Source organism: Sinohyriopsis cumingii, chromosome 2 (genome assembly GCF_028554795.1).
Source record: "Sinohyriopsis cumingii isolate HCF-2022 chromosome 2, ASM2855479v2, whole genome shotgun sequence".
In the NCBI taxonomy this organism is placed as follows: Eukaryota; Metazoa; Mollusca; class Bivalvia; order Unionida; family Unionidae; genus Sinohyriopsis; species Sinohyriopsis cumingii.
The window spans coordinates 8,760,989-8,833,077 of NC_142962.1; the positions used below are offsets into that span (position 1 = coordinate 8,760,989).

At 34.9% G+C, this 72,089-nt stretch overlaps 1 protein-coding gene across 1 annotated transcript; it reads right to left on the minus strand.

Annotated features, from left to right (window-relative positions):
- Window positions 1–20,648: 20,648 nt before the first annotated feature.
- Window positions 20,649–42,304, minus strand: LOC149804316 (metalloprotease mig-17-like). Its single transcript, XM_089932183.1, has 8 exons — window positions 42,233–42,304; window positions 39,940–40,085; window positions 37,165–37,205; window positions 26,061–26,169; window positions 25,481–25,651; window positions 23,357–23,492; window positions 20,989–21,099; window positions 20,649–20,690 (listed from the first exon to the last, which is right to left on the minus strand). The coding sequence occupies exons 2-8, from the start codon at window positions 39,951–39,953 to the stop codon at window positions 20,649–20,651; spliced, it is 624 nt and encodes a 207-aa protein (XP_089788309.1). The 5' UTR covers window positions 39,954–40,085; window positions 42,233–42,304.
- Between the last annotated feature and the right edge of the window lie 29,785 nt (window positions 42,305–72,089).

Sequence of the window (72,089 nt, forward strand, 5' to 3'; positions counted from 1 at the left end):
CAAGTATTAATAATGACATAATTACTGCAGCAGATCCTGACTAATACAACTCCGTCAAAGATAACGATGATCTCGGTAAGTTCAACTAATCCTGAATTTAGTATTAATTTTCCTACTGCAATTCCAGTAAAAGAAATAGCATTAGCTCAATTACGGGTATATTACAGCTGGCCAAATATCAGATCAAAGTCATTTAATGGTACACCAGCAAATAATTCGCTTGTATTTGCTAACATGAACAAACCAAATGGTACTCCTGACTGGATAGATGTTGGAATACCCACTGGTAGTTATGAGATCGAACAAATCAATGAGGAATTTCAACGTAGAATAAAATCAATAACCGGAAAAGAAGCAAAAATATCAATTAACGTTCATGAACCGACGCTGTCCTCGACGGTTGAGATACATTCTACTGATTATGCCGTTGATATTTATCAATCCACGATAAGATCCGTACTAGGTTGGCCTGAAATATCACCACCGATAACACCGATACCACCATAACCGAAAGGTCTGATTATGTCACGGATAGGCAATCATATCATGAAATTAATCCATCATACCAGGAACGACTACGTAATTTAAAAAGTAAATCAATGGTTGGCATATTTATTGTCATACCCTATGTTGATAATGAGGTATGGACTTTTAAAAATCCAGGGGAAACGATTACTTTAGCTATTCATAAAAGTGATATTATTAAATATTTTCAGGAAATCAATCAAGAATATAAAAAACAACTAAATCAACTGAATCAATATTTTAACGAACATATTTTTGATATATCAGCGTCATCACGTGAAAAAATCATCACGCGTGTGGAAATATTAAATCAGCTTGTATCAGATATGGAATATTTTAACAACCGAATAGTTCAAGCGATGGTTAGTTTAAAATTTTCTGAAGGAACTCACGCAAAAGAATGGTTAGATAAATATAAATTAACAGAAACCGATGTACCAAATTTTAAATTTCCCGGGTATAGTGCAGTTGAGTTAAAACAATCTGTCAATGATCTTATCAACGAAAACTAAAATACTCGATGCGTAGAAAAAACTAGCACCACCTCCAACTGTTCTCAGACATAATAATGATCCACACGGAGGCGGCAGACACGTATCTCCGGGAGTCGTTAATATAACCAGCACGATCGTGGTCAATCTAGTTTATGACGTAGTCAATGGTAGCTATCAAATAGATCTAGGAAAATCAAATCAGGCTCAACAAGGATATATTTTATATACATTTACACCACAAGTTCCCCCTGGAAGTTTAATCGTGCAAGAACCAACTAATCCTGTGTATCTGCGGTGTCACAATAATATGTTAACACGAATAAATTTTAAGCTCACAGACCACCTTAATCGCTTAATTGACATGCGTGGAGAAGAGCTTGTGATAAATCTGTATGTGAAATCTTAATTAATCCAGTAAATATTATATAATGTACCAACACGTGATGGTTTTTATACATGACAAAGAAGCACTTGAAAACGCCATCAGAACAGCGTTTTCACAAAACACAGAGCAATTTAACGTTAATTTAGTTATTGATGAATACGAAAGCGAGGATTTCTTATTAACACAAGAACAGTTAGATGAGCTCCGTCAAAAACATATTGTCGAGATCATTTGTAGCAGAGATCAGATTCTAAATTATACACACTCCTGTATTAAACTCGATCAACTTAAAAAAAAATAATATTTCAGAATAAAAAATATAATCACTGATGGGATAAATTACACAAATTAATTAATTTTGTACAATCTGAAATAATTCTGAAATGAATCAATCTGATGGGGTAATTGGTACTGAAAATTATACAAATCAATCAGTTTGCTAATTCTGATGGGGTAACTGGTGCTGAAAATTATATAAATTAATCAGTTTTCCAAAAAATACTACAAAAAAATATTGTATTATTATTCTGAAATATTTTTATTATTATTCTGAAATATTTTATTTTTTTGTGAATCAATTTGATGGGGTAATTGGTACTGAAAATTATACAAATCAATCAGTTTGCTAATTCTGATGGGGTGGTTGCTACTCAAAAGTATACAAATCAATCAGTGTGCTAATTCTGATGGGGTGGTTGGTACTTAAAAGTATAGAAATCAATCAGTTTTCCAAAAAATACTACAAAATATATTTTATTATTATTCTGAAATATTTTATTATTTATGTAAATTAATTAATTTATTAATTCTGATTGGGCGATTGCTACTTAAAAGTATGCAAATCAATTAATTTATTAATTCTGATGGGGTGATTGCCACTTAAAAGTATACAAATCAATCAGTTTTGTAATTTTGATGGGGTGCTTGCTACTCAAAAGTATACAAATTAATCAGTTTTCCAAAAAATATTTTATTATTATTCTGAAATATTTTATTTTTTATGTAAATTAATTCTGATGTGATATACAGTGAGGGAAAATATATTACTACTCAGGGTTGCTTTGGTCGTTACCCGCTAACATAATTTTTCTTAAGTATCTTATGCGGGTACTGATTGGTTTTTTGTTTCGTATTCGCTGGATAATCCCGACCTGGTCTTTTCTACTGCAACAGAAAGAGGAATAAATTCATTTACTTGATCATCGTTCACCATAGCCAGTGACTGAAACATAGCTGCCTGAATCCGCTTTATGAACTTATAATGAGATGATAGAACATACTTATTTTCATTTTTAAGTTCTTCTAACGTTTCAAAATCAGATATTATTTTTTCAGGATTTAGTTCATCAGATATATTAATTCCGTTTACTTCTAGTTTTTTAATAGCAGAAATAATGTCTTTGATATTCTCATGGTTCATTATATAATATATAAATCTTTCAAATAAAAAAAATTATCCCTAGAACCACTATCGAGTCTTTAGCGAACTCAGATTATGGATGATTATGGATGACGAGCCCCTATTCGAGTGTCTTAGCGAGCTCAGATTATGAATGAAGGACGGCGCAAACATATATTATGAAATGAACTTATATTCGAGTTTTTTAGCAAGTTCATTAAGTATAAAATGAAATATATACAATGAATGAATGAATAAAGGACGGCACAAACATATACGCTCAGCGAAACCCCACCCACAATAATCAAGCCCGTGGGTGATACAAAAATATGTATCAACTACCGGTTGATATGCTGGTTGAGTTTTGCTGAGCGGGGGGATTTGGCGGAGCCCGCAATTATTATAAAAATCGCAATTATGCATAATCCACCGAACATTTGTCAGTCGTGGGGTTAGATCCTGGACCGCGAGCGTCACAGTCCAATACGATACCGATTGAGCCATCGAATCTTGTTACAAACATATGCTTCGGAAGTTAATATATAGATAATAATCATTGAAAAGGAACTAATTTCGAATATATTTACTCAAAATACAATTCTGAATTCAAGAAATACGTTTATACAATATATTCTCACCAAACAAAGCTGAATTAAGGAATTTCCTATTTATTATACCACACCATCTATGATAGAACATCCGGTCCAGATCATCTAATTGCTAGATTTTTCCATCCTTCCTATAACATAACTGCTAGATTTTTTCATCCTTCCTATGACTATTACGAGATTTTCCATCCTTCCTATGACTATTACGAGATTTTCCATACTCTCTATAACTGTTCAATGGAGAAATATATATTACGAGATTTCCCACTCGTAAATCTGTATCATAGTCAAGGGAGTATTTAGTTGTTAATATTACTCGATAAAAAAATAACCACATACGCATAAATACATAATCACACATACGTACACAATCTCGCATTATATTTCTGCACTGAACAAGGAAAATGCAACTGATTTTTAATTCCAAACACTATATACACGTATTTCTGTAATCGAGTAAATACATGCAGAATCCCTATGCTGTACTGTAGATCTAAAATTAACCCGCCACGATCGATACAGACTAGACGCTGGATTCTGCACTCAGTAAGCTGGAATATACATGTCGGTTTTCTGTAGGTTAGATGAAATATACATGTATTCTATGCGTTGCGCTGTTCTAAATGTTTCACGAAAAGAACAGAAAAATACACGAACTGTATATTTTTGTAAACTAGAAATCATAAATCCTTTCTGTAATGCATACTGTTCAACTTGCTCCACCAGGCATCACAGACCTTGGATGTTGTATATGATTATGACAATATACCGAGGATCATAAAATTACCTCCCTTTCGTAAGTTAAAAAATAAGTAGTATAATAATGATAATTTCTGACCCCAAAAAAAAATATAATTCGAGGTGGTGATGATAGTTAACAATAGTGAAAGGTGGTTCTCTGTTTATATTTTTTGAGAAAGCAGTTTTATATACATTTTCTGCTACTTTTTGTACTGAATATGAGTGAATATCAAAGTATTTCGCAGCAGAACATATCGAACGAAATATAATTACAGTTTCTGTGTTTGTGGAATTTACCGCCCTCTTTCCGATTGTTTTACATCTTCCAGTATTACCACAGGCAGAGTTCACGCTTTGTGTGACAACACGAAGGTTGGATAAACTATTATTTTGAGGATCCACGTCAACATGATCAATAACAAGATCATCTTTGATCACTCTGAAGAAACACTCATACGTGAATCGATGACACAGATATCTTTTCTTCCCAACTGTAAATCTAAGATAGCCAGTATTAGAAACAACGCCAACCGGTCTCTTCAACCTGCATTGTCTGATGACACCATTACGATCTGATTCATAGTTTGTTATTGTGGGATGTGGGACAAATATATTTTGCTCCATATATGCAATAATATTATGTGTTTAAATCATTGTCTGAAATCTTGATATATAATCCTCCACGGATTTTATAGCTTTTTCACTATTATTATTTTTTTTTGTCATAATATCTTTTAAGTTCTCTGAACCGTTTTCCACCGCACTTTCCACATAATTATGTTTTTCCTCGCACTCCAATACCACATCGCAGACACGGTATTGGTCCTAGACTTCATCGCCGTATATTTTGTAAGTGCATCCAACAAAATTCACCTCTGCAGGATTTGATGCATCGATTTACTGAACCGATCATGAACCATCTGCATTGAGACATTGTATATATATAATATTCTTTATTTAAATATTTGTTTTAATTATATGAATGATTTTGAGAGATTATCCCAAACTAGGCCTGTTAAATATAAATTCAACCTCGACATATTATCTCCATTCTTGCCAGTACGAGATTTGGTTAATCCGAAAAAAAAAAAAGTTTGATCAATAAAATTCACGACGCCAAGAAAGAATTTTACACGGATGGTGCATCTCATACATCATTAACTACATCGCTGAATACGAGGGCAATCAAAAATATTTCTTTAGAGTAAAATTTATTGTACTAACAGAAACAGGTAGTTGGATTATCCGTGACAAATGTGATCCTGTCCTTGGCAATAATAAAATTGCCATATTAAGTAAAAATTCCAGACCGGGTCTGTTGACGGGTATTGACAAACCGTATTATGAGCGAGCGTATCCTGTAACAGCGGTTATTTATGGAATATATGAGATAAATAAAAAACCCAACGTTGATAAACTGACACCCATAAAATTTTCAAGGTTAAATTGTGTAGCCGAACGAGTAATAGAACACTTTACAAACGCGATGCGTGGAAACGGATTAACTGATTTAACACGTGAAAAAATAAACTCGTGGGCTGATTCAATTAAGGATACCGGTGCTACAATAAAAGATGTTGCTGAGTTAGGAAAACTATTAAAATTTCCAATAACCGTAGCGATAATAACGGGAGAAATACTGTATGAATCGAAATATAAATCGAAAGGAGCTTCGATAAATATTATTGATCATAACGCGCACGCATGGACCAGCGCAGTAACAATATTTCCACGTGACCGAACTATTAGATTTTACCCCCCCCCCCATACGAGTATGCTTGATTTTATCAACGGAATAAGTAAAAACGATCCTGTATCGGTATGGTTATTTAAAAGTAATGAGGAAGGTGGATTTGATCAGTTTGTTAGACCAAACGGTGAAATATATCGAAAAGAATTTCTCCATGACGAGATGAAAAATATCGCGGAGAAGTTTTTAGAGTGCAAACACGCGGAAAATACTGACAAATTACTAACTAATTGCTTTACCGTTCCATCTGTTGCGACTCATTTCGCTAGAGAAAGAAATTCATGGAACCCAACACGATTTGATTTACTCAAGGACGTACGCGCAAGTTGCGCCGAATACGGACACGGTAGATTATGGAATACCAAATATAATTACTACGATGTTATTTCGGTTGATATGGTTGCATGTTATCCAGAAAGTTTTCTAGGATACGGAGATTGTTCTGTGTACTTTAAAAGATTCGGTCACCCTACAAACGAGATGACGCGAGTGGCAATTAATGGACCATTACCTGATATTGATCTGACTGGATTCGCTTGTGTTGAATCATTCGAGCTCAACGAAAATCTTCACCAAATTTGTTATGTTTGGTTTGGTAGACATTTTTGTGAAAAACGTTGGGCGCCTATAGTTTTATTACGATATATGCTAGATTGTGCGGTAGTGACATCGTTGGTGGTTAGTGAGGCAATTATATCATATCATGCACAGACCGAAGTTTGGTTGCCCATGTCAGATTATATCAGTGTTGATGAAGTTATTAGTGAGTTTAAGGAAAAATGTCCTGGTGTTTCCGAAGATGATATTATCAGAGAAGCTCCTAAAATTCTCGAGATTAAACTCAAAACCGCAAAAGATCTCGGGAGAAAAATTATACGTAAATTTACTCAAGGTGGTGCATATAATCATAAAAGACATCACGCACGATTAATTCTAAATGATGCCGAGTACGATTTTATAATCGCTGATACAACAGCGAGAAATATATTTGTAAATCGAGAAAGTGTTTATTTATCCAACGGAACAAAATTGGGTACGATCGTTAGTTACATAAATGATATCTCCCCACAGTATACTCATCTAAGATCTTCCATGTTGCTTATGTTTCTATAAATTTTTTATCGATGATTAATAGATTTCCTGAGACCGCAGTCAGAGTCGCAACAGATTCGTTTTATATTTCGAGTAAATATTTAGAGTCTGTTATGAAATTTACAAGTAATGATGAACGATGGAGTTCGTGGAGAATAAAAAAGGAAATATTACTCAATTATACAAAATCAGCAGATGTTCCGATGAGACATTTTTATCGTAAGTGTAATAAAATATCAGAAATGTCGAAAGCGCCGTCAGTGAGTGATCCAATAACTATATATAACACAGTATATCTCAATGGACCTGGTGGATGCGGCAAAACGACTCGAGCAATTAATGTTTTTAGAAATTCAGATATGATCGTGCTGACACCCACACATAGACTTGCACGGGAGATGAAACAACGGCAAGTACAATCGTGCACGTATCATAGTTTCTTTCGGTGGCGCGGGGATACATGGACTCCTGAGCGAATGGGAGAAAAATATATACCTAAAATAATTCTTTGGGACGAGATATGTACGGTGTCATTGGATACATTAAAAATGTTTCTTGATTGGTTGTTGACGAAAAATACCGCTATAATAATGTGTGGCGATCATGGTCAACCGCCGCCTTTTGTTGGACCATCTCCACATGATTGGTTAAAAAATTTCGTTGATTATTACGAAGAAATAGATGATGATCATAGAGCTCTCAATGCAAATTTAAAGGAATTAAAAAAATTAATCAGATTACAATCAAACAAAATTCAGTGTGAAATAATACGCGGAGTAATCTCAGAGACCTCAATGAGTGATTTTTTAAATTTATGGAGGCCCAACGATTTGATAGTAGCAAGCAGAAAAATAATCAGAGACGATTTACAACCGCAGTTATTTCAGCTGCATAAAGAAAAATATTCAGAATTACCCGTACCGTTGTGTTATAGACCATCAGATACACGAAAACAGAATATTAATGTTGATATTCTAGGACAGACTGAAAATCAAAATCTCGTATTAAATGATATTGTCGCTGTTGATATCAGTGTGGTCGAAGATGCATTACGCGCTGACAAATCTCCATGGGTGTTGCGATACGCTATGACGATCCACTCGTCTCAGGGATTAACTATTTCTGACACACGAGTCTGGATTGTAGACGATCACATCGAGTGGTCAAATTTAGCCTATTTAGCGGTATCGATGGTCAGAAAAATATCTCAATTACGGAGAATTATAATTCCTGAAATCGTTAATAAATTTAACGTCATTGATGATGATATAATAAGAAAAAAAATAATCGGATACAAACAATCTGATTAAAAAAATAAACGCGACTTTGATCTTGATGTTGAATTTATTATTGAGTTAAAACAGCAGCAGAATAATCATTGCGCAAGTTGCAATTGTATAATGCTGTGGAGGTATTCAAGTAATGATTCAAGACAATTTACCGTAGACAGAAAAGATAATAGTCGCGGTCATACACGAGAAAATACCATGCTGACCTGTCTTGAGTGTAATCGACGTAGAGGCGCCAGCGCCTTGGGTGCTAGTTAAGTGATCGCGGTGGTAGTTGTGTATCCGTGGGAATTATTTGTAATTGTTCACGCGTAAATCCACGTTGAGGAGCAGCCGAATCTAATCTGTAGATTGCAGGTCTACCTGAGAATCTTGTCACGGTGGATATTTTGTGTGTGGTAACACTCCAAATAGGATCAGTCGCTCTCGCGTTACCACTTTCAAGTTCACCCGGTTCATATAAATATCTAACTGTAACATCACCAAATATTTTTTGTTTTTCAATATCTTTTCGTTGTGTTGGTATATATTTTTTTGTAATTGCATTAATGGTTTTCATGTTGGTTGTTCGTGTAATCTCATTATTTAATGCAGCTATCACGCTTGATAATCTTGCAACCCATTCGCGAGATCTTTTATCTTGAATAAATTCCTTAGCGTATTGATATCCAAATAACCGCTCAGCAAGTGTTCGATTAAATCGCTCAACAATTGCCTGATCACGGTGAATTGCAGTACGACCTCGTCGTATTTTGGTATTATGTCGTTTCATCAACGATGATACTGGACCAAGAAATTCCTTACCAGGATCAACCTGTAGCAGCTGTGGCCATCGCAGACCACCTCGTTGATAAATTCGTTCAAACGCATCGGCTACTTCAGATGATGTTTTCGTTGATAGCGGCTCTTTCTCTTTATATCTACTTGCAACATCAACTACAGTTAACTCGTACTTGTACGTTTTTCCACGCACAGTATCATGTGGTAAAAATAAAACATCAGCTTGAGGAACTTCATTAGGAACACTAACATCGAAATACGCGTACTGAATTCGTTTCGGTGGTGGTTGATAAATTTGCCATATTGCCTGTTTGGATAACCACGCTTTAGCAGTAGAATGTTTAACCGCTGCTGCATCAGCGAGTTCACCAATGGCTGCTTTGTCTCTCCAATATCCTCTTGGTGAATAATAAATTTATTCCATTATATATTACCAGACCCAAACGCTAATTTACTTTTCATCGCAGATCTTACTAACCAATTAGTTAATGATTCTCTGATGTTTTTATTTTTTATGGAATTTAACGCATGAATTAATTTCACATCTGCAATATGTCTGTCTTGTAGATTTTTACTCTTATAAGCTACATCATGGACATGACAAGCTTTATCAATAGCGTTTACTGGTTCCTCGCCTGGTTTTGGTTGATCTTGATTATCAAGTCTGATATCGAATCGAGTACCAGGACCGCAATAATTATATCCTGGTAGATGTTTTTCTCCTGGGTATTTAGCCCATGGAGTACCCGGAAACTTTGACATCAAATTAGCAATATCATCACCACGCTTATTAGGTAAAAATGAAAATTTCTTTCTACCGCACACAGAACATTTTCCACCATACGCTATTTTTTTTATTTTTTGTCATAACTGTAGCTAAATCAGTTGTCGGAGTTTTAACTCTACAGCGTAAACAATATAAATTCATGTTATAATATATATGGATATAATTGATTTCTCAGCGACAAGAAAACGAACCTGTTAAGCATCATCCTGCGCTACCGAATTCCATCAGAATGATTATCATAGGACCATCTGGATCGGGTAAGACGCAGTTATTACTTAATCTGATAATGAGATGATTGAAACGGGATAAATTATATTTAATAGTACCATCCGTTGATGATCAACGATGTTATGAAGTATTAAAAGATTTTAACGAAAATGCAAGATTACTGGACGAAGATAATGATGTCATAGAGTTTATAACAGATATTGATGAAGCACCGTCCGTTGATGTTTTAGACGGATCTATTAATAATTTAGTTGTGTATGATGATGTAATGCTAGATAAACAATCAAATCCAGCTAGAATATTTTCTCGCGGCAGACATAAAAATAAAGATGTGATCTATGTTACTCAACGATATACACAAATACCAAAAGTAATCAGGGACAATTGTAATATTTTAGTTGTGTTTAATGGCGTAGACACACACACACTGAGAAATATTCATCAAACTTGGTGCAGCGGTGACATGGATGTAATTAAAGTGCAAGCTACTCCGCATGGATTTATAAAAATAAATTTGCACGATCCTAGAACAAGATATCGTGTGGGTCTTGATAAAATATTTGGATAAATTAATAAATTTAATTAAACAGATATCATTAATATAATGAACAACTGTGCGTGGTTAATTCAAGGAACAACAGATAAATGCAACAAAAGGTGCCGTGGAGAATATTGCAGGAGACATAATTATATTTTAAAGAAAAATCCTCATGCTGGTTCACGAAGTTGTGTTGGATGTAACAACGGCGTTAGAGGATTATATCAGATTTGCAAACATTCCGGTGGAGATAGATACATAAATTTGATGATATAACACAGAAAAAGAAAGAACATAAATCCAAAAATAGAAAAACCACCATCAGAACTTGAATATTACTTGAAGAACAAAACAAAAGATTCCCAGGATTCAGATGAAGATTCCCAAGATTCAGATGAAGATTCCCAAGATTCAGATGAAGATTCCCAAGATTACTGAGCAGCAGAGAGGGTCCTGTCTACAATTCTGTTTGGGACAAACAATAATCGTAGACATGGTATTGACCTCTATGAGGAGTCACTATTTTTTTTGTCTAAAAAAGCGTACGTGACGCGTTAAGTGGTCTGATCGGCCTCTCTGGTGCTGTTAGAGGCATTTTTCATTGTCTGTTCCATTCTGATATGATGAAGATTCAGATGAAGATTCCCAAGATTCAGATGAAGATTCCCAAGATTCAGATGAAGATTCCCAAGATTACTGAGCAGCAGAGAGGGTCCTGTCTACAATTCTGTTTGGGACAAACAATAATCGTAGACATGGTATTGACCTCTATGAGGAGTCACTATTTTTTTGTCTAAAAAAGCGTACGTGACGCGTTAAGTGGTCTGATCGGCCTCTCTGGTGCTGTTAGAGGCATTTTTCATTGTCTGTTCCATTCTGATATGAGTCGTTGGTTCTTAATTCTCCTGAGTCCGTTATAATATCCGTTTGTTGTTAGTCGTTCTGTCCATACGAGTCCGTAGATTCATTTTGTTCAGTTTTATTTTATCATGTCTGGTCTGAGTCTGTCTTCGGTGCATCGCCTATTTGGTTTCTTTTTTTATGCAACTCAGAATATTGATCTTTTACGGTGATATCTGAGGTATGGATGTATTTTTTATTTCGAGAGTCTCTCTTCCTGGGGCACATTCTGCTGAGCAGGAATTTTTCTTCTTTGTACGGTCTTTTACGATCGGGGTAAACGTTAAAGGGTTGATTCCAGTCCAAAATACCACTGTCTCTTCTTCAGGTGCTCACCTTCTGCCGAGGTTTCCCAGTTCTCTTCATCTGAGAATGAGTTGTCCGTTTCCCCAATTAGATTTTGAAAGGCATACTATTTGTTACTAAGTATTAAGTCCTCTTCCATGTCCTGGGATGAATTCTCATTGAAATGGGTCCTACCGTTTTGCGGGGGGGAAGCTTTTTCCCTTAAAATGTTGGTTTTGCAAGTGGGACATGACATTATTTTGGCACATGTCCGATCCCTATACCTAGTCTTTAAGAGGTCTGAATCCAATTAAATTAAAACAACGTTTCTACCTTTAGGGCATCTTCCTTCAAAACTGTAATAATTCGGACACCAAATTTAATTTCCTGTTACTCCCATATTGCTGCCAATCTACTGTTTTACTAGGATTTTCAGCCCATTCTCTGATGTATATACTATCCCTACTAATTTAATTTCCATATGGAGACCTCATATATATATACATATATATATATATATATATATATATATATATATATATATATATATATATATATATATATATATATATATATATATATATATATATATATATATATATATATATATATATATATATATGTATATATATATATATATATATGAACTTTGCCTACACTTCTCTTATTATCGGGAGGAGGCTTCTGTAATATTTGGTGATTGTTCCTTGACTTTGTCTTCATGTTCCAATATTGGTTTATTGTAATCGTTTGGGTATAAAATGTATTTAACCCTGCCTCCGTTTTGTAGGGGATCTATTTTCCCATGTCTATTCCAAATAATTTTAGGGTTTAAGCTACATAAGAATGAGACAAATGTATAGCAAATATGAGGCTGGGGTGGCTATCGGAGTCTACACAAACTAATTAAGACTAAAGGTACATCAAAGGAGAACTTCTGGGTCAATATTCAAAATCTTTACTTTAGTGTTGTTATTCCTGCTAAATTAAAAATGACGATAATGTTGAAATTGATTTTATGATCTATCTACGAAGGGTGCAAGTCGCATATATAAACGGTAAGACTTCGACGTACACAGGGCTTTCATAGCCTAGAAATAGCAGTATTTAGACACTTAATATGGCCACGTAACAAATCATAACTCTTAATATAAGGCACTAACGGCTCTCGTGATTTTGTATGCGTTCATAATAATTTATATGCAAATAATTTATATTATAATACATTCTCTCTCTCTCTCTCTCTCTCTCTCTCTCTCTCTCTCTCTCTCTCTCGTAAACTTAATTATATAAGTGAGAACCCTCTGTTTATTTACATAGTAAACACATTTGTACGTTCCCCCGTAGTGAAAGTTTAATATTAATAAGGGAAGCTGTATAACAGATTTTGAACATGGACAATGCAGACGGATTAACTCACGTACATATATGGACAATGTAAATCCCATATGCCGACACCTTCTTGACATGAAAATAACATGTTCAATATTTGAACAGGCACAACATTTGACTGTGTTTTAAAATACAAATTCATTTTATTGAGGTTAATAAAATATGCTTTGAAAGAATCCATTATGGTCATGAAGATGACACAAACCAATTTCAGATTTTACTTGCAAGGCTCTAAAACTTTACATTTTAATAGACAGGAAATATTACCAGAAACTAATCTCATCCTAAGAGGTACAGTGAAAAGTCAACAGCAATATGTATATCTAAAGACTATCCGTGGTCCTATCACAAAATATAGTGTGTATATAAAATAGTGCCTAATAACTTGCAGTACTAACGGATAGGCAGACAAAACGACACAATTATAAAATCCCCACCTTTTAAAACATTGCTAATGTAGGAATTTTGTTTCATTTTTTAAACATTATGATACATAACAAATTGGCATATCTTTACTGTTAATGACATAACTTACAATTGTACACATTGATAATACCGATAAGACTTTGATTTTAATTTTCAATAATAATTATACTTTCATTACAACTATTAACAATATAATTTTTTATTGAAACAGTTTTCTTTTTAACCAATTAATATGACATTGCAATTATTCATAATATATAAAGTGAGGTCGATCGGAAGGCCACATCTCCGCTTCAAGGATGTCTGTAAGCATGACATGAAAGCCCTTGATATCGATGTCAACACCTGGGAAGAGCTCGCTTTAGACAGATCAAGCTGGCGACATGCTCTGATCACTGGTCTGAAAGCCGGAGAGGACAAGCAACGCTTGCTAGCTGATGAAAGACTATCGCAGAGGAAGAAGAAGCAACTCCAACCAACACCTGACACTACCTTCAAGTGCAGCAGGGATTGCCACTCCCGCATTGGACTACTTAGCCACAGCAGACGCTGCACAACCACCAACCGGGACATCTCTCATGGGCGCAGTTCCATCGTCTCTCGAGACTAACGGATGCCAACAACAATAAATTCTCTGTACACTTGTAGTAACTGTTAAAGGAAATCATGTCATCAACTATGTAATTAATAATCGAGCGTTTGTAGTTAATTTTATCCGGGTCTGTTCTTTTTTCCTCTATCTGTTTACTTCACATCACGGGTTGGAAGCGTGTAGTTCCGTTGCATTTGTTGTAATATTAACTATTTATTTTCTCTCGGTCTCTTTCATGAAATGAATCCCATCTGAACTGACTTTTTCCACATTATACTCTTCCTCTTCTCAGACGTGGGTGTTCATCACACTAATGTTTACGTGGAATGATCAGGGTCTACAGTAAAATCTGAAGTTGTACGAAAGTGTATTTGGCTTCCAATATATATGCATACCCAAATGTTTGACAGTACTTTATGGGTCAGAATATTGAATCTATTAAAAGAATTACAATTCCCTAAAGCTTTCTAGATTTGTTTATATTATTTTTTTTAATATTATGAAGTAGTCCTCCTGTAACAAGAGTGTCTTGCTGATGATTGGCTGATTTGAGGAAGGAGGAAAACTAGATCATAAAAATCAAATGATGATCATTGGTTATTACGAAGTATAATATATTACTTAATTCTCACACCATTCAATTTATTCTGCAAAGTACAGTTTATGGATACGCTTTCAGTAGAACAAATGGTAATGATTTGCAATTGTGCAAGTGTAGTATGGGGAATCATTGTATATATCTGAGTGATTTGCAATTTTGCAAGTGCAGTATGGAGGAATCATTGTATATATCTGAGTGATTCTTTTCTCATCATTTAAATAAAACGTCTCAGCTAAATGTTCACGGTTATGGCTTTATATACACCCATCTTCAGTTCCGGTTCGCACTCATTAGCGTATACAAAGAGGAACCATTCAGTAGAAAAATTTAGGAAAAGTAGTTAGGTTTGGAACGTAATTATACAATACCTTATTTGCCAATAATTAATTAAACAGTGTGTTAGGTTCTTCTTCTAAATTGGATGTTAATTGGAATTGCATCACTGACAGCACAGGTCTCACAATAAATCAAGCCTGGAGATCTAGTTGTTTAACAAAATATTAATGTACGCCAATTTTCAAATTAGCCTCTTGAACCTATTGTTATCATAAAATTATTTCATACTACATAAACTAGGTGTAAGACACTAACTATATAAACGACGGGAACTGGATAATGTAAAAAGCGAGGGCCCGGGCAAAATCTGAGGACATACGTATCCGTTAGAACACACATTTGCTCAAATGCTTTAAATACAACATCCAAAGAAAACAGATCTGCAAATAAGGACAAAAGAACTTTGTTCTAGATGTATTTCACTGGAGATATTAAAATGATTACTACATAACAATTCAAACTGAAGTGCATTCACTCATAGTGAAACGAGTTTATATTGCACGAGAGAAAAGAGAGTTAAGGGACTGTGGTGTCTTTCTTTGATAAACAGTTCTGTAATAACATTTTTACAACTCCAATCTTGAAATTTTGAAATGTATGAAGAACATATTCATGCTTTTGAAACTTATGTAAACAAAGAAATAGATCCACAAAAAGATGTGTTCATATGTTAAGAACAGCTGGAAAGCACTGACAGTAAAAGAGCACCAGTTAAAGAATAATCAGCATATTTCGAGGTTTAAATGCATGCTTATGCGTGTTAACCCATTGCTGTCATTCTTAGGTTTCAGTGGTCTTTTCTTGATCACACACACACACACACACACACACACACACATATATATATATATATATATATATATATATATATATATATATATATATATATATATATATATATATATATATATATATATATATATATATATATATATATATAGTGAGTAAGGTACGTACTTTTATGCAGTCGTTTCATGCTTTTTTAAATTCCGGAGTTAACAGTTAGTTGACTCATATCCATGACGCGTTTGACGCTTTTGATTTGCACTCATCCTTAGGGAAGATATATTACACACGTACGCTCATTGTTGGAAATTAATGTTAATATTGATTTTTACTCTGATTTTACAAATTAGAAACGTGAATTATGTCGAAAACTAGCAGGAAATATAAAAACCCGGTGAACCCAATTGCTATATATTTGATAGTGTGATCTTCGTGTAGGTGTTAATTTCGTTGAATGCACATCATGATTGCCTCAGCCGAAACAGATACTAAGTCATTTTCAGCCCTTTCAATGAGTCTGTCAGTATTTTAGTGATAATTCTGTTTAATACGTTGCTTTTAAATACGTCGTGGTTTTTTCTTGTCTGGACAAATATTAATGGAGATAGTAATTTATATTCCTGCTTCCATTTAGGTCGGTTGGTCTGATAAAGCAGAATTCCTTCTCCTGTATTTAGCTATAAATATCTGAATATAAATCGTAACCTTTAAAATATGAATTGAGAAACAGACTGAAGAAAAGTGAATGTGTTTGCATTTTTGTAACAAAATAGAGGGGATCAGAAGAAGATAGTGAATTTGTTTCTGAATTCGATCAGTATTGGTTTGTCTGATTTAGTAGTATTCATTCTCTTCAATTAAATAAACACTATTTCAATACATATTTTATAAATCTGAAATATGTGTGCTGGATGGAAAAAGGGACGAAAAGATAAAGTGTTTATATGTTGATGGAACTAGAGCAGAAAATCCTACTCTATTCGATCACGATACAACTGATTAATGGTTTAGATATTATACATTTCATATTTGCCTTAAACAAGTATTGCATCATGGTTAGCACAGTCATGTTCCTCCGTAATGAGTCCTTAACATAAAGTTCTACTATAATGTAAACTCCAATTTATTCTAATTACTTGACTCTCGCATTTACGTGGACTAATACTGAGCAAAAATCAGAGAAACAGACCGTTAAACTTGTTACACCACCAACACACATCGCTACACACTTGTCATTCGCCTTATACCCCAACTTATATAAACACATACACGCACGTACACAAACATGAAAAACAAACCGACAAAGTAACCAAATAACTATTGAGATGACAGTTTATTCACAATTATTGATGTCTTTTGAAGTGTTTGCTATACTTCAAAGCTTCAGACAAAACTGACTCAAAACACTCCTTAGTTTTTTTCAAATTCGATTTCTTGTTGCAAAAACCGCACTCTCTGGAAGACATTAAGTTCATCGTCTGTCATTGAGAGTTGAGAGAAATCCCATTCTGTGGACGAGATGGCAAATAAAAAAGTAGGAATACACAATGAACAATACAACTATATTAGAGTACCTGAAACAAGATAACAAAGATGAGATAAAGAATGTATAGACAAACGGACGGACAATCGAAGGCAGCACTACGTAACATCCCATATACTTGTTCTGTAACAAATCTATGGAGAATTAGGTCAATAAGGTATCATTTATGGAAAATAAAATAAATAGTGTAATGCATATGTTGTTTAGTTTGTGTATTTGACATTTGTCTATGACTGATGTTAGATTTGGGGTGTGTACGAGAACTTTTTTCTGTTAGTTAACTATAATTAGTTTCTTATTGCTTTGCTGTTAGAGTTTCTGGTATTTTGTATTTTAATTTAACATCTTTTAAATTTTGTTTGTGAAACAAGGTAGGTTTTATAATGTCATCTAAAGTTTATAATTTGTTTTCAAATCCAATCCAGGACGGACTAGAGCCTTTGACGAAACCCAAGCTTAAAATAGAACTGCTGGAAAGCCAAAATCAGAAAGGAGAGAAGGGAAGGAAATGTAAATTCAGAAAAATCAAATAAAGAAGAATGCAAACTAAGAGAGAAATGCAGAGGCTGATGTAAACAGAAAAGAGGCAATAAAACTGAAGTAAACCAATTTTAACTTTAAGACAGAACACACTTTTGTCCATTCAAACGCGCAATAGGTTTTAATGCTAACATTACTATTTGGCTAGTACTCCCTTTAAAATAAAAGAAGTATATTGCTGGAAATTTGAAATAGCTAAGAGATCTTTGCCCCTTGTTACTATAAAGTGTACCTTTCGGCAAAACTAGTGAAATCTACAATTACCGCCGATACAATAAAGTTCCGCCTATAGTATAGATAAAGAATGTATCTTTAAGGGTATGAATTTTTGCCTGAGGCATATCGACAAAGTATTAGGAATTGAAAAACACTGAGCAAGCCCATGCCGAATTTGCATGGAAAAATTGATTATTTGTAACGTAATACTTAGCCAAAAAGATTGATTAAGATTTGTTTCAGATAGCTCATATTAGTTGCAGAAGTCAAGAATTGCGTCCGTTTTAGTTATTTGATTGATCATTCAGGAGGTATTAATCTCAATGATCCTCCGTTGACCACTCACTTTCTATACTCTAATAATGAAGACAAAAGACAATCACTCAGCGTGGAACTGGAACAAGATCATGAGATTTTGAACATAAACGTTTATAGCTGCAATCACAATATTATTAATATATAACTTTAATTACTGTTGATTTAATTCGAGGGGAACCTATAATTTCATTATTCATTGAAACTACCTAGAGCTCATTGACTGCTCGGATTGCAAACACTGTTTTGAGTTTATCATGAATTGGTTCAAAGAGAATCTGGATTATTTCATTGCGATACATCAAGTCTATTATATTCGAATATTCAATATTATTTGTACATCATTACATCCAAACTGGTACACATTCAGAACTCGAACTTTTTAGACCTGTGATTTTATTCACAATGCTTTAAGTTTCTTTTAAATTTTCACCAGTTTTTCTAATGAGCCTCAATTCCGCCAATTCCGCGCGTCGGGTAATTCTGCGCAACGATACGTCATTTCTGTAAACATTGAGTCACGTGTAATTTTGGTTCAAAAATCAATTTTTTTTTTTATCAAGAAAGAACAATCGTAATTTAATCAAGAAAAGTGATATTCATAAATGTACAAAGTATCCCACATTTAGACTCGAAATGCACATGAACATGTGATTTCTAAATGGCAACGTGAAGACCCAATACATGACCTTCTTGAACCTGCAATCCAAAATATCTGATTTACAATGCATCGTTTAGTATCATACAAAAATACATTATATTAAAGATGGAAATGTGTACCTTAAAGCAATACTGTATTTAATATCCATGTTTCCAATTTTGCAAGAAGTTGTCCCACACGTACAAAATTGTCTGCTACCCAACGTGTCAACTTGCCGCTAGAACATAAATTCTCAAGAAATTCCCCGGCATATAGTCTGTTTCTAAATTATGTAGTGATTGTTTCTCCATCAACAAGACGTTGTCAACACATTTCATCCTATTCATTGTTGTTTTTCTTCCACATAATAGCTTATTTTTTATAAAATGTTGAACTTTACTGAATTTTTTACATGATCGGTTTAGTTCGCTTAATATCTCCTGCCATTAATTGGCATTTTTACGCTGAAATTTGTATTACTAACATAAACCATACCTAAGTGCTCGACTGATCTGCTGACAGAGACAGTCCAAAGTAATATATTTAATTTCTATAGCCCAAGGAATAAATATTACATCTTTTCAAAGCTGTGCGCAGAATAGGCTGACATATCGCGAGTCAGGAAAACACTGGGGTGGTATACCCTGTGTCCAAATTTAATATTTGTTTGAACATAATATTCTGGTGACAATTGCCTCTATTCAAATGGTAAGAATCGCTTGATTTCTTTTTCAATCGATCGAATTAGGTATGCGTTTTGCTTCAAGATTGGAGACGGAAACCTTAGTTGGACAGAAATGCCGTAGATCGTTGTAATTGTTGACTTTTACTTACGTTGCTGGTTTCGCTTTTTAGTTTATAACCATAGAGACGGCACAATAGTACTGTATAAGTTTCTGTGTAAATTATTGAGAATATGTTCTTGATGAATATGAAAGAAATGTAAAGTTGTGTGGATACTGTTGATTATTCGAGTCAATAAACGTGTTTTAATATGACCTGTCATTAGACTTTTGTACCAATCATTCACCAAGGCAGTCCTGAACATTTTCTTCAATGGTACTTGGAACACTGCGATTGGGACCTGCTCAGTACGTCGATTTCTTTAGCAAACTGGCAATATGAATTTCTCGAATGAACTAGGCGAAGTTTCATGTAATAGGTCTTCATCGCGATAATTATAATCGCACTCGAAAGGACATGAAGTTTCAAGTAATAAGAGTTGTATCAGAAGCTAATTTTTAATTTGGAAGTAATTCGTAAGGGGTGGTTTGTGTCGTTGGTTATTAATGGAACATCTGTACATCTGAAGTTATATAGTGCAATAGAAAAGTGTAAATGGATAACAGCGCAGTCGAATGTGCCTATTCTGAGCAGGATTCAAACCTTCATCCTTATGATATCGCTTTTTTAGGTCAACCACAATGGTAAAGTGGCTCCAAGCTATGTGAAATACTCACCTATTTCGAAGTTTTTGAAACACACAATCCTTCCTTGCACCACTGAAATAAAATGTTTTTAATATATTTTTAAGAAAGAACAACTAAATGAAGATTGTGCACAATCATTTTAATAAATGTGAATATTTTGTATAGAATAACTCGCAACTGCCTAATGAAGTGCAATTAATTATAGGCGACAAGAAATGTATTGTTCATATCATGTCTTTTGCTTAGTAAATGGCATCGGATTATCGAAATCGTTCCAACATTGGTTGCCAGCCTTATTATGTGCGTGTGTGTGTGTGTGTGTGTGTGTGTGTGTGTGTGTGTGTGTGAGAGAGAGAGAGAGAGAGAGTACCATATTTTCTCCACATTTAGTTCCTCTAGCCGCGCTAATAAATTCCGGTGTGCAGTTTTTCGTTACCGGATTCGTACATTCCATGAAGAGACAAATATTATTAACCACTCTCTGAAACAAAAACAAAAACAAAAAGACTAATAGCTGTATGTATGTGAAGCCTTATAAGCAATCAACCCAAATAGTTGAAACACTGATGAATCACGATCGATAGATTCGCTATTCATTGACTAGTACACCTTCTTATCTGATCAAGACTTTGCTGACGGTGGCGTTTGGAATAGGAGACCTTCTTCTAGAGTTGTAATATTTGATATTTGTAAATATAATTAAATCACATCCACACTGTTTCCTTATATAATCGCTTCATTTTATTTATATTTTCTCGTTTATTATTTGCCAGCACACAAAATCATTTTATATATCTTCATCTCAAATCTGAACATATCAGCATATGTTGTATTGCATTATCGAGAAATATTTCTTTAAACAAATATATTTTGTCCATCCGAGAGTGTTCTAACATAAGCGCTTACATAGAAGAAAGTGTAAGGGGTCGTATAAATATTAGATCATGCCCCAAGTCACCGTGAGACCCGCTACAAAATATACACGAGGTTCTCGTGGAAACTGAAACGTCTGTAGGGACTTAAGCGGGTGACATGGACTCATGTGCGTTGGTAGTAAGCGTATCGCTGCTTTGCACCACAGGAGAAGAACTCGAATGATATCAGTCAGTCGCATATGCTAACGTTACTGAGTGATGAAGGAGTGATATTATTTTTCGACTTGGCAATGAAAATGACTACGTGCATGATTAGCAACACTTATATTGATATTCCTCGCACATAAGTGGAGTCCAATTATTTTCTGGATGCATTGATTCATACATCAAATCAAAAAATCAAAGAAGATGAGATTCTGGATTACGATTTGGTAATTATATATTTGGACCTGTGTTTATGATTTAACCCCACGCAAGCTGTCAGAATTCATACAACGGAGTGTGTACAGCAGCTGATCATTTTATCAACATTCAGTTAAGATATCATGGTGTAGCAGTTCTCCACTTGGAATAGCACCAAGCTAAGATATCACGGCATAGCAGTTCTCCACTTGGAATAGTACCAAGCTAAGATAGCACGGCATAGCAGTTCTCCCCTTGGAATATCACCAATCTAAGATATCACGACACAGCAGTTCTCTACTTGGAATAGTACCAAACTAAGATATGGCGGCACAGCAGTTCTCTACTTGGAATAGTACCAAACTAAGATATGGCGGCACAGCAGTTCTCTACTTGGAATAGTACCAAGCGGCTAAAGGCCGATACAAGAAGTGATTCAGAAAATTCACAGATGAGGGCTTCGCGAACACTTAATGCAAGAATGTTGCAGAGTGAACTAGTGTCTTTACTGAACTGGGACATGATGTTGTATTAGATAACAGCAACAACCATATCGTAATAGAAGGTTTGGATACCCAGAATTACGAGCACGCTCAACGCAGGTACTCGTCCTGCCATAATGGTCGGGTAATTAACGCCGACATATGTCATTAGCTGTAGCTATAATAATAAACAATCCTTTCTTTGTACCGCTAAAACGTTGGTGGTTTTACAATCAGCGATACGCAAACTGTCGCAGTCTAAATATGTGTGGTTGTAATATCATATACTGGTAGAACCGCCGTTCCGGAGTATACCTTATGCCTCAAAATCGCTTCGCTGAGTTGTGAACTGCTGTACATAGACGAAGGCACCAAAAAAATGCTAAACATATTTATTTTCTTAACATATAACGTGCAATTTCAAAAGAATTCAGAATTAAATACCAAGTAATCGTTAATGTCCCGCCACAAGTAGAAACATACGAATGTTCCGAATTAATTCCGAAAGTCAAGATGTGCCACTATGATATAATCCAAACTGCCTCTGAATGAGTTTTACATAATTGCAAGGCAATGCTGTAGTCCAAAATGTCTATGAGGACTTTATAATTTCAATGAACATATTGAATAAATAATTTCATTCAAATTATATCTGAACACATATATGAGTGAATCCGAAGTGTAACAAGAATATCGTTGTGAAGATCCTATGTATAAAAATCATACTTGACCTGCAACAAAATATATTTCTAACGCAAAAACCTGGTTTAAAGTTTAAAGAACAGTTAGTGAACTCGAATTAAATTAAACATTGTTTACGTCTTAGAATCATGACATAAATTAGGTATTCATTGATTAAATAACACCTTATCATAGACAAGAATAAGCACACAATCTACATTTGCATATTAGTACATCATAATCTATCTGGGAGATGAAAATACGCTCAAGCACAAACAGCGACACAAAATGTACTTACCCCACAGAAGACAGATCCGTGGCCTATGGCGAACTCACATTGTTCATTGAGTGTATACGCCTCTCCTGGCAACTGCGTCATAAACATTTCCCATTCCTTTATGTCGTAAAAACCACCAACATTGTCCAAGCAGGTTCTGAAATCATATAAAGGGACAGTTCACGGTGCAATAAAGATGTATATAGTAGTCGCTAAGGATGTTTGCAATGCCTAACGAAGGAATCATCTTTGCAGGAAAGAATGGCTTGTTGTTTGTAAAGCAAAAGAGCAGATTATATAAGTATTTAAATTAACTTAATTGCGCCATATAAATTGTTCAGGGAGTTGTATGATCTTTAAATAAGTATCATGAGACTCCATGTAAATTATTTTTCTTAGGTCGTAAAATCTATACGGGACTATGTTAGTTTAGCAAGAAAAAAGTTGAGAAGTTTGAATACACCACCAACCACACAAACCCCATCATCTGTTGCATCAACATATATTGCAAATAATTGACTGAAATCAGGAGCTAATAAATAGTGACCTAATCATGGGCATTAATATATTAAAAGTCCTCTCAAACTCGCAACGTAATGAAACATGTTATCTTACACGAGATAAAATATTCGATAATACGCATAGACAAATATTTCACCGGTTACGATATATTATATAAGACGTAATGCTGGGCCCCTAAAATAAATATCTCCAAAAAATGTACCTGCCTCCCAAAATATAATTTCTATGAATAAATGACATTTGTATCGGTGAAAAAGAACACATATGTTAGAGGTGCAAGTGCTAGTTACACCTGTTGATGGCAAATATGTCAACCAATTACATTGCTTCAAGCTTACCGAAGAGTAAAAGAATCGCGGTTGAACATCTGCGAGATGAAAGTAGGTGATTCACAATATTAATGACATATATGAGCAAGTACATTTGTATTCCGTATGTGAAACGTCACCGCTGCAACAACAGTTAGTATGGACGTGGTGGGAATCGCAACTACCGCAACTATTATTGGCACACTATGTGGTGTTGTTGCTGGAGACAAATCAATAGTAAGCTGTTACTGCTGGCGCGGATAAATTAATTTATTTACGGATGCCTTCGCGAATACGTGTATCTTTAGAACTTCTTTGAGCGGCACCATACAGCAGCATTACATTAAGTCACCTGCTCTAGATGTGAATTGAGGACGAATGGGTAAATTCAATGCGTCATTGGTTGAAATGCGTTATCGCCGATATCTCTGCGCAATGATATGAATCCGGTTTTAATAAAACCAAACGGTTGTACAGGTAGTAAAATCCAGTATATTCCTTAAAAAACATAAAAAGTATATTCGAAGGACACTTACAGGTCCTCCAGCGCAAAGTATTGCAGAAACAAAACGCCTACATCTATATTTTCCTGCCAAAGCAGTTCCATAAATGTATAAAATAATCGCAAGTAAATTATATACGACATGCAATGCTATCATATAGTGCCTATCTGTAAAAACGTCTGATAAACACAGAAAGATCTACAGCCATAACATATTAGTCCCTGAAAACATCAGATATCGACACCAGTCAGTTTAATCCATAATTAATAACCTCAAAATAGTAACGGATGGATTCCATGCTGGAAAAGAGAAAATATCAATGCTGCATTAAAACTGATCAGGATGAAAGTTTTATAGTGCATTACAAACCTCCTAACTCTGGGAATACGTTCAGCTTTGGGTGGATACTTGACTGTAATCAGCATAAATAATTTTAAGGAAAAACGATGGAAAACTGAGTAAAACGGTTAAAAGAAGAATTATTAGGTAACGCTGTTTAAGACGTCAAGGAGGAACGAACAGTATAAGGTAACTCTGAAACTGAATTATGTTATTTTCGTTGTAGTGATTACGTGTGAGAGGTGTGATATAGTGTATTGTGTTACTGATTTTGATTGAAGTCTTCCAACCTAATTGCATTTCCTCTTTCAGGGGCTCCTCCTGCAAATGTACGTGAATTCGCATGCTTAACGTGTGAACACAACAAAACCAGTAGGGGTAAAAGGGTTTGACCTATATAAGTAACAAAAATAAACAATCACGTTTTCCACATTACTATAAAATATGTCACGACATATAATGTGCACACATACTTGTTTTTTAGTGCAACCTTGAACGCTTCCACAGAACAATTAGAGAAAATAAATGGATTTTTGGAGTATGATTCACTGTCGTCGAAAGAAGGATCCACTGGAGACATAAGAAAATAATCATCTGCCCTGCAAGCTGTTGCGTTCCCTTCACCGTCATGTTCTGCTCCTAGACTGGAAATAAGATGATGGAAACGCATATCTGTATATATAATATAAGAAGTAGCTATGATAATATAAAACTGGATTGTTCTCTACCCCTATCGCATCAAGTTTCATTCTGCTATAATTTATTAAATATCCAAAAATTGAACGCAGTAATATTTTAAAGATTAGATTAGATTCTTTCATCAAAATCCTTCCAGTTGTAGTTAAATGACAATATGCAATAATATCAATTCCATGGCTTATAGAAACTATTTCCGACAATGACAGATATGACAAGATCTGGTGCTTGAAATATAATAAATATGAAGAGAAAAGATCATGTAAAAATCAGAAAGCCAAAGCATGACACCCTAGTTGCTAACCGAGTGAACGCAAATACTGGGCTAACTAATCAATATGTCATGTGTAAACTTACTTGTGTCCAAGTTCGTGTGCCGCTGTTAACACTGTGAGCAAATAATCACGTGTCTGGATTATCGATGTTTTGAAAAAATTATCACATACCAACTCAAAGTTTGAAAAACCTGAAAGGACAAAAGGAAAATAAGATCACCTATCATAAAATCAAATTATTTTAAAGGCTGAAACCTATCATTTGTTCAAAGTTTATATGAAAATATCCTGATAAAAAGTAAAGCAAAATACAAACGCCAATCAATGCTAGCACTTATCCTAATGTAAAATTTCGAAAATTAATTTATCTTTATTATTTTCAATCTGTCCAATGTATCGTGCGACTTATATCCTAGAAAAGCAACAACTTTAAACATATGTTTACTGATACTATTATTTGTGGAAACACTGGAATATAGAAGGTTATACCCACGGATAAAGACAAATATTGTCTGTTTAGGACCAATACCACTACATCACATTAACAACATTCCTCAACCACGTGACTTAATCATCCAATCAAAATTTCCCCCAAACAAGTAAGTAGGTTTATTATTAAGATTTAAATGAACGGCTAAAAACTAGCGAGCACCTATTTATAGCTCAATATATTTAAAAATAATACTAGACTCAATGATATTATATCTCATTCATCGATAATACCTACAATTTCCTGTTTTTTGAGTGAGGCATACAAATTTAAGTTTTTAAGTGAGATTTCATATATGAAACCGGAAAATCAAACCAGCATAACTTGTGAATACAAATAGTGCATACATTTATACCGAATTGCAAACAACTTTCAAATCAAAGTAGAGTTTATCTTTAGGGGAAGAAACATCACTGGTTTTGGAATCTTAAGTTTCTATATTGCCTTCACTAACATTTTTTTCTATTGTACGGGTGTCAGATTTGTGTACCATACTTAGATAACAATGTCAGACCTGTGCAGTCTACCCCTATACGGATGCCAGATTGATGGTGTCGACTTCGAGAAACAAATAATTTTCACATCACTAAGAATATAGTATTCGTGATTCACTACATAAACTCAAACCTTTGCCAAGATTCTTAAAGGTTCTATTAAAACGTAAACCTCTTCACACGAGATCAAATTATATCCGAATGAAATCCGAACGTTTTAGTTACTTGCTCTTTCACTCTTCAATGAGAGTTTTGGAGCCCGAAATGTGTCGGGACTAGCATCCATGTTTCCTACCTTAAATATTCTCAGCATGTTTTTTCTCTGTGTTTTCTAATTTCATGGTGCTTGTGTTTGTACTTATATCAGTATATATTTTTTATCTTATAGGTGTTGTCTAATGTGTAAAGCGCATAGAGCTTCTAAAGAGTAGCGCTATACAATGTCTTCATTATTATTATTATTATTATTATCATTATTATTATTATTATTATTATTATTATTATTATTATTATTATGTGAATGTTCCATTTTAATATCAATATTACTCAATCTCACTTTACGACTGAATACCAAACATGCAATCAATTTGTGGATGACATATGCCCTGTTCATATTTTGGTATACGTTTTCTACATTGATTATAGTAGTGATATGTGCCACTTGAGTCTTCTATTAGAAGGGAACAAAAGAAACATGTAACATGCGATGCCTCTGCATCCTCAAACAGGGAATCCTGTTTTAAATGGGTACATCGGTTAAACATGATACCATCGTGTCATTTTCACGTAAGCCATGAAGACTGAAGAATGTATTGCCTCAAACGGTTTTTTAAAGACTCAGATAGTATGTTCAATGAATCCATAAGTTTAGAATGGAATTTTATTAGAGCCTCAAAATTAAAAATAAGTATTACGTCGTAGGTTTGAGCCAATGGTGTTGCAATGAGGTAACTCATGAGTCTAAGAATTTGCGGTCTCAGTTGGTTTTATAGTCTCACAAGGGAGTGGTACTTTAAAATGATGATGTCTACAATACCATACATCATCTAAATTTCGAAACGTGAAGCTTGGAATCAAGAACCTAATTTTGACTACAATCTAACAAACCACGTATACAGTCCAACACCAACTATTTGATTAAATTGCAAGCACATAAACAATCCAACATCATATTTTAAAACTTCAAATACACCATAATACAATTTATCACTCCTCATTTTGATTAGAATATTATAAACAACATATACAATCAAGCATCGTCTATTTTAATTGCAATTCAGGCCACCGCATATACTATCATGCACCCGCATTGTTTACCATTATCACCACCACTCCATCCCAAACCTAATTTTTGTTATTACAGTCTTACTTTGCGATATGCTCAATCTAGTAACCACTTTTAAATTTACTATCCAACAATCACAGAGTCTACGGAAGCGGAAAATGGGAATAGTTACCTGTCATCTAACAAACCCCCACCCATATGAATTATCAAAAACAATTTGTTTAGTGCATAAAATCCCAACACCTGCGATCAGACGAAAAGGATGTGATTATATAAAATCACGCAAATATACACCAGCTACATCATCCAATATATTATAGAGATCTCTAAAACGCCTTGTGTAGTATTAAAAATTCAAACACCTACTACTAGAAAACAAGTGTTATTATTATAAGATTTAACGCCATTTATCAGTACAATGTAGGCTATACAGGGGGGCCAGTATTATTGGTGGAGGAAAAACCCAGGGAAATCCCGGAATAAACCACCAACCCACGAGAAGCTACTGGCAAGCTTTTGCACAAATTGGCCGAACCCGCGACTCAAACCCATGCAAACAAAAGTGAGATGGAAGTGATCCGTAACGGTGAGCACTTTAGACTACTTGGCCAATCGGCCCCCCAGAAGAAAGGGACAAGATCACCTATGCCATCAAAATACCTACTTTTCTGCTATCAAACTCAATTTGTATGAACTATCCAACATCTAAAGTTTGTTTAATTACTATCCAATTCGCTGAGAAAGTTATCAAATCCCCTAGACTTACTAACTAACCAAAAGGGTAAAAGTGTTATACACACATTATGCTCATATTCACACAAACTATCACATATGTGTAGTTGGGTGTAAGAGAAAGGGGATGAAATACAGGCACACAATCATATGCAATGATCACTGATTTATATGGTTAAAGTACACAGGCGAAAGAAAACATCTTTCCGATAAATAACGCAGACGTAAAGGAAAACATGACCAAGATCGATAGAGAGAAACGAGAAAGAGCGTATACATTATTTCTTCATCAAAATCAATTTTTTTTTATAATAAGAAGACGCTTCTCTAGCACAAATATAAATCAGCAACTCTACAACCACTATTCCAACATAACCGTATTTACGAGGGTGAGAACATTGTGGCGAGAAACTTAACTTGCAATAATCTAAGGGCCTGTCCTTTTGCGCCCGATGAAAATTAATTTTGTTATGCATGGAAAAGAGATTAACGCACGATCAAAAAGCTCACTGAATGTTTAAGGGATATAGAAGACTACGATGACGAAGAAAATATGCACATTATTGCCCACGTAACGTGGAATCTTATCTTTGTTAACTCACATTACTGAGTCGAATCGATTGGGCATCTCATCTCATAAAGACAATGATGTCTTCTTTCATAATTAGCAATAGTCCACAGTGTGATCGCTGAGGACGTAGACTGCTACCTACTGAGTTCCTGGTTGATGACTGTCATCAGTGTTAATGACAGAGGTTTGTTGAATAACTTTAGGTTTGCACACACCACACGACTCCAGGATTTGGTGTACGAATTGTGCGTCAGAAAGTAATTAAGTTTCCAAGTATCCATTTTTTCACAGGTAATGTTAAGCCATACATTCTCACCTTATGTTTCTTTGACAATTTCTGGAACATATGTTGATGAACCATCGTCTTTGTTATCTCTTGCAAGAGAACTTCGATGCTTTTGATTTCCAAATAAGGCAGATGAGGTAAGGAACGGTAATTCAAATCTGTTTTTCCACTTTCTCTAAACTCAGTGTTATGGAGATTATACACCAGGGTTCTCCCGTGTTCACTTCCAGGTTTTTTGCTCGATTCATGTTCATAAATTTGTTGTGTTCTTTTGAATGTGACTGGGATGATCGATGATACACCTAAAACAATATTATGTGGTGTAGAACATGATCTTGGATCCTGGATCGGAGTTCAGATGCACCAGTGAAGGATTCCACTTCTACTCATAACATCGAATACATGGCTTTCGTTCTGCACACGTAAAGTCGGGATTCCTCGATGATGGATTTGTACCCTTTAGCATTTTTCATCACCTAGAACACGGTAATACCTCGATTCATTCGCAAGCGTAAGCCCTCCTATTCCTGTTTAGCAGATACATCTTTGCCAACCACATATTCTAGTACAAACGATTCACCGGTTCTGAATTGCTCCCTTGTTTAATTTTATTAGACGGTCGTTACATCCGGCAATGTAGTTTGCATCATCATCTGTAATAAACAATTTATCGTTTAACATGCAAGATGTTCATACCTCAAAGCATCCATATATATACTTTACTTGTTTCAGTACATCAAGAGATTTTCCAAAGTACGCTCTTTAATGGTAAGTATCCATCCCGCTGATTACTAGATTGGTATTCAAGTACCATTGTACATCACTGTTTAAAGAAAGTGTGAATTTGATGACAGCTTTAGTATCGGCTCCTGGATAGGTGTTATCCGCGTTAAGAACTTTAATGTTCAGGTACAATGACTTATTCAGATCTTTGACGTCCAAGTTGATCGGGACTGAGGAAGTCCAAGACAACACATGCATTTCTTGCATGTGGCATGATGAGCAGATATAGTTCTTTTTATCTTTTTAATAATCAGACAAGCTAAATTCCCCATGTTTTGTTCTTTCTTATTCTTTCCCTGACACTTTTGTAAGATCATAAGTGGTATCGACGTCACTTGTTTCCTCTTCTTTGCTGCAGAATAGAAGATGTGCTTCTAGTTTGAAGTAACATATTTGCCTACTCTTACGATGACTTCTCTAAATCTTCGCTTATCGATGGCTTCATTTTGAATAATGTACTTTGTTTGCGTCAGGGAAATATCATGTAAGCTATTCAATACTTTTAAAATGGATGCAATCATCGAGTCACCATCAGTTTTTTGATGGGTGCTGCTGTACCAAATTCTGATTGTATCATATGTCCCGAGCCATGTCCTCTCTGTCAAGCGACTCTTTGGTACACATAATTCCATGAAGATGAGTTTTAGAAAATTTCGTTTCACCGTGACTTTCCTTTATATAATAGACAGCTTTATCTCAGAACGCCCTTAATGCTAAAATTGACACCGTCAAAATTATATTTACTGACAGAAAAATAGTGAGGATGTACAAATTCAATGTGTATCATATACGTATTTACATCTTCCTTATAAGCAGCATCGACATAATTGAATTTGAAAGGAATGACTCTGCGCAACGAAGTGGCTGTGTCTCCCACCACGTTGTACTCCACAACACTGGAAAGCACAAACATAAATTCAGTCCGTTTGCCCCACGGCTACCATAAGGACTGGAAAGAAGATAATCAATATAATTGCTGACTGAATGGGTCCACAATACTTTGCCTTCTTGTTGCAAACTCATATTGGCACTGGTTACTGTGATGACACAATGCACCAAACAGATTTAACAGATAAAGACGATTGAGTGATTGGTAAGCGTTCTCCAAGCCACACCCACATATGGTCATTGAGCCTTTGGGGATCACTTCTTCGGGTGCACATCCGATACCAATATTATCGTATGCTTTAACGAGACTTACTAACATGTCGATGTAATCGAGAGTGCATAATTATGTAAAATAGTTTCGTTTGTTCAAAGTTCATTTTAAAAAGGTTTTAAAAACCTTTCCTCACTTTTCCGGACTTTTAGTGGTGAACACATGTCATAAAAGTCAAATAGAGGATAAACGGATTGTTAGAACTAGTTGATGTCAAGTAACAAACATTTTTAACCACGATTATATGTTGCCAAACGAGCGCAATCCGCTAAATTGGCTTGCCATTGATGATCGATGCAATACAGTTTGGTTTCACATCAGGAACATTTACGTCGAATGGACATTTGTAGCTTCTTCAAGTCACCTTCGCCGCCAATCTACTAAACAATTTACACCAGTAGCTAAAGTAAAATTTTCACTTTTTCTTGGCGTCGTTATTACTTCTGATACACCTTCATTCCGTTATTAACCTCACGCTGAAATAGGCTTCGACATCATTTTTTACAAGATGTTTGAGACCCAATGCTTTGCTTTTTCTTATATCTTGGAGTAGAAGAAGGAGCTAAAAAGGATTGAACGATCAGACTGTCCTCGTTTGCGGGAGATCGTGGGTTCGAACCCCTTCTGAGTTATACCAAAGACTTATAACAATCGTACTAACAGCTGCCTCTCTAGACGTTCAGCATTAAGAAGTTAGTGCTAGGACTGGTCGGTCTGGTATCAGGATAATGTGACTGGGTGGGACATCATGCTACATGTCTCCGGCATGATGCCCCAGTGCTACACGTCACTGTAAACTGCCACACTGCAGACATCTTAGCAATAAGACTGCAAAGTTGTTAAAGCTATGCTAAATCCAAATCATTCACACACACGCGATCAGACTGGGTCTTGTTAGAATATCAGGTTTTAATCTCTTCTTTGAGTCTTCCTCTTCATTTCTTATGGCAGCGTCGGTCTCTGTGATTATCAGTTCTTTATTTTTCTCATATTGAAACCTATCAGAGTAATTTAAAATGTTACCTCAAATGGTTTCGGGTGAATGAGTTGAAAACATTTCAATACATGTCTGTAACATTGCAATTTGTATACTTCTAGCATATCGGTTCAATCAATCAACTATTGTAATTCTTGTTGTAGCTGTTGCATACAAGGAAGACACTCTTTGCTTCCAAACATCCAGTCATGTATATCTTTTTAGCCATGAATCGATGTTGGTGTATGGCACTCGTATGAAGATTTGACAAAGTGCAACGAAATATTTCAACACACAGAAGTAGAGAAGTATCGATCAGAAATCGCAACACATTTGACAGAATGAGTGTGTCTTGCACAGCCAAAGTTTGAGTGGTCATAATGTCTTAGTATGTACCATTGATACTTTGTCCACAAGGAAACTGCTAGAAAACGAAATCATAGAAAATTGTCATTAACACACATTATGTCCCATCCAAAAATTCAGTGGAATCGTAGGTGGTAGAAATAATTATTGTTAAATGTTTTAGTAATCATTTAAGTTCTGAATACTTTCATTGACTTCTTTGCACGGAATGTGTTGCAACACTAAAGTCAAAGGTTGTTGCAAAGTGGCAATATTTTATACCCAACTCAAGTTTTTGTTTTAGTCCCTCGCAAAAGTCAGTCTTCGCATACTGTGGAATAAAAATTTTCAAATTCGATTAATGATCTTGTATTTGTGTTTCATTTGTATCTTGACAAAATCTGTGTACATTAGTTCTCGTATCTCCAAATGCAGATTTTTAATATGCCCATGTAAATATGATTATCTTTATTTTGTAGGAAATATTTATACTTTTGCCGAACGATATTAGGTGGTAAAAAGTACAAACCAAAATCCGTTACAAATTCACACACTATGAGCCGTGGAAAAGTCACTTCTAAGGCGATACTTCCTCTCAAACGTCTTTTTGTGACCATCTGTTGTGCACTTGAAATTATGGGCCAACACCAAGTTGTAAGTAGAAGTCGTAAAATCTAAATTATTCTGATTTTAACGGGTAGGTTATCAATAGATGCTCACACGAGTATTTTCAAAAACTGAATGATGTTAACGGAATAAGGCACCATATTTTAAAACATGTTTTGTAAAGGATGTAATTGTTCTTTGCGTTATACTTGCATAAAGACAAAGTCTCTGTAAATGCGTTGTCTTGGCTCAAGATGCTCACTATAAATGTTTCCTTCTATAGTATCCATGACGCTAATGTTATTTTGGACTGAAAGAAGGAAGTTACTGACAGCATCGAGATTATAGGTAGTGCATGTATGCACCCATTCGGAAGGTATCACACCACAACTGAAACACCGTACTTTACATATCCTCCACCCAAGTAGACAAATGCAGCTCTAGCTAAATATATTGGATTATATCTTACCAGATATGTAGGCAATTTCAATGTTCAATGTCACAATATCCATGCAAAACTACATCAAATATGTATTCTTATTTTATATGCATTTCTCGATGAGCTAATGGAGGTGCTATCCAAAGCGGTTTTCAAGTGTATGGATGGAATCAGTAGGTAGGCGCTCAAACAGTATCACTGTAACCAGTAAACCAGTAATCTCTTATTTTATCCCTTTTGCTAGTAGGAGCGGTAACACCCTGATGCATTACAAACGTCGAACGTTTGATCGGTGAACGTGTGCTGAAATCAAATTCTCATTGAGGGTTGTGGTGGGTGTAACACTTAGATGCTGCTCTGTCGAATTCTTCATAGGCTTGATAAGTCTGCGTTTTTATTTGCAATTTAGTGTTCATCTTGGAATTCTTCCTTTATTTATACCTCAGAGTGTCTGTATGGTACGACTGAAAATTCGGAGATTTTATAAATCTACAATTTATTCTAGATCCACTGTTGTGACTCAAACGTTTAATCGTATCCGAACTGTAGTGTTTACTTCAAACATCAAAGTTTACAACATGACTCGATTGATAGTTAAGCGTCAGTTTTTTGCCTTTCATTTTTGTATGAATTTATTCTCGTTGTCTCGGTAGCGGTGTCAATAGTTATTTAGGACCATCACTGGTTATACTGAAGATTTAATATTATGTGTGCTCATTTGTCCACTAACTTAAATGGTCCCCTACGATTTCCGGGTGAAAGCTATCATGGCGATGGATTCACAGATAAGTGTGTATGTCTACGTAAAGGACTCGTTCCAATAAAAATGATAGGGCTTCATCCAATTTTAAAGGCATTGGCTCCCACACAGCATACAATAATGACTTTTATAAAAATAAATATCATCAACTATTATATGGATGATGTTCAGGTGTTTAATCAGGTTTCCTTTGTCTTCCACCTATTCAACTGGCGACTTGGATGTAATTAATATCCGTATTTGTTTAATTATAGGATCTTGTGCCAATTTTCGGCATAAACAATTTAGCATGAATTTATCAAACCATAGTCTACCTTTCATCTATTGAAAAAAAAAATCATGCTTTCGATGGAATGGTACCGTTCTTTGAAACTCTCTGGATTTTCAGATGTCATACACCAAGAGAGAAGCCAGACGTTTCTTGTATCAGTATAAGCAATATGCAGATGTAGCATGACAATATTCCTCTTATGAAGTCGTCGTCATTTTGATTGCTTCCTTCAAATGAACGATACTTCCTCTTTCCAATTAAAAAAATGTCCAAAGTGTACACATCGCATCGAAAATACTTTAAGATTTCTTCATGAACGTCAACGGGCTTAATGAGTTACTTTGGTACCAAGCGTGGAATGCTTATCGATGTTCTGTGTACATGCCATTGGAAACGTAATAGTGAACTATACGCAAGCGAGGAAGCAGAACATGTTGATTATTTTCGGAATTGAAAAAGTGTAGATATAACATTTGCCAATTCCTTTCATTCGAGATGATTTTGACATTTTGCTCTTTGGCATGACCCAAGCAATTCATGAAAGTTTTACACTGCCTTTGTCCAAAATTTATGCAGATGCATGCCTGACGTAACAAGCTGTGATTTTCTTTACTGTTTGACTCCGATTGTCGAATATTGTACATGCTCGTTTCAAGTTTAGAGTCTCCTTCCTGTCAGCATTCCTGCGACCCACAACGATGGCACCGAATAAGCACATCTTTCCCTGCGATTTGTCAATGATTGAATGATACTATTTTGGGTACTGCAAATTCATCCTACAATTAAAACTTTACTGCGTCCGATACCTTTAGGAGATAAAGCGTGGGTCACCTGAATTGTATATTTCCATCAGTAATCTTAAACTCGTAATTGAAATCTTGGACGTGTTGAATTTATTTTGTCCATTACATTAGACGGTGCTGTTTCTGCCGATCCAGACAAGAGACTTCACTGCGTCATGACGAATAGCGCGTCTCAAACGATCGACCTCGTTAGGTTATGTCAGATTTTTCATCTTTTGCATGTGATGATACCTTTCGGGAGTTACGAAACCAGATTATATTTTGGATAATCTGAACTCTATTGCTCTTGTGGTAGAGGTTGAGGATGTCGGTTCAGGATCAATTACTTTGGCTTGTGTATGATGGCACAGAATATCATCGCCATTAACCTTGGAAACGACGTACCAGTAATTCGTGGGCTTACACGTGGCATCATAAAATATGTGTGGTATGGCACATACGTATATATATATATATATATATATATATATATATATATATATATATATATATATATATATATATATATATATATATATATATATATATATATATATATATATATACATACATACATACATACATATATAGATAGATAGATAAAGTATTTATAAAGACCACTTGCAACTGATATATAAGGAATGATTAACTGTAGAGTTGAAATATAGCATATTTTAAAAAATAAGGGTGATTTTTTCAGCTGTGTCACATAATATATGTTTCTTCTTTCGTTTCATAGCATGCAAATAACTTCATGAATATACGATATGTTGCAAGACAGTATATTGCATAAATCACATTTTACAATCCGAAGTAATAAATCAGGGAAATCATAACATATGTTCAAAGAAACCCAAACGATGGCATAGGGCAATTCGTAATTTTGAGAAAAGAACAATTGTGGTTGAAAACTATAAAACATAAGTGATACAATTAATTGGAGATCATTTGGAAATTCCTTGTGTGATAAGAAAAAAACGTTATTAACCTGGAATGTTCGAAATGGCAATATTTGTTGTGCTGTAGAGCAAATACGTTGGCAGCAACCTTAAAGCAAAATTGATTGAAAAGATTCTGACTTTAAAACAATAAATATGTCACTGGCAAGTATTGTCCATTTTGATATTTGTATGAAATATTTATAATGACACATTATTTGTTTTGAGAAGGACAGTCAGACTGACAGACAGAGGGAGAGAGCACATACCGTTCAAAATTTCATCAGGGTCATCACCATATATGTAATATCTGTAAAAAGTAAAAACAATTAGTCTTAATTAGAACGTGTCAGGGATATCTGATGATATATTTCAGATTTTTGCAATAACAAAAAAACAAAGATTGTCAGGAAGTTTGGAACAAAAGTAATGGACGTGATTTAAAACCTATTACATGTGTGGGAGCAGAATATATATCTCATTTACGGCATAATTTCCCATACGAAAAAATCAAAACAATCACGTATGACAAGAACCGTTATCGCCTCATGGTTCTGACCCAGCGTTCATTAGATTACATTCAAACGGAAACAATAATCGTGAAATGTACAACACTACGTGATGAAAGTAAGATAAACTATAAAAGACATTCAAATGAGATGTCAATAATGGAATCTAATATGGTCTCTTAGTATGCATTTAATAAATATTGCATGACACCAATAAAATGTGCATCTTCCTATACAGAAACGCAGAAAGCGATATGGCATATAAATCAGGTACGGATAGCCCATAGGTACATGGGTTTATCAAATTGTTTTTACTTTATTCATGGCTGTAATCTGTACAGAATATATTTGGTTAGTTGTGCCTACTTGACCCGAGTTTCTTAAGAGCTTAGTAGTTACGTGGGAACTATAAATATAATCTTACATATATGTTTCCAATTGTTAATAATAACCTTAATAATATTACTGTAATGCCGTCTTTGGCTTAATGTCAAAGTGGCTGATGGGGTTTCGATGTTTCTTGAAGAAATATCTAACTTCCCATTGGTTGGGCTAGGGCAAATAAATAGGCGAAATGAGTAGTGTGTCTTGACACCAGGGATTAATGTATAATATTGACGCAATATGCGGTGTATATAAGGAAAGTATTCTGCAATCAGTTGCATTCTCACTTCTTGTCGTTCCTGCTATTAGCATGCATACGTGTTTTATGTTTTATTTAGATATTATTCGAGCGAAAACACACTTGTTTTGGACCGTTGAGTGGAAATAGAAAGTGCTCATTATTTAGTCTGTGATATTATTCTGGAATTGTTAAACAAGGAGTTCTGAACACCACCATCGTGACAACGTCACGGTTCATGTAGAACCAGTACATTTCCTGTATTGAAATTGATAAGGGACTTTTCGTTTATTTAGGACTGTCATAGACCTTTATAAGGATTAGTTCGGATTAATTTCATAATACTGTAAGTTGAAGTCATATTTTCAATTATAATCTTTTTAATTAGTTCCATAATTCAGGATGCCTATTGCCCATATCAATTCCTGGAATGCCAAACTTGAGTCTAAAACACACTCTAGAATAAATCATTTATCTTCAGCTTTAGACAATTGCTATATCACAATCAGTAAAAAAGACAAAACTAATGCATCAACAAAAACTAAGAAAACGTTACCCAGACCTTAATATCGCAGTAAATGGCCAAATTCACAAGTCATTGGGCTTGTTTACCACCTTTGGCAGCAAACTCTCACGTGTTGTCCGCACAGAGGATAAAATCAAAAGCCAGAAAGACTGTGGAATGTGTAGCTTTTGGAAACTCTCACGTAACTTGGTGAGATCACCAGTTTGTAGACAATATTGACAGTCTACAAAGTTCCACCACTGATACATGCTTTCACAATCTGCACGGTATACAGACACCACACGAAGAAGCTGAACCAGTTTTATAATCGGTGCTTGAGGAATCTAATGAGGATAAGATAGCTGGGTGTGGTTTGTGACCCTGAGCTTCTCACTCGGACAAGCATCCAAACGCTCCTGAAGAACTCACACTTGAGATGTGCAGACCACATCAACAGGATGGCAGAAAACCAAATACGAAAGACAATCCCATCGGAGAGCTCAAGCAGGGAACGTGATTTCATTGTGGTCCCACGAAAGGGTTCAAAGATTCTCTCGAGTCATCTTTTAAACATTTCAGGATTGACCGCGAATCAGGGGAACATTACACATATTGTTGCTCCATCCTACACACCATCATCAATGATGTCGCTACAGACTTTGGACTGAGAAGAAATGCAGAAGCCTTGCAAGATATAGATTCACTACTTGTCAGTTTTGTGGGTTTATGTGCTCATTTCGTGTAATGGGAATAGTTGGTATTATCATATAAAAAACCTATACTAATCTCTCTCTCTCTCTCTCTCTCTCTCTCTCTCTCTCTCTCTCTATATATATATATATATATATATATATATATATATATATATATATAAAGTTTATGAATTTCATATTACGCTTTGAAAAATTTAAAGAACCTTTGAAATAATATGATACCTATAACTCGATTTGTTTTCACAGCCATTACGACGTAACCAACCGAGCGTAAAGCCATGCGGTATTGATATTGTTTAGAAAGAGTGGGTTCCGTGAAAGTAAACATCATCTGCATGAATGTGATACCTTGAAGAGTTTATTATGTAAATATATCGCAGGAAAAAATTAGATGTAATATTGAATTCTGAGTGAAATACTTTAATACTACACTTGCTTTATATCTACGTATCTACATAAACAACACAATGTATGTATCGTGTGTAAATCAACCTTAGCAGACAAGAGTAGCTGTAGTATGCATTAGGATTATCCTTGATACGGTCTACTATGGTTTAATGAAAATATGTGGAACATAATTGGGGTTCATTCATCCAAATTGTTGAAAGTTAGTTTGTGCGTTTTGTTGGGCGTATCCTGTCCATGGCCTATGTACCCTCGACTTGTAGGGTTATACACGACTTATATACACTTACTTCGTAAAGAGCATTACGTGGTCGCTTAAATTGCCGTTTCTATTAGTCCACCTTGCAAGATCGTTTATATATTTTGCAACATCAATTCTGTCTGTTCCGGGAACATTCTCCACCTTAGACTTTATGTGCGGGAAGTCTTTTAATTTCTTTAAACAAAACAGGAAATAAAAATTAAAATCAATTCTAGTAAATGTGAAACCCATTACCATCGTTAAGGAAAATGAAAACTATTGACAAAAATGTAACTAATTCGATTGAATTTATAATTCAGTGTTACAAACACATGCTAATATCCACACGGGTAAGAGTGCCATATTATCTCAGATTTATTTTCTTAAGAAATTGGTACTTGTTCTTCTTTGGGGATCCTACAGATTGCCTAATAATAAGGGGTTATAGGAAAAAAGCACTAGTTCCGTTTCTTTTCAAAATGAATAACTTTGTTTAGATTTCGTGGGACTGACCACTACGTGTACTTAACTCGAAACGTAAAGATCTCAGCAATGACCAAAATAACTCACCTTAGAAAATGAAGATAAGACAATGACAGTGGGTCGCTTAGCATTACACCAAATCACGTATGTAACACATTTTGTTTGCAAAGAAATGAACTTATTTTGAATTAAAATCAAGATATATAATGACCATATCAAGTGATTAAATAAGTCATGTGTTGGGATTAGGTTCCTGATCTATTTTGCTGATCATAACACGAGGACGTGACATCTGAGTGGGTCAGCAAATGAACATCTATCACAACCGCATGATTCTAATCCTGTTAAGATTATATATATATATACATTCGACTAATCATGTTTAGGCAATATATGCATCCAAAAATTTCTAGAACTTTAACAATCTGATGGCATTTTGAGATATGTTTCCGGATTGCTCTCCGGTATTTTTATATATCCTTCAATATCAAATCCTGCATTTTGATATATTGTTTAGTCACTCTAAAGATTGTGTCGTTATTTACATTTCGTTTAGGTACTAAATAATTTCATTTTAATTAATAAATTGCCCAAATAGATCCGGCTGCTTTAAATGAATAACAGTGCTAATTATAATTCGTTCCGTTAAGGGTGATCTTAAAACTGCTACATATTTTTAAATCTTGCGGGAACCATTCTGCTTTGGAGAGACTTCGTTTCATTTTGCATTAATGGTCATCAATATAAGATACATTAATTTTCGTTACTGGAAACATCATACATTTATATATAAGGTTAAATTGTCGCTGTAAAGGATTCCATTTCTGTAAGGTATGGGGATGGTTATATTTAAGTAACGTCGCCACTAATGAATGGAAATTGTATACCTTTTCTCCTTGACTTTTGTACGTTTTATTATATGACTAGGATGCATTAACGTGAGCTAACTACAATTTATAGATTAAGTGTGACAATGGAATGGATTGTAGCGCTAATATTCACTCAGAATTGATAGTAATTCTCTTTTGTTATTGACTTAACAGTTTTAATTATTTGCGGAATGTCTGTTCGGAATTTCAAAGATGTGATCAGTCCTGTATATTGAAAGTTGGCGGAGTGTCTTAGATTTTATTCACTTAAATTGTTATAAATTTAAACGATATTAACAAATGCATTTTGCGTTTTTAAACATTGTCACCTGACATATATTAGTTTAACATCAACACATAACGATTTTCTTGATGATATGAAAATACTTTATTTCGGATATATGTCACTGTTGCAACTATTTTGAGAATTAAGTTTGAAATAAACCGTGAATTTGTATTCATAACTATTACAAAGCACACTATGTTCCTTTACAAGAAAGTGGCATTATTATATTCGATAAAATATATAGATTATTGTGTCCGATACAAAAACAATATTTTGTATACGAGAAAAGGGATGAATTATTGTAACCAACTGAATAGAAGGATTTTTGCATCCGACAGATGAGTGATAATTGTATCAGACACAAGAGATGGATTATCGTATGCGATGAAAGAGGGAGATGTTTGTCTTCTAAGAGGATTATTTCATCCGACAGACCTGCCTTCTGGATAATCCAAAGTATGGGTTATAACTGAGCTAGAATTTTATAGATCTTTTGTCTTCTTAAGGACACCTCAAGGACACCTCAGTCATCACACCGCATTCTTTCTAAGACTAAAACAAAATTGTACAGTTGTCTTAATGGAAGATTTACAGGAAACCATATGTTTACAAACATAATATATACAACCACCAAAACTACCAGGCGCTCAGGAATCCTGAATGCACAAAAAGGTATTACATAGAAGATGTAAACTTCATCTTACCTGGAAAATGTAAAATTCACGAAGTGTGACGATGATTTCTATACTAGGATCGTCTATTCCTTTGTAGCGCAAGTTTACCTACAACAACAATATATTTCCAATCTTGACACAAACACTTACTAAATAATGTTACACGGTCTTTACAAGCTTTTCGCAGATGAGAAATAATTATAAAATAATATGTGGATAAAATACAATCATTATAAACTTATGTATGTATTGTATATACATTCATGAAATGACACATATATAAAAAAACAAAATCATGAAATAAATTATAGATAACGTGCAGACTCATTAAATGATATATTGATAACATACAATCATACGATTGTTTATTGTTAACCACCTGCACAATGTTGAATTGATATATAAATAAGATATGCAATCCTACAAATTATATCTGTTTAACCTAAAGAATCATAACATTATATATTTATAACATACACAATCATCAGTCGGTATTGTTGGCTAACACATACAATCATAACATGATATATGGCGAGCATGCACACGCATACCATCATATATAGATAACCTATAAAATGATTTTTAAATACGTTACATTCAGAACAGATGAAGAAGAAAACATCATAAACAATGATTGTCGTCGAAAAGAGTTCAATTTAAGACAACGTATAAGTTGTCTCTAAGCCTGTCACTACTAGCATGGTCTTTTGGCCGATTGATGTAGGTATATTCAGTACATTAGACTGGGTTACAGAGGTAACTCGTTAGGGAAGTTTCATGTTACGTCTACAACTAATTATGTTTGTCTGTCTGTCAGTTGTATCTAAATAAGTAACTTTACATTCTTCTCAGTAAAGGCGACGAACAGAAGTTTAGGTCTTGTTGACTAACGCATCGACACATTCCAAGTAATTTTGCTTTTGCTTTAAACGAAAAAGAAACATGTAATTTAAAAGGATGTTAATATGTCCCACTGTTACCTAATCAATACTTACACCGTTAATGATGTGGGAGTAAACTTGTCTGAGTTTTAGTACGACTTTACCAGGCTCTACTGGGGCTTGATTCGTTTGCATCAGCGAAGAATAGCTGAAATCAAATATGACAGAAACTCAAAAATGTTACTATCCGGTATCTAAATGGGACAACATCTCTGCATCGACGATTTTCTTAAACCAAGGCATGACTGTTTTCATCCCTGTAGATAGTTATATAAAACATTTTAACAATAATTTTTTTTCAAGCATTGCACAGATAGATGCATTGTTATCGGGGCAGGTACTACAAAACTATATATCTCAGTGATGTATGTACAATGTTCAGTAAACAACCGATAACAATTATAGTGTTAAAGAAAAACAAACAAGAACTTAAGAAATATACAAATGCACAATAACACAATCGAGGTTACACAGTTGGTATAGTTTCAAAATTTAGTCTCCTCTCCTAAATGATTAATCTAGTCTTTTTCTCTTTCATTCTATCCGCTATCGACCATCTGATGCTATGCTCAATATAAATCACCCTCAAAAAGTCGTTAATATTGCTTCATTTAAAACCATGACATGTTTTCAAAGTATTATCAGTGTTACATGCAGCAAATGTGCCTTTCCTCCCAAGCGCTTAGCTTTAGTTTGGAGTGCGCAGCATGTTTCTTGTTACAGTCCATACAATACACACGCAGATCATATTTTGCGTCTTATCATTTTAAATTTTATTTGTAAACATCGTACACGTTTTCAAAGTTTCTACTATGTCTGAGTTAATTTGAAAATCACACACTTACCAGGAAGCGCGACTAATAACATATTCGGGACAATATCTGTACAACGGCGTTTAAATCGTAAAAATCGAGAAACTGTTTTCTTAATTTTAGCTTTTATTGAGATAATTTTATCTTATTTACAGCTTCTATCATCACTGCATACATATTTAATCAACATGTTTTGCAGCACTGCTAGGGGTGGATAAAAGAACTGTAAGTAGGGTAATTATGTAGGAAGGTAGATATTGGTAGACAGATGGAAGGGTGTAAAGAGATGAACAATTATCATAAAGTTAGTTGTGTTCTTATTTTCAAAAAACACTTACTAGTCCCATATTCCTGAATCGAGCATTACAGCGGTCTCAACATAGTAGACTTGCTTTCGGTTATCTGCGAATATAATTTGAAATTAAGATAACATTCAATTTGCATTGTTTCATTCTTTAAAGGGTTGAATATTTTATAAGAAATTAAGTATTTATTATTTAGAATTTATTGATGCATTTGTGTTCATAGTAGGTTCTATGCAAATTGTTAATTCTTCCAAACTATGGTTTAGTATGAATATGCGTGTAATGTATTTAAACATTATAGCAGTGTGATATAACATAACTGAATTCAATTTTCAATTGAATTCGGCATTCTAATTCGGGGTACTTGTGTAATAATATCATGCCATCCTCTAAAACGGTTCTCACCTCGCTTATGTAAACTTCCTCCATTTCTAGAAGATAACATTGAGTTTCGGAATGGAAACTGCCTTTGTGCATTTGGATTATGTCGACGTAGGCGTTCCACTTCTTGTACTATATTTTCCTCATCGACTGTTGTTACATCTGCAGGATGAGATAATCTTTATTATGTGTAAAAATAGTAAAGTAAGTTACGTTTTATATTAATTTATTTGTGACATACATACAAATAACACAAATCAGGGTAAGGATGCAAACAAAACTCCCTCGTTTGAAAAACAAATGAATAATCACACTGACGTTTCGTTAAGCTCACTTGATTTCGTTTCTAATTTAAATCGAAAGGGAAATTATAATGGATACAGTTTGCAAACAGTACAGAAACAATAACATTAAGTGCGAAATTATTAGGTATATGTAGAAGTTACACTTCATTTCTTGCATTACTGCAGCTATGTTCAGAAAATGGTGTTTACTATCGTTACAGTGCAAACTTAACATGCAAACATGTTTGCATGTTTTATGCTTCCAATAGAAGAAAGTCTTACAAACCTTCAGGCGTGACCGAATCGCTTCTTTGAACATTTCTTTGATCCCGTAGAACATATGGTGCACCAAGATCCTGGACATCACTTAAATCTCTCAATGAAATGTCAGTCTTCGCTGGTTGAAGATCGTAATTTCTTTCTTCTATTAGTACATTTCCGTTCTTAATAAAGGATATATATACACAAATCATATGGCGAATTACAATCATTTCGAGTACAGTGGATCCAGCAAGGCAAATACAAACCATAGACAAAACAACCAAATACAACATATAGACGGTTCTGTTTGCGAAACTTTACATGGCTGTTTCTACATGAATTCAGCCATTTAACTCCATGTGTCAACTAGTTTATTTCAGCTTGTTGTTGATAATGGAAATATTTGTATTGGTCTAGAAATTTATAAGCCACAACGACATCTATTATTTCATGTAAAATTATGTAAGCGCAGATTATCCGGGATATAAGAACCATCCTCTGACCATGAAAACCGAACAGCTTGAACAAAGCGCACCTTGGCATACATAACTCTCTTACTACGTACTACCACACATCCAAATGAGCTACACAAAGTTGACAAATACACAACTGCGAAAAATTCAATACAGGATGCATGATACAAGCATATAGTGCAGCTATAACTATTGTGATGCAAAACAAATTAATGACACTCAGCGACGCGTAAGCATGCAAAGTGATCATGTAATGTCTCAATCGAAAATCCATCAATATATATGTATGTAATCTCTTTTTTCTACCCAACCTCGTGTATGCTAAAATTAATTTATGTGTGTGATATTGTCGTTGTTCCAGAATGGTGACCGCTGTGTCATTGGTATCTCCTTCACAATTTGAAAAGCACCACGCTTGAGGTAAACCTTTATTGGATAATGAAATAAGGATAAAGCAAGGTTGCTGTGAAAAGAACCAGGATCATCTCACGATGCTAAGTTGAAAATGAGAAAGTTCCAATTAGAAATGAAAGTATATTATGTTATGCTTTTATGATTGAATCTGAGTTTAGACAAGGAATGTGTACTATAGTTATAGCTGCTCTACTTGCTTGTATGATGCATAAATATATGATAAAGCTAATCAGATGAATTGTAGCGAAATTAAAGAAAGATTTCAAACAAGAAATGATGAAGGCGATGCATTAAGGTCAAGGTCAAAGTAATATATCTGCTGCTTAATGACCAGCATTTAATAAAAGTAGTACGTGCGTAGGCTTATGGTTGTTAGAAGCCTTAAATTAGCAAGCGTAGCTGACATAATGAAGTGGAAGGAAATTTAATAAACTGGAGTGATGATTTAAACCTATTATAATGCTAAAATTAAATTCAACACGTATTTATGATCATGTCATTGGTAGGTACCAAAAAACATATGCTGATTATTAATAGTACACAACAAACTGACAGAAGCTAAAATAGGCACCGAACCTACCGTTCATATATAATTAGTAACTTTACAAGCAAAGACACATATTTTATTTCCAAAAGATATTGAAATGCATATTTTCAGTAAGAAATCGAACCTAAATAATTGCTAGAAACAAAGCATTACATCACGAGCCAGATCCTTAGATGAAACCATACATTCAAAGCAATATATCCTTTTGACAAAAAGCAACGAATGAATATGAGAAAGAACAATCAAAATTAATGAATCACTCTTTCGTGACAAAACGGATGGAAACAATATAACGATAACTAACGTAAACCTATAAACTGATGAAATAAACTTGTCAAAGACCATTCATTTGCAAGAACATTTACAGATTAGACTCTTTAAAGAGCAAGCCAATTATGTAACTAAACAAATTAAGTCTTGCTTCATAGTGCCAAAAAGAAACACGTGTGCTCTAAATCTGTTATAAAATTACATATTCAAAACCACACTGGAATGTTGGGTAGAAATTCAATTGAATTAAATGCTGTAATGTAAACAGTAGTAACGTATTGCTGGTTTTACATACCATTTAGTATTATAAATGTTGTTAAAGTTAGCTATGCTTGCATGACTACCGCACGGAACATCAATAATTTAATTGCATTCTTTAGAGCATGTGTTATTAAGCGTGTTGTTAGGTGCTATTTGGAATATATAGCATCTGTTCCTATACCACAAACTACGTCAGTTATGAAGTAATACATCATATCAAACTGGCAATCAAGGCGGAAATAGGTAATTAGGACAGATGATGCTAAATTATTTAATTCCGTTGGCTGCTTAGAAGTCTTTCTGTTACTCTTTTAAGTTGTTTAAATAAAAAATCATTGCTCAATATACAGTCTATTATTAGTATTATTGCAGCAGATGATAACTTTGATATTGTAGCAGATCTGGCATTGACAAATGTTCACGTTTCATTCTTTGGTTTAAGTATATTTTACCATATTCCTTTTTAGTCAAGTGTTGACCAGCTTTTTCATTATTTGTTCATTAACATTACTAATTGTTAATTCATGCTTTTTGCTTATTTACGCCGTTATCATAGATTGTTCCGGTTACAAAAACGAGTTGTTATTGGTGGATTCAAATAGTCTATAATGGTGGATGGTGGATACATGACTAAAACGACGAAAGTAACGTTATATGAATTATGTGGACGAGCCAACAATTGTAAAGACCAGACCGAAAATACCATGAACAGTACATACAGATAGAACGTTAGGCCTCTTAACATGTTATAATTGCTGGAATTCTCTCGGAATGTACTTTCTGGAATAAACACTTCATAGTTCATTTACGATTTAATCTCTAAACCATTCGGCTATAGCTACTGATTCACTATCATACGTCTAAGTTTTACATCCAGAAATCATTTTCGTACATTTTGCCGTTCAGAATTTATGAAGCCAACCACGGAAACCAAAACTAAAGGTATCAAATTGAAATTCTCTCCATCTGAAAGGAGGCAGCACAGTATGAGTCTGTTTTTTTGTTTGTGTGAGGATCAACGATTTCTCTTAGTTGACGTACAGAAACTTACTTATTTTAGGCAGACTAACTTTGTAGCAAGGCGTGGACTAAAAACAAACTTATGGCCAGTCTTAGTCATGTAAAGAAATCAAATAATTTTACCGAATATAATGTGCGCATTTATCAAGTTCCGCAAACCCTTATCGTGCATACTATTAGAGATTATGATGGACTTTTCCTTTTGCTAAAAACAAGGCCTATTGTATTTGACATGGATCTGAGAGTGGTATTTTATCTGCATGAAGGCTATGATGTGAGATGGACCTGTTGTTGCTGTTCTAGAGACACTAACGGACAATATCATTCTGGATTTGCAGATAGCCCTAGTAAAGTCGTCTGCACATTTTGCACTTGTTAATTTCAGAATATACGTACGATGACTCTGTTACACTGTCCATTTGATCTTGTCACACATTTGACTGTCATGAATGCTCCATTCTGCCTATCTTGATAGTAAGCCACATCCTGTTGAAATAGAGATGTGTAAATTTAGATCAGACGATAGGCAGGAAGTAAACATTTGAAACTATAGATATTTTGTTAAATTAGTAAAGTAGGAAATCCATATTTTATGTATTTTTTGTTAATGACGTAGATGGACAAATATAGTTTACAAAGATAGGTTGACTATGTATGTGTTAGTTTATTGACAAACTGTACTCTTATGGCCAGTAGGCGGACACTACTTTATTTCACTTATGAGCTAATATGTTGAATGGAAGTTCGATCGAAGAACTGTGTCAAATACTGTGCAGAGATACATTGAGTAGACACTTGTATTTAATGTATTTACTAAAAGATACCTTACGAATTTTAACCTTTTTAGCTATTTATTGGGATTGACTTTAAAATGCCGGCTTAAGCTGTCTGGAAGCTCAACATGTTTAATGCAAGACCTTCCTGACGTGTTATTCACAATATTGTAGCCGGGTTGTCACAGTCTGATGGAACTCACCGCATAAATGCTAGATGGGAATTTGAGTCGACAGGGTGAAAGATGTAGAGTGCAACATATCATCTAAACCTCTACCAAACATTTGTATGTTAACCAGCTAAGGGAATATATATATATATATATATATATATATATATATATATATATATATATATATATATATATATATATATATATATATATATATATATATATATATATATATATATATATATATATGGTCGGATGATGAAACAAGCAATACTGCGTCTGCACCGTCAGGAGCTAGGGACGATTAGTGGTCTTTGGCGGCTGCATTGAAACAAGCGTGAGCATCGAGCGTCATCTGGTATCATTATCTACATCAGAATCTGAATTGTCAGAGCACGGCTCGAGTGTGGTGCAGCTTGAAAAGCAACTTGAATCCAGAGACTTTGCAATGTTGAGTCTCAAGGAAAGTAATCTATGCCTAACCAATACGTTCCATGGAGATCAGGGCTGTATCACAAAACGATGGCAAGACATTATGCGCATGGCAACCAGGAAAATACTTCTTAATGTGGGTCTCTATGAATATATAAATCGGATACAACAACTGACGTGGCGAAAGATGGTTTAAATAAGGTACTGGATGTGTATGGTCAAAGGAAACTGTCATATGTTATGCCTGGGGGATTTCAGTAAATTTCCTGGCATAGCACGAACTCAACACTCACGTAACTAGACCAAGGTAATGGAGAACTGAGTGACAAATATATGCGTGAGGAGCCTGATATGTTGTGGCACCTGGCACAGACGAACATACATTTATCGCAAGACATGAATTTACATGAAGATTGGACATGCTCGGGTATTGATCTCATCTTCGTAAACAGCAAGTCCAGGGTGGTCACAGACTACCTGGTATTTTGCTCGTTTGAATTTAGTCTCTCTTTTCTCTCATGTCAACAGGGGCCCCGAGTGGCCGAGTGGTCTAAAGCGCTCACCGTTCCGGATCACTGCCATCTCACCTCTGCTTGCGTGGGTTCGAGTCCAAGGTTCGGCTAGCGTGGGTACGTGGGAAAGCCTGCCAGTAGCTTCTCATGGGTCGGTGGTTCTTCCCTGGGTTTTCCAGGGTTCTTCCTTCACCAGTTATACTGGCCGCCATGTATAGCCTATCTTGTGCTGAAAAATGGCGTTAAACCCTAGAACAACAACAACAACAACTCACATGTCGACAAGACTGAACTGTTGCCGAAAAAGTTCACAAAATCTGTGAGATACGACACTGCCAAACTAAATAATACCATATCAGCATCCGCTTTGTTGAGGTATCTGAGAATGAATCACAAGCATTGGGACCTTTTCATGAATTCAATGAACCACGTCGTCAAGGTACAACTAGTTCGAGCGACAAGTGGTGTAAAAAGCTACTGGATCTGAAAAAAGACAGGGATGTCATTGAGTCCAGAAGAGTTGCCACCCTCCAAAGTGGCTTAACAGCCTATTGTAGTCTCAGCAAGATACGCAAAAAACAGTTTCCACTCCATCCAACATCTCAATGACACCTCCGGTCTGGCCGTATCAAGGCATATAATAACTGGTTTGTCCACCAACATAAAATAAAGTAGCGGCACTAAAGAAACTGAAAAAGAGGAAAGCATTTCAGATTTGCAGCACTGCAACCGAAGGCAGGAGGCAAGAGACGTCTTGATCTGCTACCGACGCATTTCGTTCTTTATGATAAACAACGAGATGTCTGAAAAACGGCAACGGTGCTGTCCTTTTGAAAAGGCAAGGAAAGTAAACAATACTGTATCCATTTCTGAGGTCTTACTCTGCTGTCTTTATCGGGAAAAACTTTCGACAATACTGATCAGTGGAGCCACGCAGGATAGAAATGATCTGCCTTACATAGGGAAATCAACAACTGCCCGCATTTATTCGATTAGCACAAAAGCGAAGATCCGCGAGCATTTCACTCAATGGCTCTAGATACCTCAAGTTGCCTAAAAGTTTGATTTTGATCTCAGTCAACAGAGTCTCTCTTTGTCTTTTGCTCAAACGCAAAAGAATCCGTTCCTCTATGTCAACACCATTTGCTGTTTCTGAGTTGCTGTTGAATTGTTGTCATAGATATATATCAACAGTCACAATCATATGGATCTACTTTAAGTCCGAATATTGCTTATCTCACCATCGTAATGGACAAATGACACGAAAAGGGCAGCTGGGTTCAGCCATAGGGAACCTAGGTATTGATTATGTTGGTGATGTTGCTCTACTGTATACAATGGGAAGCATACACTTTAAGTATCCGGATCAACTGAAGCAAGACCAATCTTAAAAGCACCAGCCCACAAGCCATCTTGACAACAGGAGCACAACAAGGCACAAGGTCGATGTATCTGACTCACTTATCAGGCTCAACTTAATTTACAACACAGACGATAGCGAAACAAACATAAAGAACCCATGGAATTTTCCCCGAGCTGTATTAAAATCATGGACATATATGTCTGGCGCTCCAAGATCCACATTGTTACAAAGATCCAGAATCATAAAACATATCTTGCAAATCTTAATATGCTACGCTGTTATATGGATGAAATAGTCTGTAAGCTAAATTCCTTGTGCCTTCGTGGGGCTCTCATTGTCAAACATGACCATCATATTAACAATTCAGTGGTCAGATACAGAATGAAATAAACAACGTTCACACTTTCATTAAGTTCGGACGATCAGACTTCATAATGAGTGGTGAAAGGCACAAGATGGCATCCCTTGGATCCGTCTTGTATCTAAAGGAACGATATCTGCTGCACGCCAATGATGACAATAATGAAATATATCAGTTACACTCTAGAATACATTTTATACATATTGCTTAAGAAAAACTCTTGAACAAATATGAGAATAACTTCGTATAATTAGCAATGTTTGAGTCTAGTCAAAACCATAATCGTATCTTAAAGCAACTGAGAAATCAGGCACTGATCTGTACTGAATGTGCTGCACTTGTAAAATAGTTACATATATGTGCAAATAGTCCGAAGATATTCAGTATTTATATGTCATCAGACCAAGTTACGTACATAAATTTATGCATACATTACGTATATGCGCACGCACGTTTGTGCATGCGTACATACATACATGAAGCTATCTTGACAGATCGACTGACATACGTGTATACATACATCCATCTTTCTGGGACTTTATGATTTTCAAGATATATATATATATATATATATATATATATATATATATATATATATATATATATTCAAGATATGTGACATAGCATATATACGTATATTGGTGATTTGTATCATAATAGTAGCCATATCACAATCATAGCATTAACATGTGCTTCCGAGGATGACGAGATATAATGATAGTGTCTGTCACAAACAAACGCTGAAAGGACTAAATTTCTGATTTGTTAATATCACACCTCAAATAAGATGTTTTTCAGTGGTTTGGAAATATGAGGAATTACATCTCACTTTTGGATAATATAACGCAGAGACAATTCAACAAAGATGATAATAAGAATACTAATAAAGTACGACGTGACAGAACGAAAAAGACGTGACAGAATAAAACTGAATAAAGACTGATAACTTTATGGCGTGATAGAATAAACCTGAAAACCAATTAGCAGTAACAGCACGGTGTAACATAATACATTTCACATCGACATTGCAAACACAGTACGGTTTGACAGAATAACCTGACAGAAATACCATTACCTTTAAGGCTTGACCTAATAAACCTGACAGCCAATTTGCAGTAACAGCACGGTCAGGAGTTCTGATACCAACAACGGAAACCAAACGGAGAGAACAAGGTGAACATGTTCAACACCGTACACGTTTTCGCAAGTCAATGCATGAAGCTGTTCACCGCATGTTAAAGAAGATCATATATTTAGCAAGGGAACAATTGTATGATCTGAAATTCAGTTTTTTTATACAAATATTGTTAATGACTGCAAAATGGAACAAACTAGCTGATGTAAACAATTCTAAGATAGAGAAGGAATAAGCTGGTCGCAGGAAATGCTTCTTTCAGGAAATTATTAATGACCTTTTGTTACAAATGAGGTTATTTTGACGTTACATAGAGCAACAGATTATATGTCATTTGCATTCTTGGCGCAAAAACATGTAATACTGACGGGCAATTACAACACAGATAAAAACAGTATAATAACAAAGTATATTGTAAATCACTTTAAATTATATTTGGTTTCATAATCAAGGTAGGCCACAAACTTAAAGTCACAACCAATTGGTTTTATCAACCTGATATTCGTAGAACCCCTACTTGCAATCCACGCCTTTTGCCATGGCAAAATGGTAAACTGGTATATCATCACACATGTTTTGCTTGTTTTAATACGACATATATATATCGGCTTATCAAACGGAAAAGAAAAACACATTGTTATTGGAAATTAGTTTCCTAAATGTAACTAACTGATGGATAAACAATCAGCAGATCGATCGAATATTTTGGACCCTATTTGAATCGCATCCCTCTGACATTATACTTCGTCATGTGAGGTGGTCAACCAGTTTGAGTCAATTGCGTTGAATATATGTCTTTCAGGTCTGTCCATACTATACATGTAAGACCATCCCCGCAGTCTTTCCGTTCATTTCCTTGAATATTTTATCGAGACCATGCTACTCATGAAATGATAATAGGAAGTTCTCCTCGGAAAATTGAATGACTGATATATGTTGGCATTCTTTGCATACGGCTGTCCACAAGGGTATGATATCGTTTTCTTTACAAATGATAATATCACCGTCATAAGGAATTCGTTAAAAACATCAAAAAAGGGTTCCGTCCCCTTGTTCACAATGACTAATTGCCACAGTATTGTTGAGCTTGTTCGATTTGAAATACGTGCCAAAAGATGACAACATCTTATTTAATTCAGACGTCATCGTTTATGCTAAGTGTTAACAAAGAATGACATACCTAACTAAACACTTAATGCAATAGGAAGTAAGTATGTTTGCTAGGAAATGCTTGGACGGGGATAGCGATGTCATGTTCAACAGGATAAACGTGTCATCCCATATGTATAATCATATCTTCCTTTTTAAATGAGAAAATACCACTCAGAGTGACATCCGTGAATTGAAATTGGTTCAAAGGTAACATACTCAAATGTTAAATTTTCCTATGATCTGGATAGTGATGTTATCGTCTTTATTATCGTGTTGCGTGGTCTTTGCAACTAGAAGCACTGTTACATACTACACAATCCTTTAAGAAATCCAGTGACTCCTTTTGAAATTTGGATAATGTATGTCATTGATACGAGATCATGTAAAGAGGCAGTGCAAATATTATGAACAACCAATGTCAGTACAACAATAACGGGACAAAATTCAGACACGTTTGGCAGAAATTATGCAAAGAGGCATCACTCTGATAATGTTTCTTTCACCCTTTTCCGATCATTATATTTATATTGTCAGGCATGCCAAATGACATCAGATACTCAAAGGACACATATCAAAGGAACACTCGAGAAAAGAAAACAAACTATACCATGGGCTTATATGAAGAACTAAATAATTTTTTGGTTCCGTTAAAACATTTGTTGCAATATGTAAATCTTCTTGAATCGATTTAGAGAATACATATCAGATAAATGAGGTCTATCTATCCAGGAAATTGTTCCCCTTTTGTGGCGTTTCAGTACATATTTGTGATTCCCCTGAACTGTTGTAAGGCGAAACATAACATAATTGCATCATTCTTCATGTAATAGTCGCGTAAATCAAGCAATGGTTTATAGTTCCAGCAAAACATCACATTAATTTCATCTGAAAATTTTTTGCATTATTTCATTTCCATTTCAGTTGATTCTGGCCATAGCCAGCTATGCACCAATGTGACTCAAAGATCATTAGTTATTTACAAATCAAAATCAAAGATCTAGTTCCTTTCCATCTTCAGTGAAACGTCTCATCAGTGTCGCGTACAATTGTTATATTGAACTAGCTATTCCGAGGTACCAACTCCCAAGTAAAGAGATATCAATAGCCTTAGAGGCTGTGAATTATCTTTTTCAATATATTCAATTTGTTCTTAAAATTTAAGTTAGAATTGTTTTTCCCAAATGCTATAGCATTAAGTAAATTGTGTATTTTTTATTTCAGTGGAACGTATATTTGGTTGGATAAGCCTGAATAATAAAACTTAAGTATGGTGTTCTTAGAAGTTCAAAATCAATATAAACAACTCGCGATCTCTGGCTGATGATTATTAATTTTTAGATTCTAAAACTAAGCCATCTATTTGCGCTAATGTGTTGAACTTTTACCTCTTTTTCCAAATTTTGTGCTTTCTCGAGATGTGATCGACCGTCATTTGATTTTCGCACAAAATAGACATCAGCGTTTGGATCAATCCCATGATTCCTCTTCAAGTTTAAAGTGAGAGATCGTGACCCGCGTCTGAGTTGAAAAGTCAAATTATCAGGGAGGTTAGGGTCACTAAATTCCCGTTTGACTGTCTGCAAACTTGCAGTCACATCTGTCAGCCACACCATTTCCTGCCCACTGGGCGCTGCAGAAACGGAGAGAAAACAAAGGCTGATAATGCAAAGTACTGAAACAAACGAAGGAACAAAGGAATGAATGATATAAACATGAAGTACTCAGTAGTCATTGAGTTTATCGGTAAATGTAAGAACAATAATTAATTAACTTGAAAAGATTAGCACTTTGAAGAATGAAGATACCCATCGGTCAATTTCCAAGTAATTTCAATAAAGTGATTAACATAACTTAAACTTGGTGTTATAGTATGAGATAGATGGACAGACAGATGCAGTCAGAGACAGAGAGATGGAGAGAGATACATCGATTGTTTGAAAGAATTGTTTTGAGATGTTCCCGGAATTAAATAACTGTATTGATATCACGACCCGTTGCATATAATCAAAATGTATCCCACAGTTTAACGAGCCAATACGAATAATTTATGGGTCATCAGATTTTCTTCTTACAGTATAACATTTTGTTAATGTGAAATTGAATCCCAAAATGTATGGCTTTGTTATTAGTGATATAATTAAAGCAATACATGTTCAGGAGGTTTTATGTGACGCTCAGGATTACATAAAGGTCATATTTTCTTTGTGTAATAGAGGACAATGATGGACTTTGTCGTTGCAAACAACAACCTCAGGACCAAGTGTTCTCAAATGAAATATGAGGTGATTCAAATATCGAAGGCATTGCTATTTTCATACACATATGTATAGAAACAAAAAGTTATGACTTAGTCGTTTCATTTGAGAATCAGGTCAGTTTTTTATATTTGTCTTTTTTTTTTCGTTTTCTTCAGATTGTAAATGCATTTGTTTTTCTTTCTCTCTTTCCTGTCTCTCTTTCTCCTCTTTCTCAAATTGCAACTTTATTTGTTCTTTTTGTAATAACATTTGTTCTTTTCTTTCTCCAATTTAATTTGTTCTTTCTTTTCTACAGTTTCATTTCTTGTTTTTTTTTTCAATTTCATTTGTTCTTTTTATTTTTGCAATTGCATTTACATTTGCATTTGTTTTTCTTCTTTATCGTTCTGAAGATCCAGCTTCCTCAACACTTATTCCATCTTGTATTTTAATTTTAATTCCTTCATATTTATGTCAGTGTCTGATACAGACTTACTGATCGAAACCAAAGCACTTTTATCCAAAACATTCTTTTCTACCAAATGCTGAACTAAAAAAAATCTTTTATTTCTTGTTTCGTTAAGGAAGCCATTACGTCAGAAAGATCGTATTTTCCGGCAAGTTGAATCAATTCATCTTTTTTGAAAACATCTAATTGTTCCTGGATAGAACATAAAAGAAAAGTTTCCAGTTTTGGTGACATTTGAGAAAAAGCTTGCCGATTTCAGTAAAAATTTCAAAAACATGGGGAATTTTAATTTCAAAAAGTTTTCTGAAATATTATATCTAAAATTCAAAATAATCCCGGACGAGCTACCCAATTCTTATGCTACGTGTTTAGGCTCGAATAAACAATAACACAAGAAAGTCCTAATATTTAAATATTCTAATGACTCCAAGTTCGAGTCCCGATGAAGTATCCAATATGGAAGGTGATGACTTTTGTTGTAACCTGTACTGTGTTGACGTCTATAGTTCCTTGTGGAAACACAGAAATTTATCCTCCAGTTTTGGAAATCCAAACAGAATTTTCATTAAATGTCCTTGTTCAAGAATTTTGCATTAATACAATAATATTTCCAGATAAAAAATGCAGAGAAAAATTAACTAATAACTCAAAAACTCAAAAGTTCATTTCCGGTCACAAGAGAAGAACACAAATTGACATCAAGTATTTAAAAGACCTTTACTCTGATCTCTCTCTCTCTCTCTACATCATTATTAATACTAAGTATTTCGCAATTACGTAAATGCCTAATTGCAAAATATATTGCGAAATAGAGGATGACGCTATCATGTTTCCATGTAAAGGTCACATAGCTCCTGTGTGTCCTTGATAAGATCCAATCATTTTACTCCTAGAAAAAAAAGTTGTTTACTTGACCCTCAATCAAGGTCAGGAACTAAGCCAAAAATAGAAACAATTGTTTCTATCATTAAGTATCTTAGGAAAACTCAGGTCAAACTGAATTTTCTGAAAACTATCAAATTTCCTAGTAAACAAAATTACATTACATTGACAAGTACAGCAAAATAAATAGATTCCAAAACTTACAAACAATCAAATCCAATCAAACACAACTTCAATCAAATATAAATTAAATCAAATATATGTAACAGTTAGGTTAAGCATAATATGTTTGAAACAGTAAAATGAAACTTGTATGACTGCTTTAAACTTGCGAGCATTCTGTGGACCTTTTATATTTTGTATACTTTTTAAACATTTTTGGAATTCGACTGTTTTTTCACAAAGTCTTTGTTAGAACTCAACAGCAAACATTCCTTAAAGTAGGCTGGAGAAAATACGTGTTTATTTATCAAAGTTAAATTTGAATAAGGTCAAGAGAATCATAAATCAATAAATAATTAAAAATTGTAAGTAGCATCTATACAAATCATTGATCTTTAGAAAAGATAATAATTTCAAGATTCAACTGCAAATAGCAATTAAACACCCCAAGCTAATAATATTACTGGAGTGTATTCTTTTGAAGTAATTTCTCCACTGTTTGATGATGATTATAACAGAAAGTATGTGTACTTGTGTGAGCCGCCATCCCCCCTCAAGTTGGAAAGTATTATTTTAGTGTTTGGATAAAATTAGTTCAGTCAAATTCAGTTTCATGCACTGTGTATTCTGTGCTCGAATTTCACATGATATATACAAAGACAGTATACAAATTTGCTATAATAACAGTTTTCTCATGTATAAACACACTTGGCATGGTTTCTTAATCACAATATTAGTTGCCTTCAGGAATCGTTGTAAAAATATGTCATCCGTATTTAAATATAAATAGTTATATCGTCATAAGTAAACACGTAGAAAAAAAATCTTTCGCATTCAGAATATAAACTATGGAAACAAACGTGGTCAGTTGGTTAAATTATTCCGCATCATAATTTGTCTCTTGACTAACATCAATATATTCGGCATAAAACTGAATAGATTACCTACCTTAATATCAGCACTTCGTGATCCTAATCTATGGTAAATAAAAGGGCAAATTCACAGCCATGATTGTTGAGGAAAGTTTTATTAAAATGTATGATTTAATGTTTCACTTGTTTATATATTTTCTGTTAAATAATCAAGTTAAATTTATTATATACATTAATGTTTAATTATCATTATGTTAGAGGAAACGTTTATAAATATGTTGAAAAATAGCTTTCGTGGAATCGACATTTACGGTATATTTTGGAATGTCATGACGAAGTCTAAAATAAGACAATCTATGTGGCTCTCGCTCCGCTCAAAAACACTTTCGAAGAATTTTACACTTTCTTCTAATGGAACTTTCCGTAAAGTTATTTAACAATGGAAGAGACACTTACGAAGCAACATATAATTCTTGTTAGTCAAACATTCGCATTTCTGTACCTAAACCTTTATGGAAATATTGGTCGTATTATGGTTTATCACAACATGCCCTGGGCAGAACAAAGTTTGTGTTAGAAAAACTATGCTACACTGTAGTTAGCGAGACTTCGAAGCCTATATTATGTTCGGGTGGCTTAGGTTAAGAAAGATACAGAGATAAACGAAGTGACGCATGACACTGATTACAGCAAGGAATATTGACGAAGAGTGTTGTTCAATAATAAATAAATCAGGCATTTATTATAGCTACATTAAGTAGCGTGTATCGACTAGTTGACATTGTGACTGGTACTGGCAGTCTAAGTCTTCAGCTAAGTCTAAGTCATCCCAACGAGTCATCCCCCAGCCATGAAGGAGGACATCGAGCTGGTACCCATCAATTAAAGGCAATGTTGTCTTTGAAACATGTTACAGCCTGGTCAAAAATAATGAACCATTACATTGCCGCCCCTTACTTTGGGAGCTTCTTGAGTATGAGATATTGCACTTTATTCTTTAACCTGCTCTTCCACCAGTATGAGGGAATGACCGGCGTGGATATCAATGGTCCGAGCCCGGCGAAGGACCAAACCATGTTAGCACATATGCTGTCTTAAGCCAGTGAACCTGGCAGTTACCAATTAATCCCAGTCTTTTTCAGCCATCACTTCAGTAAATTCTGATACAAACGATCCTTGGCTTGCATCGTCGCTGTTGTTGATTGCCGAGATATGGTATCTCATACTCTTCCAGATGGCCATGGCCGACATCTTTACAAGAAACTGACAAACGACTAGATACCACAGGACAAGAAAAAAGGCGCATCAAAAGAAGTCAATAGAAGACGGACATACTGGTGGTCTATCGCAACGCTGTGCGGAACACGTGCTGGCATATCTTGTTCAACAGTCCCAAAAAGTCAATTTTCGGCAACACAAGTCACATTCCAATACCACTGACAGGAGAATGGCGCTAACACATAGCTTTTTTGCCGTTACAGAGGCAATAACATATCCTAAATTACACCGTCTAGGTAATTATAGTACCCTCAATCACTGACAAAGATCATAACATAAAAATTAAATATACCTAACACCAGGCTTAGTAAAATATCGGACTTTGCTTCCACGACAGAGAATGTCATCTGTGAGAGCAGTGTAAGCTCATATTCAACGAGCTTGTCATATACGTGACTGTCAAAAATGAAGAAAGATTTAATTTACAAAAGACATTCACAAGGAATGTATTTTACGAAGTGACAACCAAAACAATGAATAGCTCTCAACATCAAAAATGTATGTGTGGTGTCTATGGAAAAAATGCGAGCCAAACAACTTTTGGAACAAAGTCATTCTGACTCAACCCTCGACGAGGACTTTTAATAGTGAAAGTAAATTTAATATGAATACTAAAGCGGCCAATATGTGCCTCTTTCTTGCATACTTAATTTGTATACATCTTGATGTCAATTTCAGCTATTTTCATGTCTAAATTACTTTATGATCATCATTGTTGTTTTAATTACTCCAATTTCATGCTATGTTAGGTCATTGTTTAACCAGTTAAAAGACAATGGGTTTGTAAGCGCTGTTAAGAGTTTGAAATATCTGAATGTAACACAAGATTTTGTCATGAAAACACTCAGACATATTGCTTTTTCGATATGGCCTGCATGTCTGCAGTAGAACCTAGCAGTTTGAATGCAGATACATCCAACATAATGTTACTTTGCCTAAATTACTTTGTTATTGATTATATATATATATATATATATATATATATATATATATATATATATATATATATATATATATATATATATATATATATGTGTGTGTGTGTGTGTGTGTGTGTGTGTGTGTGTGTGTGTGTGTAAACGCTATAGATACCATACGATTTTCATCTGATGTTGAATGCATGATTGATCTTAGACTCATATGCTATGTTTGGAAATGTAGGCAAATATTTGAACAGGACAGTTATGTCTTCTCATTCGAGCTTACATAGAACCACAGTGCTAATTGCAAGTCCTGGAGAGACTTACCTGAACGAACATGCATCGAAAGACAGACGACAAGTAGTAAGGCAACATTCTCCATTGCTCACTCAAATACTGGCTGAAGTCTACGGAAATACTGATCGGAATTACCGTTAGAATACAGCTAATATATAAGCTGAAGTGATGTTAGTTTGTACAGGTGAGAACTATTTTGTTCCGGCCAAGTTTCAGTTTGCTAATTGAAATGTTTGGTCTGAACTATTACATCATATTGAGTAAGGTTATTATTCAATAACTGATATGAACAAACACATATTTGTATTGCCTTCTCGGTTACGAGTCCGTACGCGTTTGTGCAATGTCTTAAATGGTTTTACAGCAAACTTGTGATATAAGTTTACGTGTCCGATGTGGTCGAGGACTGACTTACAAAGAAAAGTATAAAACAATTAAGTGGAAGGGTATTGTTAACTAAAGAAATATTTATATTTATTAATCTTCCTTCTCTATTACCCGTTCAACATTATATCTATATTGCAACTTTCCTGCTCCCTTACCCTTTGATTCCGTGGTGGCGCAGTGGTTAGCATGTCGAAATCAAGAAGGCGAGAGATCATTCTTACCATCGGACTATCCATTAGCAGTCACTAAAAGAGGCTGCCCGTGTCTTTGTGCCATAACCTAAAACGATATCCCGCCCATCTATATAGCCCACCTATTTATCTCAATCGATCTTCCTATTTGTCTATATATTTTGCATATATTTGCCTGTTAGAAAATAAGGACTTAGTTTAATGAAAACAATAATCATCAAATTTAATTTATGGGTGCGGAAAACGTGTTACCGCTCATATGCAAACAGCTGCAGAGCAGAATGGGAAAACAATATATTGATAAGGCCAAAATTTCACTTATATTCTATGTCAGATATTTTATTAAATTTTAAATACGGATAATTTACGAAAAAAATCAATGTTAAAGAGTTTCACGACGCGTGTTCATTGGTTTACTATTATTGTATGTGAAAGAAGTTAAATAGTTAGAAAGCATAAATGAAATTAAATCTGAAGCATTATAAATGATATGCATTCAGAGGAAAAACACGACATAATTCCGTGCATTGTCTTTTTCAAGACAAATCCAGTTTCTACATCAAACCATGCTAAACGAACGTTTGGTGTGATTTGTCAGAATGCTTCCCGAAGCGGATTGTTTGCATCTTAGAAACTGGGAACGAAACTGACGCTTTAGTGCGTTTCAAATTGCCAAGTATTAATAATAATAATAATAATAATAACAAGGACTTTGTATAGCGCCTAATCTTTAGAAGCTCTAAGCGCTTTGCAACACCAATAACATAAAAAACATATATAATGATTTGATTACAAAAAAAACAAACACGATGAAATTAGAAAACCTAAAAAACATGATGAAAATATTATTAGGAAACATTATTAGGTCTTTAAGTTTGTAATAAGTATTAACATCCTGATAGCGTTAAATGTACAGTTTAGGGCTGTAAGATGTGTGATTATCAACTTGATTCAAACTATGATAAATCCTGAATACAGGTATAATATTTTTAATTAGGTAAAATATTTCATTTGACACTGCTAAATTGATATATACAGTGTATGGTTTGAGCCATGAATCAGACTGTAGTATGGAAAAATCTGGCTGCAAACCAACCTTTAAAAGAGGTAGTAACTCTTAATAATATTGTATTGTACATTTCTAGGTGTGATGGACACTAAACATTTATGTTAACATTCCTCGCTCAATGAATTTCGGTGATAAGTAATTGGGCGTGTTAATGATGTATCGATAGGATTTGAATTTTCGTGATGATTATTCAAATAATTGGAAATCTAACAATGAAGAAAATTGAATTAACACGTTGAATATCTTCGAGGACGACATCGTTTTTTACATAAGGGCGTTGTCTAAGGGTACAACAGTTTGGTAAGACACCGACCACAATTGATGGGTACCATAAAAATACAAACTTAATGAAGAGTGTCGGCTATCTTTTGCAAGTAAAGTAGGGTGGTGGGAATCCCGCATCTGATTATTCTTCTTTTCTCTAATCGCATAACATTTAAAAAGAAAATAACCAAACAAACTTTCATTGAGCATAGGAATTTTGTAAGTCTATTGTGAATATATTGTGAATATAAATGTCTAGTTTTTAATGGTCGAAAAAAATACTTACAGAAGTAGTATTTCATTGACTAATGTATTTGCATAAGGGTCAAAATGCACTTTTCCGTCCAAGAAAGTATTGGGTTTGACATGATTATCTTTATAGACAAATACACAAACACTCTCGCAGACGCACATAGACACACACATGCGCATTTACATTCATACATACACCTACGAGTAAAACTATGCAGATTCATTCAGTATATTGATATTTTCAGGTATACATAGGATTTCACACTTAAATTGTTTCGATTTTGCTGAGAGAGATGTTTATTTTTATCGAAGTATGTGAACAACTGCAGAGCAAATTTAATTTAGATGGTAAGTATCCGTTAAAGATATAATTCTCTCAAGCAATATGTACTACCCCTTATCTGACAATACCGATGTCCACTTTTGAAAGCTATAAAATAAGAAAGCGAACATTACCTGGATCGACCTGAGGTGAGTAAGAAACTATCAAGCTCTTGACACGACGTGCAAAACCTTTATGTTTTTGTGCACACAATGAAATAAATGAATTTTAATGTATTTTCAAAATTTGAAAAAAAACACACGTAATATATATATATATATATATATATATATATATATATATATATATATATATATATATATATATATATATACACTCAGAGAGAGACAGAGAGAGAGACTTTAGTCTGAGTAATGTTCACTAAAAGAAACTTCTGAGAGTAAGTCTAAACTGAAACAAAAATGAAAATTGAGTAACACAGTTAATACATCTTAGTGGATATTGTACTATTTACGTACTGGCATTGAATAAAGGTACAACATGTGGATGAGACATTAACCGAATTCGACGAGAACTTGCAAAATAAGCATACGTGTCGAAAATAAAAGCTGTAACATAAATATTGAACCCAGTTAACTAAAATTCCAGTATTAATATGAAATTGCAGCTGTCCGTATTTATGTAACCACTTAAACTATTAAGTTAGAGTAGTATCGGTGTCTTTACGACAAGGCATTGCACTCTAAAAACGGTATACATTCCATTGTGTTGAGGCCTGAGGTGAGTAAACAAAACTCGCAAGCTTTAAAGCCTTTTGAAGCTATACACTACAAAACCCTTCATTTATTTGTGGAGAAAACTGATATAAATGAATTTAAATGCATTTGCAGAATAAAATAAAACATGATATATATAAATAATCTGTCATAAATATCTCATGTGTTCAAGCGTTAAACTTTTAGAAAACCTGCAAAGCAAACAAATCTTTACAAATGCTAATTTCATTGCAAATTTCCAGCTTATAATGGTTGAAATGATCAAAAAACCAACTTCAACAAAAAATGAATTCACTGAAAAAGTTCTTTAATATTATTCAATGTATTGCAGTAGTAACGAATTGTGTATGTTAATTAGCGACAATGGAAAACCCAGTCAAAAAGGTCGTGGGCACGTCTGGCGACAAGGTTTTATACGAACCCCCTGGGCACGTCTAGCGACAAGGTGAATTTCACATGGGGAATATTGGGCCTGTATAGTGACAGTAAAAATAGAGTTGGTCACATCTTTTGTATATAATACAACAATGGCTGACGAGCATATCATTCATTCCAAAATTGGAAGAAAGCCTCGAAAGAGCAAATAGGTATAAGGAAGCAACACGCAATGAATTGTTAGCGCAACTGCATAAGGCAGAACTAGTGACGAATGTCGATATTGAAATTATTATTCAAGACACGGTAAAAATTTTACATGACGCAACTCCTAGCTTTCTCTCCATAAAGAGATTTTGCCCTTACGCTAACCCTTATTGGAAACTACTAAACATAAAAAAGTTTCACACGGAAATGCGGCTGAAACGTAGGGTATGGATTTCTAATGGTAGGCCTCGAGGCTGGGAATATATGTCATACGCGAACTATAAGAAAGCAAAGAAATTGTTTGCAAAAGAATTATTGAAAGCTAAAGAAATGTACGATTGAGAACAGTTCAGTGAGCTTGAAAAGGCTGCAGAGCTCGATATTTCTACTTTCTATAAGTTTATACGGAACAAAAGAAATAAACGTGATTACATTCACGAAATCGAATCAAACGGAAAAATTGTACGCGACCACGATTCTATTAGAGAGTTATGGGCAAATCATTTTTCCAATTTGTCACTACCTGAAAATACTTATCTGTACGATGAGAATCATTACCAGATGGTCTTAGCAGAGTTTAGAAAACAGAGTATAGAAAACTATTCCGACTTTGATGAAGTTGTTGATAAAATTCCCACTAGAGAAGAAATCAGCAGTGCAATTAGTTTTCTGAATCAAGATAAGGCATGTGGTCACGACGGTATTGTTGCTGAGCATTTACTGTTTGCGGACACTCCAAACAGTGTACACTTACTTGAAATTATATTCACAAAAGTGTACGAGGCCGAAAAGTACACGTGTCAGTTTAAACAAGGTTTGGTAATACCAATATTTAAAGGAGGGGGGAAAAAGAAATTAGATATGAGTAATTACCGTGATATAACTATAATTATAGCGCTTCAGAAAGTCCTAGAACAAATTACACTGGACAACAAATTTTTACAAAAGTCATGTTACTGAAATAAAATTAGTCAATTCTTATCAATTTTTATGTGCTGAACACGAATATGACAGTCAAATTGCAAAATTGGCTCTAGTTTTTTTGTAATCTGCAAGAAATTAATGTTTACATAACGAAATGCATTCCAATAGTAAAAGGTCAACTGTAATAGCCTACCTATAAAAAATCAAGTCATTGACTACATCTTAGATTTCTTCGCCTGTCTCTTGTACAGCTGTTCGGGAGCATCTCTGAGGAGTGTCCAGCAGTAGTCAGCCAGCATTGTAGTGGACCATTTTCCCTGGTATCTTTGTTCCATTGTTGCGATATCTTGATGAAAACGTTCGCCGTGTTCATCACTAACAATACCACAGTTGCTAGGAAAGAAATCCAAATGGGAATGAAGGAAGTGAATCTTTAGAGACATATTGCAGCCAAGTTTCTTATACTTCATCAACATGTCTTCTACTAGTTCCTTATAGTTTTCTGCCCTAACATTTCCGAGGAAGTTTGTAGAAACTAGGCGAAAAGCATTCCATGCTTGTTTCGCGTCACCTTCCAGCAAGTTGTTGAACCGGTCATCTTTGAAAAGCTCTCGAATCTGAGGACCCACAAAAACTCCCTCTTTAATCTTTGCTTCGCTGAGTCGAGGGAATTTTTCATGCAGGTATCGGAATGCTGGCAAAGTCCGGTCAATGGCTTTCACGAAGTTCTTCATCAAACCTAGTTTGATGTGAAGGGGTGGTAGCAAGATTTTCTGAGCCTCAACCAGAGCTGGGTGTTGGATATTCTTCTCTCCAATGGCTACATTCTGCCTGTGAGTCCATTCCTTCCTCATGTAGTGCATTTCCCTTGCTCGGCTATCCCACTCGCATAAGAAACACATGTATTTTGTATATCCTTGCTGCAGTCCCATTAAAAGGGCAACTACCTTCAAATCACCACAGAGGTGCCAGCTGTACTTGTTATACTCAATGGAATTCAGTAGCTGCCTTAAGTTATCGTATGTCTCTTTCATGTGGACAGCATACGCTACTGGAATAGATGGAAGAATGTTTCCATTGTGCAAAAGCACAGCCTTGAGACTCAGTTTCGAAGAGTCCACAAATAGTCTCCATTCTTGTGGGTCATGAGTGATTTTTAAAGCATTCATGAGGCCCTCAATATCGGAACAGAATATCAGATTACTTTCCTTTCTGAAGAAAGGCTCCAATTGCTGGTGGCGCTTTCGATATGCAGTAATTGTGACATCTTCTTCTAGAAGATTCCATTGTTGGAGTCTTGATCCTAGCAATTCTGCCTTGTTCTTTGATAAGTCCAAATCACGAATCAGGTCATTTAGTTCTTCCTGTGTTATTCTGTGTGGGGTTGATGATGCACCACAGCGAAAATCTGGATCACTGCATGCTGATGGACCAGGAGAAGAACAGGTCGACTCACCTTTGTCTTCGTCAGATGAATCAAGAGAATATTCTGCTGGAGGTTCTGGAATAGGAAGTCCCTCACCATGTGGAACTGGTCTCAATGCAGACGGAATGTTTGGGTAGACTATTCTCGACTTCTTTCGCTTCGTTATTCCGCCGGAAAGAGGAGGAACCAAGCATAAGTAACAGTCATTTAGGTGGTTGCTTGGCTCTCTCCACACCATTGGGACTGCAAACGGCATTGATGACCTTTTGCAATTCAACCACTGTGAAAGCTGTGTTGTACATGTAGCACAGCATATATGCGGAGCCCAAGGCTTGTCTTGGTCACCAACCTTGCATCCGAAGTAAAGATGATATGCCTTCTTCACTTGAGAATTGATACTTTTCTTCTGGTTGGCAAATGTCACTTCCCCACAAATATAGCAAAAATTGTCCGCGGTATTAACACACTTTCGAGGCATTACTGTTCTTTATTGTACGTAAATGGATAAAATAATAAGTTTTATGTAACAGTAGCTTGAACTGTCTCGCACAACGTCTAAAATATTTTAAATGCTGAACCTATCTGATTGGGCTTTATATAGTACACTGCTTACGTCAGCTTCAGCAGCCGCCTGGCATTAGTATAATAGGCCTACACATGTATAGTACACTGCTGACGTCAACTTACTTCAGCAGCCGCATGGCATTAGTATTGCATTGCATCAGAAAATGATGCAATCAACTGTGGATGATGTGAGCATGATGGTATTATGCAATGTTACATCATTATTCCGGATGTTGCTGCAGTCCTACTGGAGAAATTTACACAGTGAAACATAGAAAATGAGGTATATGAATATCTTCAAAACGAGAGCCAATACAAATTTTTCACGGTTATATTCGTGTTCGGCACACCAAAATACTACAGATTAGGGCCTTTTCAAGTCAGTAATGATTTCACTGTTGACCAGTGTTATATGTAGTATACTACTTATATTTTCTAAGCAGATTTCTTTTCCAAATCCATTGCAACAGGGTTTTAGAAATAATTGCGGTAGTATCACTGCAGCGTTCTGTATTAAAGAATCTATATGCTACTATATGGATAAAGATACTCCTGTCTATGCTACATTTCTTGATAATGCTAAAGACTTCAACACAGTTTGGCACAACTGGTTATTCTACAAGCTGTACAGACTTGGCATCAAAGGGAAGACCTGGCGCATCACGAAAGACTTGTTTGAGAGAGTAACAATTTCTGTTTTCTTTGCGGGCAAGCTGTCCAAACGCTTCGATATTAGGCAGGACAGGGCCGTGTCTTGTCTGCCTGGTTTTTTCTTGTAAAGATAGATGATTTGATCACGGAATTAGATCACTCTTTGCGAGGTCTAAAACATGCCGATCTCCACCTGCCTTGTATCTTAATAGTAGATGGCACAACTGTAATGTCTAACTCGCATCATTCAATACAACAGCTACTTGATACAATTTCTAACTATGCGAAAAGGTGGAGATTAAAATATAATGCAGATAAAAGTTGCACCATCTTGTTTACTAACAGAAGAACGACTAGTATCGCTTCTTTTTTGTTCGACGAATCTCCAGTTCCGATAGTCAAAAGTAAGAAGTATGCCGGCATACCTCTAAAATACGACTTAAAACCAAACGACACTATACAAGAAACATGCTATAAAGGCAAACACTTGTTAAACTCTTTTTATTTTATTGGAATCAGAGACGGAGGAATGAACCCTTTAACAAGTCTGAAAACTTGGAACATAATTATTCTACCCTAGGTCCTATATGGATGTGAACTGTGGTCGGGTATCACAAACTCCAATGTAGAAGAACTTGAGTTCTGCCAGAGATATGCAGCGCGACGTATGCAAGCTTTCGATAAATATTAGCCTACAGGGGCAACGCGTAGTACCTTACGACTGTGGTCAGTGGAAGCATACATAGATACGATGAAATTGCTCTTTTTCAAGCGACTGTGTAAGGGCGATTGGATTTTTATCTGGGAAAAGATTTTCATCATGCGCTTTTGTCAGTATCTGACCAACCCACTAAAACAGACATGATTTATACCAGATATTGACATAATAACTAAGAAATATGGTATGGGAAGTGTTCTTTTAGACTATGCAGTAAGAGTACAAACAGAAGGAAATTTGTTTGGAATAGACAAATTATTGATATTATTCAAAACCAAGAAGAAACTACCTGGAGAGCAAATATGGAACTAAGGGCTGATTTAATTCACTTCAGGAACATTCATTTGGACCTAAAACCAAGTAGTATATGATTTCTTGAGCGTACATTTCCATCCATGTCATGGCCTCTCTCTGAAGTAATGAAACTATATATTATGCCTGCTGGTAAAGTTATGATATGCAAACTCTGTGGAAAAGAGACTGACGACAGAACGAAACATCTTATTTTAGGTTGCGAAATGCTGCTTGAGGAACAATACTTTTTTTTGTTGTTGAGAGAGTGATTGACTCTTTAGAGGTGAGAGATGGGGTCAACATATTCAATCAAGAAGACGATATATTGTTGGAGACACTTCTTGGAAGCAGGGTTGACTGCATGTCGTCTAATGACGATGATGTATCGGATAGACTCATGTTGGTGACGGCAAACAGCATAGCTTCATTCTACAATAAAATGTTTGCCCTACTATCAACCAACATGTTCAAACATAATATCAAATTTAAGTAGTAAATTCACAGTAAAAATAAAAAATTAAAGGTCAACGTCTTTTTGTCCACAGATTTATTTATATGACAGCTGTTTAAAGTGTATATGTATATATATATGTATGTGTATATGTATGTACGTATGTATGTGTATATGTATGTACGTATGTATGTGTATATGTATGTACGTATGTATGCGTATATGTATGTACGTATGTATGTGTATTTGTCTATGCATATATATGTGTGTGTGTGTGTGTGTGTGTGTGTGTGTATTTGTTTATATATATTTCCTAAAGATTTCTATATGGTTTTCTGTATTTATATATCTCATTTTGTAAATGCATTAGTTGACGATGTATTTATCTTGCTTGCGTGCTCGTCTATGCTGTGTCTCATAATCTTATATGTACAATCTGTATCTTAGTAACCTGATATAATCTTTGTTGAAGAGGTAACTAAGTCATTTAGACAGTCAGTCACATATAAATGCTTGCACGCACGCATACGCACAAACAAGTATATATATGCATAAATACATGTGCCATATAGAAAGAACTACATATATAATTACACTGTGTTGCATTTCATTTTCGTTACTATTTAAAAGGTAATGTTAAGCACAACACAATATAGACGCATTAACTTTTCGAAATATTATCATCATCAATCAACTGTTAAAAGATCAGTGCCATGCTTAGCCAAACGATTACAGATTTTCATAATTGTAGGTATTGAGATATTTCGTTTTGTCAATACGGTAGCTGACGCAGTTCTACTGTTGTATATTTGTCACTTTTCTGTTGTATTTTACGATCTTGCATTTTCCTGAATTTGATTAACATGATGTAATCTCTGTTGAAGAGGAAATACAGTCAGTCAGTCAGTCAGTCAGTCATACATACATTCATACATACTTACATGCATACATGCATACATACAGATATAGATTGATGAACATCAGTCTATCATAAGTTAGGTATAAAACTGACTAAAACAGTTTTTAGGTAAGAAAGCGAATCATTTCGAGGCATATGAGTGGCCCTGAAAACGGCCTTTTGGGGTTCTTCTTTCTTCTTGTTCTTCTAGTTTCTTCCTTTCCTCCACCATATTCTGAGTTCTGTTATCACTGTTTTCTTGTTATTTTCATATTTGTTCCTCCTCCTGTTTCTCCTTCTAATCCTCTTTCTTCCTCTTCTCATTCTCCTCTTCCTTTTCTCTTTTGTCATTCCATTCTCTCAATTGTTTTCTGTCCCCTTCATCCTCCTTCTCAAGCGTTTCTTCTTTAACGAAATCTCTTATCATTTCCTTTGACTTGCTTAAGTTGCTGATTTCCATCTTCAAGCAATGAGTGCTATAAGAATACAAATCGTCGTTCAGTTTAAGCAACATCTCCTCTATTATACCCAAATTGTCGTGGACGTCTTGCAACGTCTTCATCTTGTCAGCACGATTAGAAGGCATTTTGGTTTATTTAATGTTGAATGGTGCGAATGAATATGAATATGAATAAAAATTAAAATGTCGTTTACGCAAGGAGGTGCTTTTGCGACTTGTTAGACCCTGAGGGTCAGGATTATTAATTGGTCGGGGTTATAGGATTAGTGCCATAGCAACCCCTCGTTTATGTGCGAATGTCGCACTTCTTATTTGCTGTCTGGACAAGGCAAGGTGGAAAGGCACCCAGCAAAAATGGCGCAAATGTAACCAAACAGACAAATTTCAGTCCACCTAATAAAGGATAAGCGTTTATATTTCCCGATAAAAGTTATTCAAATCCAACGAAATTATCAGTAAAGTGTTTTTGTTTCCCATACAATAGTTATTCCAAATCTACCAATTTCATTCCATTAGAAAACTAACCTAAATATTCAACTCTCAATCAGATTCGATTTCACATAACTGACATAGACAAACTAGAGAACTAACCAAAGAACCGAACTTCCAGTCGGACTAGACTTTACATAAACGACCCAAACAAGCAAGGAGACTAACCAAAGAATTCAACTTCCAATCCGGTTTGAATTTTCATCACTCATAAGTAAGTT

Bases quoted from the DNA above. Each gene is read 5' to 3' on its own strand.
- LOC149804316 (XM_089932183.1), bottom strand. The intron at 25,652-26,060 runs GTAAGTTTACAC...TCTTATTTCCAG, and splicing joins GCACACGAACTTGGACACAA to TCTAGGAGCAGAACATGACG. The intron at 21,100-23,356 runs GTAAGTACATTT...TTTTTGTTTCAG, and splicing joins ACGGATCTGTCTTCTGTGGG to AGAGTGGTTAATAATATTTG.